We start from the raw sequence: 72,089 nt of genomic DNA, 5'->3' as shown, positions 1-72,089 counted from the left end.
GGATGAAGCTAAGGCAAACTTTGTGAGAAGATTTTAGTGAGGCACTAAGAAAGACATAGGTAAGTTACCTCTGAAATGCTTTTCTTGTGATATAATTGGACATGATGCTTCTCACTGCACTTATAGAGAGGACCTCAAGAAATCAGATGATGATGAGAATAGAAATAAAACTAGAAGATGCAAATTTAATAGACAAGAGAATTAGGGCTTATGTTCTATAGAGGAACACTCATTCAAAGATGACTCAAATGAAGAATCCTTGATTTTAGCAATTGAAGAAAAGAAGAAAGCATCAAAGAAACCATAGGAGACCGGGCCCAAAATAGGGCCAGGGACCAGGGCGCTGGGCGCCATGGTCCTGGGGGACCAGGGCGCTGGGCGCCCTAGTCCTGGGGGACCAGGGCACTGGGCGCCATGGTCCCACCTCCAGGGATAGCAGGGTGCAAGGAGGATCAGGCCAGGGTGCTGAAAAATGCAGTTTTTGATGTCATGAACAAGTTTCGAGGTCTCCATTCAGGTTCAGTGTTGCGTCGCCATCATGAAGACCCAAATGCGGTTGAAATTGCAAGTGTCGCAATTTTAGGATGCTACATTTAGCCCCCACTTTAGTGGGAGTATAAGCATACGCTCATACTTCCGATAAAGTACAAGGAAACAACATTGAAAAACTTTCACCATGTCAAGGAGGCAAGATACACCAAGCCCCCAGTGGACTAAGGATCTTACGACTTCGATTGACAAAGTAAAAGGGAAGATCACGAGGGAGAACCATGACTATCAGTAGTAAGGTTCCCTCACTATGAGTCATGCAAGAAAGATATCAAAAATTTTCAAGACAAAGCTAAATTTGTCAAGAAATTTTCAAGTATCTTGAAAAGATATGAATGGGATGTATGCCCCCCTACGTTAAAGCGATCGCACACACCTCACCGGGGGTGATTTCTTTAAGGTAGTGATACATATAAGAAATGAGAAAGGAGCACGTTATCACAAGGATTTAGCCCCCAAGTGTGAGATAAGCCCAAGGATAATAGACACAAAACACAAAGCACAAGGTGACTTCGCTTTCCTCGGGGTCAGTATGCTATATGATTATTCATGTATATCATATGTATGTATGCATAATTGTTCTTCATTCCCCAATCAAGGAAGGTCACCTAGAAGAAGGGAACACATGTGTCTTTTGAGTCAACATGAGAGAGATCGAGAGATCTCAATGTTTTGCATCGTCCTCAAGTAGACAACACTAAGGACAACAAATAGAAGAATGAGAGTAACATATAGAAGAAGTAACAAAAGAGAGGAGGAGAGAATCTGCTATGCTAATGAAACTAGTCTAGCACATCATCTACCCCCCGATCTTGCTGATCAATGTTTCGGGAAGGCAGGGAACATGCTAGAGGAGGAACATCCAACACAGCAGATGGAGCTATCAGAAGATCCAAACAAGGGCTATGTTCATGTTCCGAGCCATGTTGTTCTTGTCTAGGAGCTAGGATAAGTGCTTTAGAAAATGCGTTAGATAAATGGTTATCAACATCAACATATTCATATTCACTATCAGAATGAACAAGAGTAACATTTGCATCATGAATAACATTTTCATCTATATCATCATCAAGATTTATAAAAATAGGATCTTTAACTCGCACAGGATCAAGACCATCATGCATTTTATGTTTAGGAGATTTCGGCTCAATCGTCGGCTGAGGAGAAAATGGAATAATGCTAGTTGAAGGTGTTTTTGGGGATTGCAAAGTTTGAGCTCTAAGACAACGCTTTCGCCGATGTTCACGTGCAGAACGATTTCGTCTAGTCTTAGTAGGAAGTTGCGAAGATTGAGGAGGAGGAATGTTCTCATCCTTATCACTTGGGTGTTTAGGTTGTGGTCTCTTAAGTTGAACAATAGGAGAAGAGGAAGGTCTCTTCTCTCCATAAGAGGAAGGAGGAGGAACTGCTCCATATAAGGGAGGAATATTTGGTTTTGGAAGGAGACCAAGTCCATCATGACGAGGAGGGATAGGTCTACATTTGGGAAGTTTATTAGATATGGGCATAGTCACATCCATAGGAATGGGTGAGGAATCTTCTTGAGGAAAGACATTAGTTTTATCTTTCAAAGGAAGAACTTCCTTCTCAAGAATGATAGGAATATCAAGTTTGGGTGTTCTAGGTTCACTTAGAGAAAGGATCATATCTTTTTTCCACTTTTGATAAGATTTGAAAAGATGATCACTTCGCGGAGGAAGAGATTGGAATTGTTTAGGCCAAAAGTAATCAAGAGGAATGCTAGAAGTTCTTTCGGCTGGTTTAAAGAGACTATGATTGACAGTAACAACTTCACCATTATGGGGAAATTTCAAACACTTGTGAATAGGAGAAGCAATAGCTTTCATGGAAGATAGCCAAGGATAGCCAAGCTTCACATGAAATTGTTCGGAAGATGGAATAATAGCAAAGTTCACATCAAGGGATTTGTTATGGACCTCAATAGGTAATGTAATAGAACCAATTGCAGGAGAAGAAAATGCATCAAATAATTTCACAACCACATCTGTTTCATCATAGATTACTTGATTCAATTGCAAAGTAAAAAGAAATTCTTCAGTAATGATATTAACCATACAAGAAGGATCAATAAGCACTCCACGGCAAGGTGTATTTTTGACTTTTGCAACTATATATAAAGGACCATCAGGTGCCCTGATAGTTTCACTAGAATCAAAGGTGATGGAAAGTTCTTTAGGGATTTTCTGCTGCTCTACAAAGTTAATCACATTCGGAGTCATAGACACAAGATCATCAGGTGAGACAGAGGAATCAGTAGTATCAATCGCATTAGAGGTATGAGAAGGCAATGGATCAGTAAAAATCTGAAGATTTTGGTTAGGAGGAGCTACAGATGTATTGCCTTTATCATTCACTCCAGAAACAGAGATAGTATTATTATCAATCAAATCTTGAATTTTCCCCTTTAAAGCAAAACATTTTTCAGTATCATGCCCAGGTTGACGATGAAATTGACAAAAAGATTTGTTATCAAAATAGGGTGAAGTAATCTTTGCAGGATCAATTTGCCTTATAGGAGGAAGAGTAAGCACATTTTGTTCCAATAACTTATTCATAATACTATGCAATGATTCATTCAAAGGAGTAAACTTTCTTTCTTTCTAGAAAAACTTAGAAATAGGAGGCACACCTGATGCTGCATTCACATTGTTGTTGATGATGTTTTCATTGAATTTAATGGACTCTCTGTTCGGTTTAAACTTCCCAAATGGTTGTTGACTACTATCACCCTTATCACTCGGAGCCATAGGATGTGATTGTTCCATTTGACTCACAGTCAGTTGATAATTGTGAAGAGTTGTGCACAACTGTTGGAAAGAAGTAAACTCAGAAAACAGGAGTTTTTCTCTAATGTCTTTTTGTAAATTAGAAATAAAAATTCTTTGAATGTCATTGTCAGGCACTGGAAAGGAAATTTGAGCATACAAATGCTTATATCTACCAATGAAATCAGTCACTTTTTCTTTAACACCTTGTTTACAATGCATTAAATCGATCAAAGTAACTTTAGGACTTATATTGTTTTGAAATTGTTGAATGAAAGCATTTGCAAGTTGTTCGAAAGAAGTAATAGAATAGGAAGGCAACGAGCAGTACCATTGTAGGGCTTTGTCTCTTAATGTTCTAGTAAACAATTTTGCAAGCAACCTTTGGTCATAAGCAAAATCAGTACATATTGTTTGAAAGGTCTTAACATGTGTTAGAGGATCACCCTTACCATTATAAAGCTCCAAATGTGGAATTTCAACATGTTTAGGGGGAATAGCTCGAACAATATCAAGAGAAAGTGGGCTCGCAACATCAAATGTGGGCACACTAAACTTAGATTGATTCATAGAGGCAATTTGTTGCTGTAAAGAAGAGACAGTTTGTGCAAGATTGTTAATGGTCGCTTCAGTCAAAGAATTCATATTAGACGTGTTAGATTGTGATGGAGGTGTTATGTTATTGAAAGAAGGTAGAGAGTAAGGTGGTGGGACACTATGATAGTTAGTCATAGGAGATGATTGGACAGGAGGAACACTACAAGGAGGAATGGAAGGGTTAAATGAATTGCCCCCTTGCGTCATGTTCATTTGTGGGGATATAATAGGAACACTCATTGAAGGAATGAATGAAGAAGTTGGATTGAATGAAGGAAGAGGGTTGATTGAAGAAGAAGGATTGCCCCCATGACTAGTGATCATAGGAGGAATGTCTTGTATTGAAGTAGTCATTATGTTTGATGTAAAAGTAGGTATACTAGCAATAGGAGTCGTCAAAGGAATAGAATGATTGACTTGAGTAGGAGGTTGTGTATAACCCAAAGTATCAGCACAACTCTTCATAGGCATCACATTTGAATCCACAATGTGTGCAATACCACGCAAAATATCAATTCCATTCTTATCACTTTGAAGCATACGTTTTAGACCCTCAATTAAAGGAAGAGCTTGACTATCAGGGTATTCTTGAGACATCCATTGTCGAAAATCGTCAAATTGGTTATCCAATTTTGAAAGTTGTTCTACAGAAACCTTATGGAGAGCTTCTTCATCATTAAGAGGATTAGAGGAATTACCCATGTCCTCATTAAAAGACCATTCAAATTAGGTTCCATCTTCTCAGTAATTAAACCTTGGAAAGACTTAATTCTAAGGCTTCGTCTAACGGGAATAGTGTAGGTAGGGCTTATTGTTGTAAAACTCATGCACTAAAGAAAGAGAGAAGATTTTGAATTTAAGAGGTAGCAAATTTCAGTAAAACCAGCCAATCTTCTAGATTTAAGCTGTTAAATACAATCAGGACAATCTCCCGAAATTTTGGAAAAAATGTCCGGGACCGTGGCGCTCGGGGTGCACACAGTCCTCACAACTTTTTTCAAAATTTGCAGGGATGAAAGTTATGATGATTTTACAGCTAACCTGAAAAAATTGAGTGATTTTACGATCTGTAGATAGGCCAAATTAAAGTTGCAATCTCAAAATTGAACCCTACCAAGATTGTCGAAAAATGCAAAATTTGAATTTTGAAAAAGAGAGGGAAACTGAAATTTTGAATTTTATGATTTTAGAGGGAATACCAAAAGCAATGCAAGCTTTGAAATTTGAAAGTTGACTCAATTTCACGCAAAATTCAATTTTGAAAGCGGAAATCAAAGTTGTTGTAATTAAGCACTTAATTTCAAAAGTCACAAATTGCAAAAAATTTGAATAAATCACTGAAATTTCGAATGAATGCTAACACACTTTTCAGATTTAGGACTGTAAGAAACACAATTTTGACACAAATTTCAATTTCAACAATTTTTGAATGATTAGAAGCCTCAATCCAAGCAATCGCTAGACCAACTTTGACCGAAATTTTGAAAGTGTTAAAATTGATAAAATCAGCCAAAATTTTGGATTTTAGTAGAAAAATACAATAAGATCTAGCTCCCGAAATTTCGGAAAAAATGTCGGGGACGATGGCGCTCGGGGTGCACACGGCCCTCGCAACTTTTTTCCAAATTTTCAGGGATGAAAGATATTGTGATTTTATTGCGGAATCCAAAGTTACAACCGATTTGGAGATGTTTTGATTAGTGAAATTGTCGGACAAAGGTTGAATCAAGAGGGTTTCAAAAATTAGGGTTTTGACACTTAACCACTTAATTTTCAAAATTAAAGCACAAATATGAATTGATAATTTGTAATAGAAGGGCAGATCTGAAACAAGCATTAACAATTAAACATTTCACAAGTTTAATTACTTAAAAAGAAAATTTAGGGTTTTTATGCAATTAACCTCTAAAATTTTGCAAAAGATCAAACATGGAAATGTAATCAAGGAATCCAATTTTCAGATCTAACTATGAATAATCAGAAAGGATGTTCACGTCGGGTTCACCAAAATGTAAAGCGGAAAAATCGAACCCTAGTCGTCCTCCCCTCCCCAACTCCGAGGAGAGAGAAGGGAGAGTCACTAGGGTTGATGGTTTTCACTTAGGGGAGACTTTACATTCAAAAGAGGGGTTGAAACCCACAAGATCCAATCCCACACAATGCAAGATTGGATTCTATATGAGTTTCAAGGGTTGTGATAGCAAGGATACCCTCTTTTGTAAAGAAATGTAGATAGAAAGATTGAACTAGGAATGCATGTAAAGTGGGAAATATTCGCTTATAAACAGAGATAGGGATATGATATGAAGTTACGGACCTGGAATTAGCAGTAAAATGTTGAGACGGTGCTGTCCTGCAAATTTGAGCAAAAGTTGACAGGACGATGGCGCCCGGCGTGCACACGGTCCTCCGAAAAATCCGCGAAACGAAGGGGGATCTGTTCGTCTCTGCACAAGGATTCCAGATCTTCAATTTCAGCCGCGTACCTGCAACCTACACACAGAAAAGCAAAGACGATTGGGGGGTTAGGGATTAGGGGTTTGCCCTTAGGTCAAACCCCAGTTTTGGAATTAACCAAGAAATGAGAAATGCTATAAATGTAAATGACTGTAATGTAAAACAAGTACTAGTACCTTGTTGTAAGGATGTTTGTATCCTTATATGCGAAGGTATAGATGTTGTTGTTTGTTGTATGTTGTATGTTGTAGCATGTGATCTCCTCTTCAATGGTTGAATCCTTGTCTTGAATGCAACACTTAGCCTTGAATGGAGACTTAGAATGATCAATTGCTTGAAGGAATGTTTGAATGCTTGAATGCTTGAATGTTTGAGTATCGTTTCCACGTCTTGTACACATATGTCCTTCCTCCCCAAATGGGAGAGGAAATGTAGTTTTTATACTTGCCAATTAGGGTTAAAAGACTGATTTTCCCGACCTTAGGCCGACCAAGAAATGTTATTTTCCAAATTGAAAACAAAAAGGCACAAAGTCCCATAGGAGACCAGGCCCAAAATAGGGCTAGGGACTAGGGCACTAGGCGCCATGGTCCTGGGGGACCAGGGCGCTGGGCGCCCTAGTCCTGAAGGACCAGGGTGCTGGGCGCCATGGTCCCACCTCCAGGGATAGCAGGGTGCAAGGAGGATCAGGCCAGGGTGTTGAAAAATGCAGTTTTTGATGTCATGAACAAGTTTCGGGGTCTCCATTCAGGTTCAATGTTGCGTCGCCATCGTGAAGACCCAAATGCGGTCGAAATTGCAAGTGTCACAATTTTAGGATGCTACAGTATGTAAAGGATATTTTCAGGTGGAAGGAATAGATTTTGAAGAAACTTTTACTCCAGTAGCAAGAATGGAAGTTATACATATGTTTCTTTCTTTTTCTTCTTACAAGAACTTTAGAGTTTATCAGATGGATGTCAAGTCAATATTTTTGAATGGAGATCTAGAATAAGTTTAAATTAAGCAACTAGATGGGTTTATACTATCAAAAGATCTTGATATGGTGTGCAGATTAAAGAAAGAATTGTATGGGCTTGAACAAGCACCCATGGCCAGATATGCAAGATTAGATAGGTATTTATTATGACAAAGTTCTAGGAAAGGTACAATAGATAGTAATCTTTATTCAAGATTGAGGGAGATAAGTTACTTATTGTTATTGTAGACGTCTAAAATTAATTAAGTTAATATTTAATTAATTTAAACCTTTCCACACAATTAATTAATTTAATTATGTTGGTCTTGTTCTTATTAAATTAATTAAATCAAATTTAATTAATTTTATCACTATAGTCCAATAATTAATTTATCAATGAATTGATTATTACCCTATTCTTCTAAAGTCATTCCAATCATTATTTCTTCAAAAACCTCTATTAGCTAATTAATTTTAATTAGCTAAGCTAATTGTGTGATTCCTACAAATCACCCTTCCTAATCCTATCATCTAGCATAATTAATTCTTCTCTAATCATGCTTATCATTATCCCTCAATTTTAAATTCCTCCACTAATTATCTCTCCTCATGTCACATCCCCCAAACTTTTCCACTTGCACTATAACCCTCATTAACCCCACCTAATCACTCCTAATCATTTGCACATCCCTAATCACCTTGATTAGGGATGGGTCAATTCTTTTCCATAAATGGATTTCCCATCTCACCCTACAACCTTAAATGCTACCCACTTTGGTCCTTTCAAGTAAATTCAAATCCTTTGCACATCCTGATGCCTTCTCTTTTCCAAGGAATTTTTAATTCCTTAATCCCTTTATTCTTCCCACACAATCTCTTGTTTAGTAATTTTTAATTCCTTTCTCCTCCCACAAGGAATTCTTAATTTTTTTTTAATCTTCCAATGTACTTGGAGAACTCTTCCCCAAGTATCTTGAGGGGTGTGGAGACAAGAAATGTCTTTATAGAAAATATCTTAGATCCCACACCTTGTCCTCTCAACCCTCTCCCACTTTTTTTCAAACTCAACCCTTCATTCCAAATCAATCTTGACCCTCCATTTTGGCCTTCTCTAATCTATAAATTGGAGTCTCCTCCCTTCACAATCCATCCAACATTTTGAGTAAGTTTATGTTGTTATTTTAAGAGCCAAAATCCATCCATTGCATCCTTATAATTCCCAATTGTTGACTCATATCACCCATCTATTCTACAGTTAGCCTCTTGATCATCCCCCATCTTATTGTGTAGTGGAGAGCAATCCACAATCCATACAAAAAGAGAAAATCAAATTAAGTGGAAGAAGGGTGGATTCTTCACTTCATCAACAAGCTCAATCAGAGGAAGTGGAAAGGAACTTAAGTATAATGGTTTGATTTATGTATATTTGAATGTTTTTGAATGTTTATGTGATTTGTGTAACTAACCATTAGCTTAAATTTTTCATCACCTTCATTTTGGCATTGCCCTGTGGGACCCCAAGTCCCTTGAAATTTCACGTCTTTTGTGTGTTTTTGTAGAAATTTTCTTTGCAGGTTGCAGATCGATGTCTCTGACTGCACATCGTAGTCTCCACCTTTGAATTAGTACCTCCACTTCTACCAATTGATGTCTTTGTTTGAAATTGACTTTCCCACCTAATCATTTTTGTGTAGAAACTATAGATCAACTTCTTTGCTTGCAAAATGGTGTCTTCACCTCTATTTTGTTAGACAGTTCAGATAACTGGAAGACAACTGAGAGGGGGGGTGAATCAGTTGTCACAGATTACAGGAACATTCAACAATTAAAAATTTAATACTGGAACCCAAAACAATAATACCAGAATAACAGTTAATCAATTAAGCATAAGCAATAATCACAAAATAAAAGCCATCCACACAACACCAATATTTGTACATGGAAAATCTAGTAAAGGGAAAAACCACGGTGGGAAGCCTAACCACAGTCAGATAATACTTTTGCACTAAGTATGTGAATTACAATGAAGGGGCTTGCACTTGCAGGAAGTCCAACAACCTAGAGCACACTACTCATCACAAAAGGAGCCTCACTGACTACATATAAATCTAGACTACAATCCGGAGAAGTGTTGAATTGCAAAAGATAGCATCTCCCATGCCAGAGTATAGTTTTGGTTAAGCTCAATACTAGAGAACTAAATCCTCTTACATAAACCCAATTTGATCTCCAATGATCGACCAACTCCTCTACCTGAATGATATTACATTATTTGCATATTACATTCCTTGACCATGACCTCTTACATTAACCATGATGATCTACAATGAGATCTTACATCTATTTATACAAACCCTCAACCATAAACAATCAGGTCGGCCACCAGAAAATAAACCAATTACATAATTACAAACCATGTCATCCTTAGACCAAACAAGTAATATCAACACATAAGACATCTTGGAAATGTTACCACTTATCAAGTTGCCATTAGTTTCATGTCAAAGTTATACTATATACTCTAGTCGGTTACTACTACCGAAATATTCAGTTGGTATGCACAATCTAGTCGGTTACAAAAGAAAGTAGTCTCAGAGTGTAGTTTACACCGAGTTGTCTACCGAGTATCATTCCATGTCTACCGAGCAGCAAAGATGACACACCGAGTTGATATACACCGAGTTAAACGTGTTACCAGATTCATTGAACCTGGACATACATATGAAAACGTGTTACAAGATCGAGGAACATCTAACCGTTATCACATTGGAAATTGCACTTAAAGATTATGTATGATTTTGAGGTCATCTAACCAATGAAATATCTTGCATGGTTATTCATTCGATAAATCATATTTGTAAGATCGAAGCAATGAATGGATCACCGACGTAAGAGATCTATTTATACAGCATGAGTTAAGAATTAATGGGGTGTGTGCATGAGTGTAAGAAGACTGTTACAGAGACACAAAGGTCACCGAGAAGGTTTTCAGAGAACAGTTAAAGAATAGAGTAAATAGAAGGGTTTACCGAGTTACTATATGGGTTACCGAGGTATGCTATAAGCAAGGTAATCATATTCTGAGCACATAGAATCTGCTATAACATTCCAGATGTAAAGTTGCAGATATTTGTAATGATTTTATTGTAATATTTTGAAGTTGTATGAGAAACCTTCAACAGGGTAAAAGACTCTAATCAAGTCTATAAATTGTAAAGCCTCTAACCAGGTGCAGCATTTAGTTTAAGTGTTGTAAAATCCCTTAGCAAGGTAGATCTAATAGATCTTATTACTCTTAACAGGGTAAGCTATCAGAAATAGCTAAACATGTAGCTCTAACCAAGCACTCTTTATTATTGCAATAGTGAAGTTGTGGGTGCCATCCCCACTGCAGTTTTTCTCTCTAACCAAGAGTTTCTGCATAACCAAAATATATGTGTTATGGAGTGAATCATGTATGATTGTTATCTATTTGTTTTAGTTTTATATTATGTTACTGCACTATTCGGTTTATGCATAATAGTAAAGTTCTTATTGAAGAAAAGTTTTGAAGTACTGATTCACCCCTCCCCTCTCAATACATTAGCTTTCCATATTGGGCCTAACAATTGGTATCAGAGCTTGAATCTTGGAAAAAGGTTTAACTGCCTAAAGAGAAAGATCTTATAAATGGAAGGCTATAAACAATCTTGGAGGATTGTGTATCTGCAAGAAGAACTGGATCATGCTAATCAAGTGATTGCAGACATGCAAAGGCAAATGCAAAAATCTCTGAAAGTGAGAAGAAGATTATCTGATGATTTGCAGAACTCTCAAGAGTTAGTGGAACAAATTGAGACATCATCTGAGAACAATATATCTGAAGAAACTGAAGAAATGATTGGAGTATTGAAAGAAAAGAACAAAGAAATGGCTGATCAACTAAAAGCAATGAAAAGAGAGCATGAACATTTTAGCACATAGATGACTGAAAATCTTGATGCATTGAGGACAACCAAGGATAAAGTAAGAGATCTAGAAAGAGAGAAACAACAACTTGAAGTCTTAGTATCTGATAAGAATGATGAAATCACAAGGTTGACTCGAATTCAACAAAATCTGTTAGATCAACTAGGTTATGCACATCATGAAGCAATTCTGAAAAATGATGAGAATCAAGCATTGAAACTTGAAGTATCAAGGTTGACTAATGAACTTGAATCAGAGAAGAAATCCAAAGAAACATTGAAGAAGAGTTATGAAGCATCAAAGATGTTGGATGAGCAATTGAATACAAGAAAACCCAACAAGGATGCAGGACTCGGTTACAAAGGAAAAGACTCTACCAACAAGGGAATTCATACTACCGAGAGAGGAAAATCATCAAAGCAAGCTGGAAACAAGAATAACATCAAAAGAAAGAAGCCTATTAGCAACTACTATGGAAATCAAGGTCACACTGCCAACATGTTGCAAATTAGAAAAGGTAAGCAACCAAATGTCACTAAGTCTAATGGTTATTGTTACAATTGCAATAAATATGGTCACACATCTAATCAATGTAGGACAAAGTCTATTAACAATTATCAGAAGGCAAAATTCAAAGGGTTTTGTAAAAACTGCAATAGATATGGACATAGTACCGAGAAGTGTTGGTTTAAGCAAAAGAACTATATGTGGTATGCACACCGAGCAAATGCTAGAGGTTACTGAACTCACACAGATCCTTACCGACAGTACTCTACAGTACCATGGGATTATAATACAAGGATATGGTGTGAATGTTGTGGAAGATATGGACATATAAGTGCCAACTGCTTTATAAGATTTGGAATGAACAACCGAAGATCATGGAGAAATCCTGGTATGGCATGTTTTCATTGTCACAAAGTTGGATATTTAGCTAGAGATTGCAGAGATCAACCTAGAAAAGACACTGAAGAAATAAAAGACAAATTAAAGATGATTTGGAAAAAGAAGGAAATTGTGTCAAATGAAGTAAGCACCTTACCTATCAAGTTAGGTGCACCTATTCCAAATTAATCGGTAAAGGTATGAAGGGATTGCATTATCTCAATGTTAAATCTTAACAATTCCTATTTTATTATGTACTTAATTCAAAATCTACATAATTAAGATGTAATAGTAAAGTTTGAAATTATATCAAAGTCTTTTGAAGCACTATGCAGGAAAACTATCAAGTCGGTGAATAAAGGAAACCTGTCTAGTCAGTGAATGAAGGAAGTTTGGTTACTCGGTTAAAGCGAAAAAAGGAAAGAAAGTTAAAGTGAACCGAAAACATTTAATGTTTTTGACCTAACCCACACGGAGCTCGATAAGGTATAATGTGTACTTAAAAGCATTTTTGCGGTTGTTTTCACTTACCAAGTTTTCAAGAGAGCAGAGCAAAGCGAATCCAAGGTGATCAAAACCTCCTACAAAGAAAATTCAAGGTATTTACATCAATCTCAATGCATTGTTAAGCTGATTTACCGATCTTATCTAGTTGCCATTATCTACTAAGTATAAAGTGTCTATCATTTGAAAATCCTGAAACCCTTAGGATTCTTTGTTAGCTTTTATTTGAAATCTACAATGGCACCTAAGATCCAAGATCCCATTGTTGTCAAGAATGTAGAGAAGCCCTCACTAAAATACTCTTTGACTCCCAAAGTTGCATCTAAACCGGATGACAAAACCGCTTTTTCACTCATCCCGGATAGAGTGTTGTTAGTCGAAGATGTGAGATTGTTCACCAAATGTCATGTTGAAGAACTTGGTCATGTTGAAATTAAAGATACCTATGATGAACTGTGCACAGATGGTAAATTGAATAGCAAGTATGAACACATCAAGATCAAGGGATTAACTAAAGCCCTAACCTATCCCCGTATGTTCAAACCCCAGTGGGTTAAGATTGTTCTGAGTAGAGTTCACGATGATTTCATGTGGCTAGAAGAACAACCATTTAAGATTACCAAGGAGATCATTCATCTGATTATCAGTTACCCCATTTATGATAATGCCCAAGCCCAAAAGATGATATCACAGAAGGAATTGATCAGTTTAACTGGAGTGGAATCAGATTGCAGAGGATTAAAACTGAATAATGTCACTGATGAAGAACTAAAATTTTCCATAAGAGTAATGGGTTACTGTTTCTTCCAATCAGCAAGGGAAAACAATGTACCCTATGCAGCAGTAGACTTGGCATACAAAATTGTGAAAAAGGGAATGAAAATTGATCTATGTGAGGTGTTGCTAAAGAACCTGTGTGAGAATCTAAACACCATTAGGAAGCCGAAGAAAAACAACTCGGCTAATACACTAAAGTTTGGATCATTACTTGTATGCATGTTTTTCTATTTTGAAAAATTCTTTCCATCAGTCGGTAAAGTTGTTTGGGAACTACACCGACCAATCACCCATTAGATAAATGACTTCATCAAGAAGTTAGGTGATAATTTCAATGATATTATGGATGACTACTTCAGCAAATTTCAAGAGAAAATGCATAACAGATACCAGATTCCACCCCAGCTAGTAGAGAAATACAAAAATGATATATGTTTTGAAGTTGACATTGATTACTATTATGTGAATGTTGTGGAACCGAGAACTCAATCTTTGTCACCTATGGGATACGAGATTGATTTTGACATCACACAATAGCAAATTGATGCATTTCTCACATTACCGAGGCATGCTACTGAGCTAAGGTATGGAACCTATGAGGAAGTAAAGGAAAAGGTAAAGATGAGCAGTGTAGTACCCAAAGCTACAAGAAAGGCAACAAAAATGATAAAGGTATTGTCAGAGAAATTTGGAGAAGACTCTTCCTCTACACCTATCAAAGGCACCATTGCCATTACTGAAGAGGAATCTGAAGCCCAAGAGGAAGCAATAACACTAAGCACTGAATTGCCTAAGGGTAAAGTGTTGAAGAGAAAGAAACAGGACACATCAAAGGCCTCGTCGACCCCACCTCCAAAGCGACCTAGCACAAGAGCATCTGCAGCCTCACCGAGTAAGAAAACAAAAAGTGTTACTACTCCCAAGGTAACAAAGACCTACAAGAAATCTACTCGGATACTCATTTTGGCAAAAGAGTCTAGTGATACTGAATCAAAGGATGCAAGCAAATTTTAGATTGTCAAAAGCAAGAAGGGAAATGTACATAGTATTGAAAACTTATGTGCTAATCTGAAAGAATATGGAGGATTTGGTTCATTCAAATATGTAAAGTATGAAACCAGAAATAGTGATGAGAAGAGACAAATTGAAGAAGTTGTCATCTGCACACTTCTAAAATTCCGGTTAGCTCCATTGGAACTAGCAAAGTCACTTCCAAATGAACTTTACTTGCATATTGATAATAGGTGGAAGTATGCAATGGACTCGGAGAAACAGATCAAAGAGAGAAGTTTGGTTCATCTATTTCCTGACATGTTAGTAGCTGAAATAAAAGAACATTTGACAACCTACAACTCAAAGTTTCTTGTCAAATAGAGAGCCTTAAAACTAATGAATGGGCTGTACATTGAAGTTGAAAATGAGACAAAAGCAAAGTGGTAGGAAATCTTTAAAATCAAGGATGTCAGTGAGCAAGCTACAGTTGAAATTATTGATGTCACCGAGCAAGATCTTGATGTTACCGAGCAAGACCCTGCTGACACCATACAAATAGATGAAGATGTCATGGATACAGAGGCACCAGAACAGGAAATGATAGAAGGCAATGCATATGCAAAACTTGTATCTAGTGAATCAGTCTTGGAACAAGTTTAGCCTTATCCACCAGTCAAGCAACCTGTCTCAACTGAAATCCCTCATGACATGGATGAAGACACCAAAGGTCTCAAGTCTACAACAAGAGAAGGTACTACTGAAGAACAGATATCTCAAGCACATTCTAGCACTGAGAATGTTGCAACTGAGACACCAAGTACCGAGACACCAAAGGACACTACAGAGGCTAAAGAAACCAATCAAAGTGTTGCCTCTATCGAGAAACCTACCGAGGGTCATCAAGCCTCTCAAGCCATTGTCTTAGTTCCATTGGTGAAAGGTAAAGAAAAGAAGATAAAAAAGCATAGTTTTAAAGTTGATTTGTCAAAACCAATAGTGTTGCCCAATGTTGATATATCAAAATTAAAGGGGCAAGCACTCATTGATTTTGGTGAACTATGCAAAGCAAAGGCCGAACAAGAGAAGCAAATGGCCATTCAAAAGAAAAATAAAGTACTTCAGAAGGTGAAAGCACTCTTAATAGATATGTTACCTGAAGCTACAGTATCCACTGATGCAGCCATCCACATTCAACTGGATGAACTCCTAACAAAAATAAAGACTTCTGGAGTAGATGCATCAGAGTATTTGAGCAAACTAAAAGACAAAGAGCTCACTGCAAAAATGATAGAAGAGGTACAGAAAGCTATAGCTATTGGAAAAGTTAAACTTGTCAAATTTATTGCTGAGTTGACTCCTCAACTCAAGCACATTCTTTATTTATTTTAGAAACTCTACACATTTTCTTTATTCATTAAAGACATTAAAAATAAAACAAAGGCAATTGAGAAAGAGATCACCGATCTCTCAAATAAGTTGACCACAGAGCCAAATTCAGTTCAGAATTTTTATACCAAGCTACAACAGCTCATGGCTCAACAATTGGACTTAAGAAATGAAGAACACAAGATCAGGATGGATATAATGACACTACAGACATTATTCCTTCCTCATCTTTCATCTGTCCAAGAATAGATCAACTGAGCCACCTCCCTATGTACTACACAAGAAGGAAGTACTCTAGATGGCTTAATATCATTATTGGCTGATATTCAAGCACAAAATTCTTTAATGGATAGTGTAAAGAATGCACTCTCTGTTGCTCTCACCGAAGCCCGGACCAAGTACAAATCCATTTTTGATCAGTTACCACCCTTGAATGGTAATTAAGTTTTGATGTTTGTCAAAAAGGGGGAGTAATATAGGATTGGGGGAGTGATATAGTATTCAAAGTATCAAACAAAAGGAGTATAGTATACAGGGGGAGTATACCGAGCAGAGCAAGTAGAGTATCCAAGAGCAGTGGACTGAGTAGTGAACAGGACAGTAATCAAAGATTAAGAGCAGCACACAGAACATTAATCACCGAACATACAAAATTAGAGTTTTTTATAGTATATCGACAAGGGGAGTATATCTAGATATATTATTTTATTGACAATTGTACATACTGTCAGTATAGTCAAATTTTGCAAGTATGTAGATTTTTGAGTTATAACTTTGAAAGTAGTTTTTTGTCAAACATCTCAACTAATGTCAAAAGGGGAGATTGTTACCACTTATCAAGTTGCCATTAGTTTCATGTCAATGTTATACTATATACTCTAGTCAGTTACTACTACCAAAATATTCAGTCAGTATGCATAGTCTAGTCGGTTATAGAAGAAAGTAGTCTCAGAGCATAGTTTACACCGAGCTGTCTACTGAGTATCATTCCATGTCTACCGAACAACAACGATGACACACCGAGTTGATATACACCGAGTTAAATGTGTTACTAGATTCATTGAACCTGGACATACATATAAAAACGTGTTACAAGATCGAGGAACATCTAACCGTTATCACATTGGAAATTGCACGTAAAGATTGTGTATGATTTTGAGGTCATCTAACTAGTGAAATATCTTGCATGGTTATTCATTTGATAAATCATATTTGTAAGATCGAAGCAATGAATGGATCACTGACATAAGAGACTGTTACAAAGACACATAGGTCACTGAGAAGGTTTTCAGAGAACAGTTGAAGAATAGAGTAAATAGAAGGGTTTACCGAGTTACTATATGGGTTAGCGAGGTATGCTATAAGCAAGGTAATCATATTCTGAGCACATAGAATCTGCTATAACATTCCAGATGTAAAGTTGCAAATATTTGTAATGATTTTATTGTAATATTTTGAAGTTGTATGAGAAACCTTTAACAGGGTAAAAGACTCTAATAATATATGTGTTATGGAGTGAATCATGTATGATTGTTATCTATTTGTTTTAGCTTTATATTATGTTACTGCACTATTCAATTTATGCATAACAGTAAAGTTATTATTGAAGAAAAGTTTTGAAGTACTGATTCACCCCTCCCCTCTCAGTACATTAGCTTTCCATATTGGGCCTAATAGGAAATACATCAATAGGTCCTATCCATACATTACGTTAAAGTCGATCAATAACCTAGAACAACCAGAACCAAGTATAGGTCCACACGCTTCAGCAATGATTTCCATCCACCAAGTCTCGAACATGATCACCAACAACATCCTAAAACTCCATCAGAAGTTGCACCAACACCACTTATGCAATTCATCAAAGATCTCCATCAAAATCTCTACCAATGAAACCCTCGTCGAAACTAGAAACCAATCTTCTAAGCAAGCAGGATAGCATCCAATCACCAGACCAAAACCAACTAACCAAATATGAGTATAAGTATCATGAGCAAGCCAATCCCATTACTAGATTATACCGGAGCTTTCCGAATCATATCGGATCCAAATTAACTAGAAACCACTTAACCTATCGGGACCAGAAGGGTGTCGGTAAAGTATCCAAACATCTAGTGTTGACATCAATGACAAAACATCAATGCAACACATAATCAATTCCATAAAATGGTCAACAATCTCCCCCTTTGGCATTGATGGCAACACTAGATGTGAAAATTATCTAAGTACCAAGAAATGCCAAACAAGTCTCCCTCTATGGAAGACAACCAACAAATTCCCACAAATAGCTCTGAATATCAATATCTCCCCCCCCTATGAATTATATCTTTGTAAAGCTTTGAATTTCTCTTTCTTTTTCACATCAATATCACTCCCCCTTTGACATCAATGCCATAAATCTGATAGAAATATCAAAGCAAAAATATAAGCCTTTGAATCTCAAAGCTGACTACTCCTCCTGAGTAGTAGCATCTCACATCCGTTTTAGAATGAATAGTATCTCTAATAATGCTTGTCAGACTGATGCCAAATCGCATCAATCAAGTCTCTATTGAAGGGGCAGAAACTCCAAATCTATCTCTCAGGTACTCTAATGATTCCTTGGATAAAGGTTTTGTGAAAATATTTGTAATCTATTCTTTAGTGTTCACATAAACTAGTCTAACTTCATTTGCTTCCACGTTCTCCTTCAAAAAGTTATACTTGATAGATATATTCTTTTTCTTAGAATGAAATACCAGATTCTTTGATATATCAATAGCAGCAGAGTTATCACAATGAATAACTACCGATGCATCACAATCCATCTTTATATCCTTCAATATTTGCTTCATCTGTAAAACTTGTGTACAGTTAGTAGTAGCAACAACATAGTCGGCTTCAACAGTAGATAGAGAAGTACATGATTGTTTCTTGCAGATCCATGAAACCAACTTCTTTCCAAAAAAGAAAGCTCCACCGGAAGTACTTTTTTGGTCATCAACATCTCCAGCCCAATCAACATCTGTATATGCACATAAAGTAAAGTTATCATCATTAGGGTACCATAAGCCATATTCCGATGTACCTTGCAAGTATCTAAAATCCTTTTCACCACCATCTCATGATTTTGTCTAGGATCACTCTGAAATCTTGAAACAATACAAACATCATTCATAATGTCAGGTCTAGTTTGAGTCAAATAAAAAGACCTCTAATCATATATTTGTATCTTGTAGGATTTACCGATGCAGAAAAATCTTTTCTTGTCAATTTCTCACTTGTAATCATAGCTATACTTATTGTAATGCCCCGCCAGGAAACCCCTAAGGGTTTAAGTTAAAAACACCCGAATAGAGTGTAAATTTTTTTTTTTTTTATAATAATAGTTAAGAGTATTACTGATTAGATTCAACATTAAGATAATTTGGAGTTATCTGAAACATAGATAGCATAGCGGATGACTAAACGATCCTAAGGAGTTTCCCAACGCAATTACGTAACCTTACTCCCAACTCAACACGCGTCAATTGATCCAATAAGCTGGATAGCTTAATTACGAGATAATGCATAAGTCTTGATTATACATATGTTCAATGATTTGACATCTTATAATTTTAGGAAGCGTTCATTTACTTTGGGTGGTTAGGAGGCCATCAAGAGGATTATTTATTCAATGCACTTTAATTCATAATTTCATCAGGAGGCCTCCCAAAAGTTTCAAGCGTTTAATATAACGAAGTTCACTCATTGGGTTTTAAGATAACCACCCACATTTGATATATATATTTTTTTTCTTAAATATTAAAAGTATGGTTAATAAGATGAGATACATTCATTAAGGATTAAACTACAATTAATAGAGTGAGGTTCCTTCATTTGAATTCAAGCATAACCAACTAATGAGTCATAGTTATTTTATGGAGGTTAGAGTGCTAGTGGCCATAGAGTTCATTCATTGAAGTTTAATAATGCTAATAGATGGACTAAATTTGTTAAGGTGGAAATGTATTAGGAACACACGAGTTATTCCTTTAAATAAAAAAAATAGTTAGCAAGATGATATTCAACATTATAGAATTAAAATACAAATTCATAGTGACGTTCTTCCATTATGATTAGAATATAACTATGTTGTTGCGTATCACTCTTTTTAGTTAAATGAAGTTAATATTAAGAGATGCATTTACTAAGATTGAGATATAAACAACTAAATTGAAACCTTCCCCTTTTAGTTCAAATTTAGCAATCATAAGAGATTCTTTTATTAGGGTTATAATTATGGATAAATAGTTGAGTTCATCCGATTTTCAAGTTAATTTTGGTAAGGATTATTTGTTAAGATTAAAACATAAATAACTAAACAAATTTATCCAATATAGTGAAGTATGATTAACATGGCGATACTCATTTAAGAGGATAAAAAGTAAATAACTACATGATGTTCATCCATTAGATTTCAATCTAGGAATTATAACATTAATTCTAACTTTGTTTTCCATTCACATTCGTTCAATTTACATGCTTAATAACAAGCTAATCCAATGATGTAACCTAGCAAGATTCTTCCCACTATTACTACTTTTAATTCACATTATCAAAATACTTTTCCATAATCTTAATTACAATCTTCCATGAACTTGATTACTACATTTGCCAAGATGAATAATTTTATGCACTTAGATTTACATTCGTTAATTTCCATCGTACACTTTACAAGATAACAACCATACATGATAACTTAAAGCATGAAACAAAGGAAGCTAAAACATCGCATAACACAGATATGATCTCGGAGTTCACCCCTAAAGGGCTACATCTCCGGGTCTGCTCAACTGCAAGACCCCTTTGGCATTTAATATAGTTAAGACTACATAATTTACACGTCTTTTACAATCCTGCCTTTTAGGTGATCACAACCATAATACAAATGACCACTTCGGTCAGTAAATACATCTCTACAAGTTTTCCAACCAAGTTCACATAAATGTAAGCATTTCTCGTCCAGGTATATTACTTAATCTTTAGATAAACATCACTGACATATAGGTCTAGAACTATACACTAGTACCCCTCTCTAGCAACACAACTATACCCAAATCAAAGAAAATATACTTTAAAAGGAGACTTTGAAATGAAAGAAAACGCTCCCCATTGATTTATAAATCTCTTGTATATATATATATGAAGCAAGTATACTTGAATCTCAATAAATATCTAACCGATTACAATTAACGTCCGAGCACTAAGGGTTAATTCACTGACGGAATTCGTTACAAAGGGACCCAGAAGCCACATATAAGCAATATTATATATTGATATAAGGATTACCTAAAATAACAGTTATGAAACACCCACATTCAACCATAATTCATAATTAATATTTATTAATGCCATTTATATAAATCGGAGTGTAACAAAAGCATATACTACTATATGGGTTATTTAAATGTCAATATTCTAAATTCCAAATATTATTTAATACTCATCTTAAATAATATTAAATGAATAAGGAAGCAAAAGACTAAATTTAAATAATTTAAAAACTCCATTTAAAATCATTATTATTTTTTTTCATTTATTAACATATCATTAGTTTATTGTTTTTACCCCTTTTTTTTGTTTTTCTTTGTTTTTTTTTTTGTTTTTTTTAAAAAACAATAATAAAAAAAAATAATAAAATAAATAAATAAAACAAAATATCATATTGGGGTTACCCACGTGGACCCCCATGTGGGCCCCCTTGGTAGCCCACGCTACCGTTGGTAGCACTGCTACCAAATTGTAGCAGGTCGCTACCTTTGGTAGCGCTGCTACCATTTGGTAGCAGATCACTACCAGTGGTAGCGCTGCTACCAACTGGTAGCAGTTGCTACCATGGCAGCCCGTTTCCTCCTAGCCATGGTTGGGGTAGTGATAATAATTTTTTTTTTTCTTTTTTTTTTTTTTATTTAATTTTTTCTGTTAAAATAACAATAACAGACCTAGGCAAAACTGCCAAAATGTGTAGTAAAAATCTAATTTATTGAATATATATTGTTTTTTATTTCTAAAAAAAAATAGTATATGTAAATATAACAAAGAAATGAATAACTCACCAAAACACACAGTCTGAAACACATTTCCCAGCAAACCCCCATTTTGAAAACAGTCAACATTTCTCTTTCTCTTTTTTTTTTTGAGAATGTTTAAGCATTTAAATGGGAAGGTTTTCTTCTTTCAATATGTTCAAGAAATCCATAACAAATCTTGATTCCAAGGACAACCCAAAATCAAAACTGAAACTAAATCTTAGAAAACATTCATGGGTATTTCTATTTCTTTTTTTTCTTTTCCAGCATTTCATGGAGAACATTCAAACACCATTTTTTTATTTTTATTTTATTTCAACAATAGCAAAAAGGGTAGATTGGAATCCTACCTCCAAACGCATTCCGGGAAGAGTTTTGATGAAGAGCTCCACCTGCAACTCAAAGCAAATCTCCCATTTTTTTTCCAAAAAAATTTCCCCATCTCCATTTTTTTTTTTTTTCTAAAAAGCTCTCAAGAAAGAACCCCCCCAAAACATTTCAAAAATTAGGTTAAAAATGAGAAACCCTATTTTTGACCTAATTTTCAATTTCGAATTTAGGCATCTATTTTTTAAAATAAAGAAAATGAAAAATGGAATTCATTCCTTTCCATTATTCAATACTTCTTTTTCGTTTTTTTTTTTTTTCTTTTAAAATTAAAAAGCTTCCATTTCTTATTTAACTCTAATTTTAAATTTCTTCATATTACTTTAGCCAACACTTTATATTTTGAACTACTAACAAAGGTTAGATATTTAAATTAATTTAAATTTCTAAAAATCAATCCTTTATACTAAATCAACTTTACAAGTAAAAAGAATAATTTTCTTTAAGTAATAAAAATTACCCTTTCTTTTCCAAAATGCGAAAATGATAAATTTATTTCTATTTCCCAAATGACTTTAAATCTTTCCTTTCTAAAAACGCATAACTAATTGAATTTCGTTATTATTAAAATTAACTATTAAACTAACTCGCTATAACATAATAAAGCAACCTTTTTTTAAATAAATGACTAATCTCATGAAGGAGATCTATTTATTCTAATTTTCTCAACCACAAATGCGTAAATGAGCACATTAATCCAAGTTAAATACCTTAAGCTTGCTACAATAATAATTAAAGCAATCTCTTTAAATTAATGATTAATCATATAAAAGAAGCTACCTATTTAATTTTCTAAATTACTAATGCGTACATCTACTCATTAAATTGAATTAAATATTTGGGATAACAAAGTCCACTTACCCCGCACAAGGCACACAAATCGAGGAAGTCCACCCAATCTCACGACATGCAACCCAATGAAAGGAAAGCCCCACGAATCCACCCACGATGCTCACCTAACCATGGCTAAGGCAAGACGAGAGTTTTATGACCCCCAATTCTGAATTCTGAGGACGGAGGAGGTTTACTCACACCTGCAAATCCCAAAGAAGATAAACTTCACCCTAGGCGGTGTTGTACCTGCAATCTCCTGCACCCATGAATTCATGCAAGCATACATATACATATACATATTCAATGAGGGCATTAGCTCGAGATTTATCATAAGAGTTAGGAAACAATTACATTTACACAAGAATCGACGCAAGAGCACAATAATAAGTATGCACAATTATTTATATTATCTAAACTACACATTGCATCACGGTTAACCTACCATTCAAGAATGCCACATAGGAAGTCAATCAAGGTCAAACGGGTTTTTTACAAGTCCGACTAGGGTATGGGCATTACATTCTCCCCCCCAAGGCTCCGACTTACTCCTGGAAGTCGCAAAGCTAAACGGAAGTCCTGCAACACTTATTAGCCCTTAAAATCAATTAACAATTATCAATTTGCACAACCTACTATTTTGCCATCCTCTTGGAACATTATTCATAAATCCTCTACGAGTGTCATCATTCATTAACAAAATGCATCTAACATCATTCACATCTTAGAATATTCTAGAATTTAGACACAACCATGGTAGAGAAACGAGACTTTTTCCCTTTTTATTACGCCAAATTTAAGCAATTTAAAATATATAGACACAGTTATCATACTCATTTATCAAACATGACAAGAAAATATGCTCTCAAGGTCAATTTCTTTCACCAATTCATCTCTTTCACAAAACTTTATCACATAGAACTAGCTTCACATATCAATTTTTTTACAACCAGGTTAACTTTCGACAAATAAGAGCAATGTAAGAACTCAATTGTTTACACTTTTCAGACATACAAGAACCTTTCCAATGACTATGCCCCATAACATAGTGACAAGTTAGCACCATTTATTCCATGATTACACATAATATCCATCCACAAGACTGGTTTGCACAACACAAAAGGCCACATGTGTGCATGTCTAATGCTCGGTCAAAGGTAACATATATGATCCACATCTCTATGCCTGCTCTCACAATAAATACATGATCAACAAATGTCCAATATCTCACTCGAGGGCTTGATGGTGCTAGGGTACACCATAGCGGTGCTACCTTCCATACAAGTCCCTCGTGAATATCCCTTGTTGTGTAAGGTGTTTAGCCTCCAAGAGATAGTCACCACTCATAGGTAGGCAGTGGATCCTAGCTGTTTCACAGCTTCACATACCTCCATCCTCAAGGTTCCCTGCATCTACTTCCTCGTATACACTCATCCAAGACCATCTCCTACGTTCTTGGAGAGGAATTCACATTGCAACACAAGACCAGCATACGAAAACAACAAGGATAAACCGGTTTAGCCACCAAAGTACAAAAGAATAAAGATAATAATTGTCAATTCCAACAATAAGACAAGAAAATAATTTCCAGATTTGCAACATCGAATCAAGTAAAATCAAGATTGCAAGATCGTGGCTAAACTATCAAAGTCAAAGTAAAATAAATTGCTGGCCCACAAAGAAATAAATAAATAATTAAAAGAAAATCATAATTGCACATTACATCACTACGTGACTAGTAGCTAGCCACCAACGAGGAAGGAAGGAACAATCATCTAGCTATCCTAGTAGCTCATCATATGGTGTGGCCAAGTCACACATCCGCATGGCATGGTAGTGTGCACCTCGGCATCACCCCGCATCATGTCGTCACGTGGCATGGCTCTACCCTACACCTAGCGGTAGGCCGCATGGAAATGTCTACTACATTCTGCATCGTGTCTCAGCACGACATGGCAATACTCCAAGTGGACAAAGCACGCAATGGACGTATCCCGCATGGCAGTGTACCCCGTGGATAAAGCATGTGCCGGTCACACTCCGCATAGCGATGTTCCTCTCAGGATACTTGCCATAAGCCAGAGGTATACATAGCTAAGGTCTACCCACAAGCCTACCAACACTAGTCAGTTGGCAACTTATGTAAGAAAAATAACACGCCTCTCATGAAGACAAGGCAAAAGATGCTCCAATAAAATCCATGAATATGCTCAAGAACTGTCATCTATATGCTCAAAATAAAGGATAGGAATTCGGCTAGCACACATGAACCTCATAGATCGGTTCATCACAAGGGGAAGTATTGAGTACACCCATGTTACAGTTTCATTACAAAACTATATTTTTCCTCAAAATAGGGAAGCTAAAGTCGCTTCGCATCGACATTACTCGTACGTTGTTCATACTATTCAAGGAATGGTGACTTCTACTACTACCCCTTCACATACTGACTTATCAACAACCCATGGGTTGGCACTCAATAAGGAACAAATAAGCAACATCACATAGATAGGTATGGTTTTCCATACTCATAAGCAAACATATTTCCCCATGGTTGATTACTTCACCATCCCATGGGCACACAAAACAAGTACGGGTTTTCTCACAACACACAGAATAGCACCATTACTGGTTTAGTCACATTTATGGGGAGTACTTTACATTATGCTAACATATACTTAAGGGAAGTTTTAATTATGCTTTACACATGAATCACCAAACAAAGTTTACTCTAGATACACGTTCTGAAATTCTCAACAATTCAATCTTGCACAAAGAAATTACTTCATTCTAATATCTTTCTCAATCTTCCCTAAGCAATTTCGTTCACATTACTAACTATGCAATTTCTTTTTTTTCCAAGGCAAAAACCTTTCCTCTTTCAATTAGAAGCCAAAGCAAACATACAATTTCATATGCATTGTAACAAAATTTCTTTCAAATCACTGCATTCTAAATGGTATTTCAAAAACAACAATTCCTATATTTTAAACCAGAGGAGGAAGAGGGTTGGAAAATCAACTATTTCCTACGAATACACAAGAATTTCAAGATCACCCCATATTGCTCGGATATAGGTCTATCATTTTAGTTGCACGGTTTTCATTTCACTATCTTTTAGGAAAGTGCCAAGGCATCCTAACATGACATTTCTAATCATTATTGTTGCACTATATTGTTCTAGTTTTCCGAACCAGAATTCAAGACAATCAAATGTTCTTTTGTAATACAAGTCTTCTTGAGCACAATCACTATTCGTAATAGAATACAATACAATAACACATCAAATTTAACATTGAAAATTCATAATACGACAAGGAGGTAAATGAAGAGCTATCTACTAGATATTACACACTTAATGCATACAATTCAACAAGTCTTTCATTTACTCTTTCTTAAACACAATAAGGCAATTATCTAAATCCAAAGCAAGTTAAATGGTGCGTCACTTAATAGGTCCTAAATCACACTAGTTGAATAAGCACATAAAACAATCTTTCGAGGAGCACAATAATACACTCCTGAAGCTACTACGACATGTCCTCTTTTGGTATTCCTTTCACATCAAGCAATTTTCACAAAATCACTATGCGCATTTTAATGCACCTTACTTAAGATGGAATTTAATTGTATTACTCCTACCAAGCACATGGAGAACCCTTTAATGCAAACATACCATTTTCTATCATTAACCAAAATTTAACTCCGAAACCAAATCCCTTTCACAATTCTAAAACACAAAAACGTTATAAGGCTCACACAAGGCTCAAGAAATATCATCCTTTCTCTTGCAATAAGAAAACTTAAATAAGAGATAACTACACATATCAATTCCTTTTAATTTACTAGAGAGAGAGAAGGAGACGAGTCATAATCACTCAATGTACTACGTAATAAGCATTAACATTTGCCATACTAGTCTTTCAAGTGGACAACCATTAAAATCGATCAATACCATAAACAAGCACATACCATACTTTTAGATTCAAGATATTAACAACTAACCCAGATGGATTAATCAAAAGAGTAAAACAATTCAAGAATGAAGGAACATATGACTCCCTTTCAGAGTAAGAGAAATTGTAGACCAAGACCTCAATAAGCCGACAAAACACCTATAATTATTCCCAAAACACCCACATCAATAAGGTGAAAACAAGGTGTGAACACACACGTTACACACAAGCAGGGGTTGTTAAATCACACCCTCACATCAAGGTGGACAAGCATACAATATAAGGTAGACACACACACACCAACTAAGGGCACAAGTGAAACCAGATATCCCAGTGTTGCAACATGGGCTCTGATACCAAGTGTAATGCCCCGCCAGGAAACCCCTAAGGGTTTAAGTTAAAAACACTCGAATAGAGTGTAAATATTTTTTTTTTTTATAATAATAGTTAAGAGTATTACTGATTAGATTCAACATTAAGATAATTTGGAGTTATCTGAAACATAGATAGCACAGCGGACGACTAAACAATCCTAAGGAGTTTCCCAACGCGATTATGTAACCTTACTCCCAACTCAACATGCGTCAATTGATCCAATAAGCTGGATAGCTTAATTACGAGATAATGCATAAGTCTTGATTATACATATGTTCAATGATTTGACATCTTATAATTTTAGGAAGCGTTCATTTACTTTGGGTGGTTAGGAGGCCATCGAGAGGATTATTTATTCAATGCACTTTAATTCATAATTTCATCAGGAGGCCTCCCAAAAGTTTCAAGCGTTTAATATAACGAAGTTCACTCATTGGGTTTTAAGATAACCACCCACATTTGATATATATATATTTTTTTCTTAAATATTAAAAGTATGGTTAATAAGATGAGATACATTCATTAAGGATTAAACTACAAATAATAGAGTGAGGTTCCTTCATTTGAATTCAAGCATAACCAACTAATGAGTCATAGTTATTTTATAAAGGTTAGAGTGCTAGTGGCCATAGAGTTCATTCATTGAAGTTTAATAATGCTAATAGATGGACTAAATTCGTTAAGGTGGAAATGTATTAGGAACACATGAGTTATTCCTTTAAATAAAAAAAATAGTTAGCAAGATGATATTCAACATTATAGAATTAAAATAAAAGTTCATAGTGACGTTCTTTCATTATGATTAGAATATAACTATGTTGTCGTGTATCACTCTTTTTAGTTAAATGAAGTTAATATGAAGAGATGCATTTACTAAGATTGAGATATAAACAACTAAATTGAAACCTTCCCCTTTTAGTTCAAATTTAGCAATCATAAGAGATTCTTTTATTAGGGTTATAATTATGGATAAATAGTTGAGTTCATCCAATTTTCAAGTTAATTTTGGTAAGGATTATTTGTTAAGATTAAAACATAAATAACTAAACAAATTTATCCAATATAGTGAAGTATGATTAACATGGTGATACTCATTTAAGAGGATAAAAAGTAAATAACTACATGATGTTCATCCATTAGATTTCAATCTAGGAATTATAACATTAATTCTAACTTTGTTTTCCATTCACATTCGTTCAATTTACATGCTTAATAACAAGTTAATCCAATGATGTAACCTAGCAAGATTCTTCCCACTATTACTACTTTTAATTCACATTATCAAAATACTTTTCCATAATCTTAATTACAATCTTCCATGAACCTGATTACTACATTTGCCAAGATGAATAATTTTATGCACTTAGATTTAAATTCGTTAATTTCCATCGTACACTTTACAAGATAACAACCATACATGATAACTTGAAGCATGAAACAAAGGAAGCTAAAACATCGCATAACACAGATATGATCTCGAAGTTCACCCCTAAAGGGCTACATCTCTGGGTCTGCTCAACTGCAAGACCCCTTTGGCATTTAATATAGTTAAGACTACATAATTTACACGTCTTTTACAATCCTGCCTTTTAGGCGATCACAACCATAATACAAATGACCACTTCGGTCAGTAAATACATTTCTACAAGTTTTCCAACCAAGTTCACATAAATGTAAGCATCTCTCGTCCAGGTATATTACTTAATCTTTAGATAAACATCACTGACATATAGGTCTAGAACTATACACTAGTACCCCTCTCTAGCAACACAACTATACCCAAATCAAAGAAAATATACTTTAAAAGGAGACTTTGAAATGAAAGAAAACGCTCCCCAATGATTTATAAATCTCTTGTATATATATATGAAGAAAGTATACGTGAATCTCAATAAATATCTAACCGATTACATTTAACGTCCGAGCACTAAGGGTTAATTCACTGACGAAATTCATTTCAAAGGGACCCAGAAGCCACATATAATCAATATTATATATTGATATAAGGATTACCTAAAATAACAATTATGAAACACCCACATTCAACCATAATTCATAATTAATATTTATTAATGCCATTTATATAAATCAGAGTGTAACAAAAGCATATACTACTATATGGGTTATTTAAATGTCAATATTCTAAATTCCAAATATTATTTAATACTCATCTTAAATAATATTAAATGAATAAGGAAGCAAAAGACTAAATTTAAATAATTTAAAAACTCCATTTAAAATCATTTTTTTTTTTTTTCATTTATTAACATATCATTAGTTTATTGTTTTTACCCCTTTTTTTTGTTTTTCTTTGTTTTTTTTGTTTTTTTAAAAAAAAACAATAATAAAAAAAAATAATAAATTTTTTAAAATTTTAAAAAAATAAAATAAAACAAAATATCATATTGGGGTTACCCACGTGGACCCCCATGTGGGCCCCCTTGGTAGCCCACGCTACCATTGGTAGCGCTGCTACCAAATGGTAGCAGGCCGCTACCTTTGGTAGCATTGCTACCATTTGGTAGCAGATCACTACCAGTGGTAGCGCTACTACCAACTGGTAGCAGTTGCTACCATGGCAGCCCGTTACCTCCCAGCCATGGTTGGGGTAGTGATAATAATTTATTTCTTTTCTTATTTTTTTTTTTTAATTTTTTCTGTTAAAATAACAATAACAGACCCAGGCAAAACTGCCAAAATGTGTAATAAAAATCTAATTTATTGAATATATATTGTTTTTTTTTTCCAAAAAAAAATAGTATATGTAAGTATAACAAAGAAATGAATAACTCACCAAAACACACAGTCTGAAACACATTTCCCAGCAAACCCCCATTTTGAAAACAGTCAACATTTCTCTTTCTCTTTTTTTTTTTTGAGAATGTTTAAGCATTTAAATGGGAACGTTTTCTTCTTTCAATATGTTCAAGAAATCCATAACAAATCTTGATTCCAAGGACAACCCAAAATCAAAACTGAAACTAAATCTTAGAAAACATTCATGGGTATTTCTATTTCTTTTTTTTCTTTTCCAGCATTTCATGGAGAACATTCGAACACCATTTTTTTATTTTTATTTTATTTCAACAATAGCAAAAAGGGTAGATTGGAATCCTACCTCCAAACGCATTCTGGGAAGAGTTTTGATGAGGAGCTCCACCTGCAACTCAAAGCAAATCTCCCATTTTTTTTCCAAAAAAATTTCCCCATCTCCATTTATTTATTTTGTCTAAAAAGCTCTCAAGAAAGAACCCCCCCAAAACATTTCAAAAACTAGGTTAAAAATGAGAAACCCTATTTTTGACCTAATTTTCAATTTCGAATTTAGGCATCTATTTTTTAAAATAAAGAAAATGAAAAATGGAATTCATTCCTTTCCATTATTCAATACTTCTTTTTCGTTTTTTTTTTTTTTTTTCTTTTAAAATTAAAAAGCTTCCATTTCTTATTTAACTCTAATTTTAAATTTCTTCATATTACTTTAGCCAACACTTTATATTTTGAACTACTAACAAGGGTTAGATATTTAAATTAATTTAAGTTTCCAAAAATCAATCCTTTATACTAAATCAACTTTACAAGTAAAAAGAATAATTTTCTTTAAGTAATAAAATTTACCCTTTCTATTCCAAAATGCGAAAATGATAAATTTATTTCTATTTCCCAAATGACTTTAAATCTTTCCTTTCTAAAAATGCATAACTAATTGAATTTCGTTATTATTAAAATTAACTATTAAACTAACTCGCTATAAAATAATAAAGCGACCTTTTTTTAAATAAATGACTAATCTCATGAAGGAGATCTATTTATTCTAATTTTCTCAACCACAAATGCGTAAATGAGAACATTAATCCAAGTTAAATACCTTAAGCTTGCTACAATAATAATTAAAACAATCTCTTTAAATTAACGATTAATCATATAAAAGAAGCTACCTATTTAATTTTCTAAATTACTAATGCGTACATCTACTCATTAAATTGAATTAAATATTTGAGATAACAAACTCCACTTACCCCGCACAAGGCACGCAAATTGAGGAAGTCCACCCAATCTCATGACACGCAACCCAATGAAAGGAAAGCCCCATGAATCCACCCATGATGCTCACCTGACCATGGCTAAGGCAAGACGAGAGTTTTATGACCCCCAATTCCGAATTCTGAGGACGGAGGAGGTTTACTCACACCTGCAAATCCCAAAGAAGATAAACCTCGCCCTAGGCGGTGTTGTACTTGCAATCTCCTGCACCCATGAATTCATGCAAGCATACATATATATATACATATTCAATGAGGGCGTTAGCTCGAGATTTATCATAAGAGTTAGGAAACAATTACATTTACACAAGAATCGACGCAAGAGCACAATAATAAGTATGCACAATTATTTATATTATCTAAACTACACATTGCATCACGGTTAACCTACCATTCAAGAATGCCACATAGGAAGTCAATCAAGGTCAAATGGGTTTTTTACAAGTCTGACTAGGGTATGGGCATTACACTTACCGATTTAGAATCTCCCATACCAAATTTATTCAATAATTCTTTAGCATATTTAGTTTGACAGATAAAAATGTCTTTGTTAGTTTGAGTAATCTGCAAACCTAAGAAAAATTATTTCATCTCACTAATCATAGACATCTCATATTCTTTCTCCATATTCTTAGAAAATTCTATGCATAATTTATCTTCACCTGCAAAAATAATGTCATCAACAAATACTTCAACAATCAGTATATCATCATTAGTGATTTTATAATCTAAATTACTGTCAGCACTGCCCTTAGTAAAACCAAGTTTCAAATGATATTTATCCAACCTTGCATACCAAGCTCTAGGTGCTTGTTTTAGTCCATATAAAGCTTTCCTTAACCTGCAAACCATATCTGTATCATCTGATAGTGAAAAACCATTAGGTTTCTCAATATAAAATTCCTCATTAAGATCCCCATTCAAAAATGCACATTTAACATCCATCTGATAAACCTTGTAGTTTTTATAAGCATCATAGGCAAGAAATAATCTTACAGCTTGAATCCTAAAGTCTCTCCATAATCAATTCCTTCCTTTTGAGAATATCCTTTACAAACCAATCTAGCCTTATTTCTTATAACTTGACCATCCTCATTCAATTTATTCCTAAAAACCCATTTAGTTCACATTTTATTTTTAGGTTGGGGAACCAAAGTCCATGTGTTATTTTTGTCAATCTGATCTAGTTCTTCTTCTATAGCTTTCAACAAATGTTCATCTTTACATGCTTCAATTACTGATACTAGTTCAACTTGTGAAATTAAACATACCTCACTAGTTGCCATTCTTCTTCTTGTCATCATTACATTTCTCTTATCCCCAATGATTTGATCTTTAGAATGATTCAATCTCACATACCTAGGAGACTTCTCACTCTCTGTTCCTCTTCCCTATTCTTGAGTTACTATAGAATTCTCTGATGTTGCCAAAGTAACTAGTTCAACTCTCTATTCTGGTAAAGGTGCTACCAGTTCAGATATAATCATTTCCACTTCCGATTCCTTCTCATAAAATCATATTTGACTTCTGTTCATCTCATCTACTTTGATATTAGCACTCTCCACAATTCTCTGCAATCTCTTGTTATAACATCTATATGCTTTGCTTTCATTAGAATAACCAATAAATATGTCTTCATCACATCTAGGATCAAATCTCCCAAAGTATCATCTCTCCTGATATAACATTTACTACCAAAAATTATGAAATACTTAACTGTAGGTGTATTGCCAAACCATAATTCATAAGGTGTCTTACCAGTTTCCCCTTTGATATGTACTATGTTGAATGTATAAACCATTGTACTCATTACTTCTCTCGAATAGATATGAGGTAGATTAGCTTCCAACATCATTGTTCTAGCAGCATCTAAGATAGTTATGTTTTTCCTTTCCACAACTCCATTCTACTGAGGTGTTCGGGGAGAAGAAATTTGTCTTCTTATACCATGCTTGTCACAAAAGTTATTAAACTCACCGGATGTGAATTCTCCACCATGATCTGATCTCAAACATTTAATCTTGAATCATATCTCATTTTTCAATTTAGCCTTAAAGATATTCAACTTTTCAAATGCTTCAGATTTTTCTCTCAAAAAAGTAACCCACATCATTCTAGAATAATCATTAATGATTAGCATGAAATATCTATCACCATGAAAACCTTTAACTCTAGCAGGGCCACATAAATCAGTATGAATACAATCAAGAACATCATTTGAGTTATCTTGTATACTCCTAAAAGAGGTTCTGACTTGTTTACCCATTTGACATTCTTTACATACTAGATTATAGGGCTTCATAATCTTAGGTATATCCCTAACAACCTTAGTTGAACTGATCTTCACAATGCAATCAAAATTCACATGACACAACCTTTTATGCCATAACCAACTTTCATCAATCTTTGTAATCAAATATATCTCCTCACCAGAGTTCAAATGAAATATATTACCTTTAGTCTGTGTACTAGTTACAATCTCCAAGCCAGATCTGTTAATGATTTTGTATTTCTCATCCTTGAACTATAATTGAAATCCCTTATCTACCAATTGTCCTACACTCAAAAGATTATGTTTCAAACCTTCAACATATAAACATTATCAGTATTTTTCTTACCATCCAATGATAAAGTTCCTTTTCCTTTAATCATACATGCCTTGTCATCTCCAAATCTAACTTGTCCACCATCAAATTCTTGCAAAGATAGAAACTTCCCTTTATCTCTAGTCATATGATGTGAACAACCACTATCAATTACCCATTCATCCTTGTCTTCAATTTTAGTAGAAAGTGCCTTCTCTTCAGGTACATTCTCTTCCAGTGTTGGATCATCTTCCTTGATAGCTAGAAACACTCATTCCTTCACATTGCCAGATCCACTAGCAGAGTCTTTTTCTGGTTCATCATCTGAATCAGTAATGCATTCCTCATCCGCTATGTAGCATGATTTGTCTCTATTTTTCTTGTATTTATATTTGTTTTGATATCTAGGGTTAGGCTTAAATGATCTTTTAACTCTTTCTTCAAATCTAGAATTCCTTTCAGGACATCTAGATGCAAAATGACCTATCTTATTGCATGCAAAACATTTAAAAGGTTCTTTACCTTCATACTTACTTCCTACCGGTCCTTTTGGTACTCTTCTAGCAAATACTAATTCAAGTTGCTCAAACTTATCATCGTCTCTCTTCATATCTTTTAACTCCTTTGCATATAAAGCTTTCCAGTCTTTCTTATCGGTTGTAGATGTAGATGCATGAAAATCAGGTTTAGTCTTCATAGCTCCAGAAGGTCCAAATTCTTCAAGCTCAAAAGAAGATAGTTTCACAACCAAAGTATCTTTGTTGACATATGTATTAGCTATTGTTCTCAACTCATTAATAACAATAGCCTTCATTTTGTAAGCCAGTGGTAGGGCTCTCAGGACTTTAGAAACAATCTCATCTTTGTTCAGAGTTCCACCACAACATTGAATTCCCATAACAATCTCATTTACCCTTTCCATGAATGCAACAATCCTTTCATCTTCTTCCATCTTCAGGTTTTCATATGTCACCTAGTAACTATCAAGTTTAGAAATATTCACTATAGGGTCACCTTCATTAAGAGTCTCCAACTTATCCCATATAGCCTTTCTAGATGATTTGTTAGTTAATCCAATTATTTGCTGATCAGAAAGAGCACACAAGAGGGCTTCTCTTGCTCTACAATCATTCTCAAGCTCCTTGTCTAGGTTTTTCAGAGGAGGATTTCCAAATCCCGGATTGTAGGGTGTGACACCATTTTGTGTGATCTCCCAAATCTCTTTGCCAAGACATCTCATATGAGTCTCCATCGGAATCTTCCATACTATGTAGTTTGTTCCATCAAGCCTTAGAATATCCCTTTGAAAGATAGCTCCAGAAGAATTGGATGAACTTGAACTGTTATTCACCATAGGATCTTCCCCAAGCAGTTAAGCTTTCTACAAAGAAGACCAAATCTTTGATACCAATTGTTGGACAGTTCAGATAACCAGAAGACAACTGAGAGGGGGGGTGAATCAACTGTCATAGATTACAAGAACATTCAACAATTAAAACTTTAATACCAGAACCCAAAACAATAATACTAGAATAACAAATAATCAATTAAGTATAAGAAATAATCACATAATAAAATCCATCCACACAACACCAAGATTTGTACGTGGAAAAACTAGTAAAGGGAAAAATCATGGTGGGAAGCCTACCCATAGTTAGATAATACTTCTGTAGTAAGTATGTGAATTAGAATGAAGGGGCCTGCACTTGTAGGAAGGCCAACAACCTAGAGCACACTGCTCATCACAAAAGGAGCCTCACTGACTACATATAAATCTAGACTACAATCCGGAGAAGTGTTAAACTGCAAAAGATAGCATCTCCTATGCCTGAATACAATTTCAATTAAGCTCAATACCAGAGGAATAAATATTCGTACAAACCCAATTCAATCTCGATTTATCGACCAACTCCTTTGTCTGAATGATATTACAATATTCGCACATTACATTCCTTGACCATGACCTCTTACAATAACCATGATGATCTACAATGAGATCTTACATCTTATTTATACAAACTCTCGACCATAAACAATTAGGTCGGCTACCAGACAATAAATCAATTACATAATTACAAACCATAGTGGCCTTAGACCAAACAAGTAATATCAACACATAAGACATGAAATACATCAATAGGTCATATCCACATGCTACATTAAAGTTGGTCCATAACCTAGATCAACTGGGACCAAGTATAGGTCCACACACTTTCAACAATGATCTCCATCTACCAAGTCTCGAACATGATCATCAACATCATCCTAAAACTCCATCAGAAGCTACACCAACACCACTTATGCAATTCATCAAAGATCTCCATCAAAAGCTATGCTAGTGAAATCCTCATCAGAACTAGAAACCAATCTTCTAAGCAAGCAGGATAACATCCAATCACCAGACCAAAACCAACCGACCAAATATGAGTATAAGTATCACGAGCAAGCCAATTCCATTATTAGATTACTCCAGAGCCTTCCAGATCATACCGGATCCAAATTAACTAGAAATCACTTAACCTACTGGGACCGGAAGGGTGTTGGTAAAGCATCCAAACAACAAGTGTTGACACCAATGATAAAAAATCAATATAACACATAATCAATTCCATCAAATGGTCAACATATTTTACCATCTCCGCTTTGATATTTTCTAGTCCTAAAACTAACTATCTTTCCTAGTAGGCCAAAACATTATTTGCATAGACGTCAATCCATAGATCAACATCTGCACTAGCCTCAATGTACAAATCAACATATGCACAGAGCTCAATCCATGGATCAATGTGTGCACAGACCTCAATCCATAGATTAATGTTTGCACAAACTTCAATTCACAGATCAACGTCTATGCAAACCTTAGTGTCTCTGCCTGGGTAATTTTCCCATCTATTATTTGTCTTTGAATTTTGAATTTTTATAGGCTAATCTATTTTTTGTGTAGGACCTCAATTAGCATCTGCATAGACAAATTATTATTTGCGTAGATGAATTAACATTTGTGCTTGCACTTCAACGTCTGCATTGTAAGTATTTAATTTTCAATTTTTGCTAACTTTTCTCTAACATTGTAGCTTTTTCATCTGTCCAAGACCAAGAACTGAAACTACTAATCACTTTTTCAGGACATTTCTCAAAGGAAATCTTAATTTTTCCACTAGCTTAGATTTTTTTTTCCCATTTTAGCTTAGAAAACATATTTTTGGGGTTAAAAAGAATGATTGCCTTCCATGTTTGGTGCGATTGTACATATGTAGAGTGGACCCACCGTTATGCTTAGTATCCTCTCCCCTTGCCTTCATGGATCTTGGGTGTAAGAGAAAAGCAATTAACAACACCCACTTTTTTAATTTTGAATTAGAGAATCACCTCTTGGTGGCCCCATCACCCCAGGGGAGTGTTTCAAAATTGAGGTATGTCAGGGATATTGTTTCTCCCGACGGGATCTCAAGTGATGTTTTTCAAGCCGCTATATAAATTTGCTAGTCAGGCAGCTAGAGTGTTGAGTGAATTTGACATATGTGGAGGCCTTTTCTACACTGATAAGCTCAATTAAATCCTTTAGTGGCTTGCTTTGAGAATCTATTGTTGGACCAGGATCCCTTAGAACATTAATAAAGACCTTGTTTTAGTTGTCAAGATCCCATTTGCGTGTTGATTCAAGAGGTCAGACCTCCAAAGCGGTCCCACGTGTATCATTTAGAGTAGAGATAAATTTTTCTGAGTACATAAGATCTCTAGATCTTCAGGGTAAGAGATTCTGGTATGCCCGAGAAGTGAGTGTCATGGAGGGGATTCTAAGCTACCAAATCTCTATCTATCCACTTTGTCTAGGTACATAGGAGAAATCCATGTGGAGATCTGTTGGCATTATATGAACCGGTATGAGGACATAATGACATTGTATGTTGTCATTGATGTCAATATACTGAAGAGGTGAGAACTGGCATATGAGAGAACTAGTATAACACTGTGAACCAGCATGTGTGCCAAAGTGAAGCGGTGTGCTTGTTCAAAGGTGAATCGGCATATGGTTATGGGAACCGGCACATGGAAGCGTTGTATGACTACCAGTTGGTATTCTCAATTTTAGGGTATCTGGTTGAAGTGGTTCAAGCCTGTGTGGCTCAACCAATGACTTTGTGTGATGAGTTAGCATGATAGCAAAGAACAGATCATGTTGCCACGTAAGCCTTGTGTGCATGAAGGATTTTGCATGAAGAAGATTGTTCCTATCTACCTTGGGAATGTTCGAAGTCTATAAAATGGTGATAACGTGTGATGGGTTATCATCTGCCATGAAATCGGTGGAAAATGAACAATGGAGATTAATGCAGTATGCTCAATGGTCAGGATTGAACCATTTGAATTCCTTAACCTAATAGGTTTAGGGTTTAGGGTTTATGCTACCGACCTAACTATTTTCCTATAAGGTCGATGTTGTGACTCTTTCTAGGGTTGTTAGCAAAAGTTGTGTGTGAGTATCCAAGAGAAGGGATACGTGATTCTTGCCAGACTGAAAGGAGAGAAGTGATACTGGCAGAGTGTAAGTGTAGAAGGTGAAAAGGAGCTTAAGTGGATCTGCATTGGCATTGAGTGATGTTACCAGATCATTGTAATACCTGTTGATCTCTAACCACCTCAATAGTTGGAAAATCCCTTAACAGGGTAGCCTTAACCAGCTTGCTGTAAATCCTTTAACAGGGTAACTCAAAGCTACTGAGTTCAAAGTCCTTTAGCTATTGAGTTCTTGAAATCCTCTAACAAGGTAACCTTTAACAGGGTTTAACCCTTAACCAGGTGATCTCTAACAGGATCGGTTCCTAGCAGAACCTATTGTAATGTCTCTAACCGGACAAGGCTCCTAACAAAGTGGACTTCTAAAGAGTTCAAAATAGCTTGTGGGTATTCATCCCCACCATGGTTTTTCCCAGTTGGGTTTCCACGTGAAAAATATATGTGTCTTTTATGATGCTTTTATCTTGTGATGCTTTGATATTGTCTGTTAAGCATATGATGGTTCTGTGTTTTATGCCTGTCAATAAAACATGTTGAACTAGATGTTACTATGATCTGATGATAGATTACCTATTTATGCATAAGGGTGAAATGGTAGTGTAGTCTCAAGTTGAGTGAAAAGCTAAGTGAGTAACCCATTAATGCCTGTCTCAAACATTCTTAGCTTTACCAGTTGCACTTTGTTTCAAACCGGTGTCACTGTCTGCTAATCATTTGAAGTGTCTACTGTCAAACTGGTTTAGGACTGTATTTTTGTCTATACTGATTCACCCTCCCCCTCTCAGTACCAGTTTGGTACTATTTTCTCATCATTGAGTTATCAATTGGTATCAGAGCGTCCTCCAGGTCCTCTATGTTATAGGCTTTACCACTTGAGGTAAAGATCCCAGTCAAATGATGAAGAGGGAAGGTCCAAAGTTTAACAAAGAAAATTTTAGTATATGGAAAGACGGAATGAAGATATTCATCAAAAGCATGGGTGCTCAACACTGGAGCTATGTTGAGAATGCTTATGTTGCCCCTATCGATACTCTCACTGTTGACTAGAAGAGAGAGATGCAGGGAATGGGCAAGTCATGGAAGCCCTAATTAGTAGTTTATCTGACATTGAGTTTATTGATATCCAAGATAAGGTAAATCCCAAAGAGGTATGGGATACTCTTGAAAATATCTATGGCGGTGATGAGCATGTAAAACAAGCTAAGGAAGAAAGCCTTAGAGGGAAGTTTGAAGATATGCAGATGGTTGAAGGTGAGACCATTCAATAGTATGGAATAAGAATCAAAATTGTTGTTGGAGATATCAAGAGTGCAGGTGGTAAAATAGAAGATTCCACTGTGGTGAGCAAAGTCTTGAGATCCCTATTACTGGTCTATGCAATAAGGGTTGCTAGTATTTAGGAGCTGAGATCAATAGACAAGACTAAGGTATCCCTAGACTCCATCATAGCAAAGTTGATAGCCTATGAGCTAAATAGTTTCGATGGCAATGTTCAAAAGATTGAATCAGCTTTTAAAGCTTCTACTGTACCATCCAGAAAAGGAAAAGAAGCTAGCACTAGTGGTGAACCAAGACAGAGCAGAGAAATGGATGATGAGGAGATTTTGATGGCATTTGAAGCTCTCCTTACTAGGAGACTTCCTGAGGGAACCAACAAATACAAAGGTAAGCTACCTTTGAAATGCTTTTCTTGTAACTAGATAGGTCATATTGCTATAAACTGTCCTAATTGTGATAACAAGGACAAACCGGAAAGGTTCAAGAAATTCAAAGGAGGAAACCGAAGAAACTGCTTTGTGGCAGTTGATGAAGGTGTCATAGATGAAGAATCAAAGGATGAAGAAAATGAAGATATTGTGTTTGTTGCTATCAAAGAAGATGTGTTAGACAAGAAGGCTCTTGTCTCCCGGTTTGATAATTCCAATGAGTGGATCATTGACAGTGGCTACTCTCACCATATGACTGGTGACTGGAGCAAGTTTCTATCCTTGGAGGAGTATGATGGTGGTGTGGTTCACTTTGGCAATGATGCACCATGCATGGTCAAAGGTAGAGGGTGCATCTCTCTAAATGGAAAGAGTAGTGCTAATAATGTGTACTAGGTTGATGGTCTCAGACACAACCTTCTGAGTGTTGCCTAAATGAATGACAGTGGCCTCACTCTGGAATTCAAGAATGGAGTTTGCAGAATCAAAGGAAAGAATGGTGAATTGGTGGCCACCGGCATGCAGACCAAGGTAACCTATTTCATCTGAATGCAAGTATAAGTACATGTCTTATGGCTAAATTTGATGATAGCTGGATATGGCATAGGAGACTCTGCCATGTAAAATTTGATAACACTGTGAAGGCTAGTAAGATCAAGGCAGTTAGAGGGTTGTCGGTGCTAAGCAAACCGGATAATACCTTGTGCAGAGAGTGTCAATTGTGGAAAATGTCTTCCTCAACCTTTAAAGGTAAATCTTTCACTACTAACAACTTGCTTGATCTTGTGCAAACTGATTTGTGTGGTCCTATGAAAACTAGAAGTGTGTAGGGTGATAGGTACTTCATGATTCTCATTGATGACTACTCAAGAACAATGTGGGTCACATTCTTGAAAGACAAATCTGAAGCTTTTGTAAAGTTCAAAGATTTCAGTGCATTAGTGGAGAAGGAAAGTGGTAAAAGGATCAAGTGCCTGAGAACTGATCAAGGAGGGGAATTCACTTTCAGTAAATTCAACAAGTATTGTGAAGAATATGGCATCAAGAGGCAAATGTCTGCCCCCCGGAATCCACAGTAGAATGGCCTAGTAGAGAGGAATAACTAGACTATGGTTGAAGCAGCTAGAACCATGTTGATTCAAGGAAAGGTAGCTCACACCTTTTGGAGAGAAGCAGTGAGCATTGCAGTCTACACAATCAACCAGGTACTCATCAAGAAAGGTAAGGATAAAGCTCCTTATGAGTATTGGACCAGTAAGACACCTATGGTTAGCTACTTTAGAGTGTTTGGTAGCAAATGTTACATCAAGAGGAGTGAACACTAGAGAAAATTTGATGCAAAATGTGATGAGGGAATATTCCTAGGATATTCCACCAAGAGCAAAGCTCTCAAGTGTTTCAACAATAGGACTCAGAGAATTATGGAAAACATCAATGTAAGAGTTGATGAGACCTCTGAGAAAACTGAGGAAACCGACAGTGAGCAAGTAGTAAACGAACCGGTTGCAACCTTCTGGGAACTGATTGTCAGTCAACCAAGTACCAGTAACAGTGTTCCTACACCAGCAGATGTAGATGCTGATATTGATGGAGATGCGGATGAAGAAGAAAAGAAAGAGGAATCTACCAAGACCATTCCTTGGTATGTCAAGTTGAATCATTATCCTAAGCAAATCATAGGAGATAAGGATGCAGGAATCCTTACAAGAAGAAAAGTCAGAGAAAACTCATGTATGGTCTCTGATTTTGAGCCTAAAACATTCAAAGAGGCACATAAAGATGAAGGCTGGATCAAGGCAATGGAAGAGGAACTTGAACATATAGAAAAAAATGGTACATGGTCCTTGGTACCCAGACCAAAGCACAAAAATGTAATTGGTACCAAATGGGTCTTCAGAAATAAGCTGAATGAGGATGGCACAATGATTAGAAACAAAGCTAGACTGGTGTGCAAAGGATATGCCCAAGAAGAAGGAGAAGACTATGGAGAAACCTTTGCTCCTGTAGCCAGATTGGAAGGAGCTCGTATGCTTCTTGCATATGCAGGTTTTAAAGGCTTCAAAGTATATCAAATGGATGTAAAATTTGCATTCGTGGATGGTGTACTTGAATAGGAGGTGTATATAGAGCAACTAGATGGGTTTGCCCTATCGGAAGACAGTGACATGGTGTGTAGGCTACATAAAGCCTTATATGGTCTAAAGAAAGCACCTAGAGAATGGTATGAATGCTTGCATTCCCATCTTGTGAAGATTGGATTCGAGAGAACAAGTGAAGATAGAAATATCTACTTAAAGTCTGAAGGAGATCAGATCCTGATCTGTGAGGTATTTTTTGATGACATTATCTTTGGTGGAGATGACAAGATGAGTCATGAGTTTGCAGATGAGATGAAGAAAGAGTTTGAGATGTCACTCATAGGGGAGATTAAGTTCTTGATTGGACTGTAGATCCAGCAGATGAGAGATGGAATCTTTATCACTCAGTCCAAGTATGTCAAAGAGGTGTTGAAGACCTTTGGCATGGAAGATAGCAAACTGGTTGGTACACCGATGGTGACCGGTTGTAAACTATCCAAAGAGGATGACTCAACATTGGTTGATGAGAAGGAATATCGATCAATGATTGGTAAATTGCATTATGTAGTGCGTAGTAGATCAGATATTGCACATGCAGTTGGCATTACTGCAAGGTTCCAGAAAAGTCCAAGAGAATCCCACTTGGTTGCAATCATGCAGATTCTTAGGTATCTGAAGGGAACTATTGACTATGGATTGTGGTATCCATATAGCAAGGATTTCAACTTGAAAGTGTTCACATATGCTGATTGGGCTGGTAATGTAGATGACTAGAAGAGCACAACCGGTGGTGCATTCTTCCTCAGTGGTAGACTAGTCTCATGGATGAGTAAGAAGTAGAGTTGTATCTCTCAGTCTACAATGAAAGCAGAGTATGTTGTAGCTTTTATGAACTGCACTCAGACAATTTGGATGAAGCATGTATTAAATGGCTTCAAAGTTCTTGTATCTGAACTGGTAAGTATATTTTGTGACAATACTAGTGCAATTAATATCTCCAAGAATCCAGTTTTACATTCTAGAACCAAGCACTTTGAGCTTAAGTATCATTTCTTGAGGGAAAAGGTTCAGAACAAAGAGATTGCACTGGAACATGTTTCCAGTAAGGAGCAGTTAGCAGACATATTCACCAAGCCTCTCCCAAAGACTACATTTATGTACTTAAGAGGTGAATTAGGGGTGTTGCCCCTTCAAGAGGTAAACTAAAAGCATATGCTCCACATCAGTCAGGTATTACATAGTCAAATTTATTTTGGATTGATGTGTTGAAGGATGCTACTCCTCAGGGGGAGCATCATAATGAAATAGGGAAGCCTGTGCCTCCACCTTAGCATTGTTGTCAAAGGGGGAGAAGATGTGAAACGGAGAAGATATCTGCAAAAATTTGGGGAGAAGATGTGAAGTGGAGAGATATCTTTGTATATTGCCATCAATGCCAAAGGGGGAGATTGTTGGCATTATGTGAACCGATATGAGGACATAATGACATTGTGTGTTGTCATTGATTTCAATATGCTGAAGAGGTGAGAACCAGCATATGAGAGAACTAGTATAACACTATGAACCGACATGTGTGCCAAAGTGAAGCAGTGTGCTTGTTCAAAGGTGAACTGGCATATGGTTATGAGAACCGGCACATGGAAGCATTGTATGACTACCGGTTGGTAGTCTCAACTTTAGGGTTTCCAATTGAAGTGGTTCAAGCCTGTGTGGCTCAACCGGCGACTTTGTGTGATGAGTTAGCATGATAGCAAACAATAGATCATGTTGCCATGTAAGCCTTGTGTGCGTGAAGGATCTTGCATGAAAAAGATTGTTCCTATCTACCTTGGGAATGTGCGAAGTTTGTAAAACAGTGATAACGTGTGATGGGTTATCAGCCACCATGAAATCGGTGGAAAATGAATGATGGAGATTAATGTAGTGTGCTCAATGGTCAAGATTGAACCATTTGAATTCTTTAACCTAATAGGTTTAGGGTTTAGGTTTTATGCTACTGACCTAACTATTTTCCTATAAGGTCAATGTTGTGACTCTTTCTAGGGTTGTTGGCAAAAGTTGTGTGTGAGTATCCAAGATAAGGGATATGTGATTCTTGTCAGAACAAAAGGAGAGAAGTGATACCTGAAGAGTGTAAGTGTAGAAGGTGAAAAGGAGCTTAAGTGGATCTGCATTGGCATTGAGTGTTGTTACCAGATCATTGTAATACCTGTTGATCTCTAACCACCTCAACAGTTGGAAAATCCCTTAATAGGGTAGCCTTAACCGGCTTGCTGTAAATCCTTTAACAGGGTAACTCAAAGCTACTGAGTTTGAAGTCCTTTAGCTATTGAGTTCTTGAAATCCTCTAACAAGGTAACCTTTAACAGGGTTTAACCCTTAACCGGGTATTGTAGCCATCCCTTAACCGAGTGATCTCTAACAGGATCGGTTCCTAGCAGAACCTATTGTAATGTCTCTAACCGGACAAGGCTCCTAACAGAGCAGACTTCTAAAGAGTTCAAAACAGCTTGTGGGTATTCATCCCCACCATGGTTTTTCCCAGTTGGGTTTCCACGTGAAAAATATGTGTGTCTTTTATGATGCTTTTATCTTGTGATGCTTTGATATTATCTGTTAAGCATATGATGGTTCTGTGTTTTATGCCTGTCAATAAAACATGTTGAACTAGCTGTTATTATGATCTGATGATAGATTACCTATTTATGCATAAGGGTGAAATGGTAGTGTAGTCTCGAGTTGAGTGAAAAGCTAAGTGAGTAACTGGTTAATGCTTGTCTCAGACATTCTTATTTTTACCGGTTGCACTCTGTTTCAAAATGGTGTCACTGTCTGCTAGTTATTTGAAGTGTCTGTTGTCAAACTAGTTTAGGACTATATTTTTGTCTGTACTGATTCACCCCCCCCCCCTCTCAGTACCGGTTTGGTACTATTTTCTCATCATTGAGTTATCAAGATCAACAAGTAGAATCAACTTTCCATCCTAGGACTATATGTTTTTCGCGTGTCTTCTATTGTGTAAACCAGTAAATTTTGTCACATTAGGCTAGCTTAGGCCCTCATATTTTGTGTTCCTCAAGTGTCACCTTGGCCAACATGTTTTCATTGCTTGACATCTCTTTCCAAGACAAATAATCCCTATATTTTCAAGTTTGACCACACATTTGACCAAAAACCCATCAAATTTTACCTTGTCATAGTCAAGTTGAGTTTTGTCATCTCCGTCTGAGTTTCTTCATCTCCACCTCTATTTCACCATTCGTGTTTCACTATGGATCACCATCTTTTTCTGAGTTTCACCGTCTCTACCTTTTTTTCATTGTCTCCATTCAAACTAAATCGCCAATCGGTTTTCATCCATCCAAACAATCATCAATCCCCAACTGATATCTCTAGATAATCATCAATCTAGTCTTGGGTAACCTTTCCCTTCTTTTGCCTATCATCAATTGAATCTTCCATAATAATTTTCCTCCCTCTCTTGAGGACTTAACACATCAATCCAATCAACAACCTTAAACCAATCTCAGTAAATCAATCAATCAACCTCCCAATCCAAGGTCAACACTTTGCAAAGTATGAGTTGGACATTTTATCATTTGTCAAATCCTTAATTAGCCTTGTATTTGAGAAAGAATCTATCTCAAGTACCTTTCTTAATTAATACTAATCACTTAGGTTGATCAAAACCCTAATCCCTTACCTTATTTTTCTTAGGGATGAAATCTATCCTACGTAGAAGAAGGCTTGATCCAATCTTAATCCAAAGGTCATACATAGCCTAGCTTGGTTGTTACCTCGCTTTGTGGCCCATATAATTGACCCCTAAACCCCATATATGTCCTAATCCAAGGGCTAAGGTGCCATCCAAATCCAAATCAATCTTTTCCAAATCCAAGGACCAATCTCTCATCTAATCTAATTATATCAAATCAATCCTAAATCAAATCCAAATTTGCTATGTCCTGATCCTCACCTTTCATATCACATATCTCTATTGTCTCTTGATCACTTTGATCCATATCATCTCATTTTTATTTCCTTCATCATCATCTTGAGGTTACCCTTGTAGGGTCTACACACACTCACCAAAGAAAAATTTGGTTTCCCAAAACCCACATTCAAACATCATGGGTTGGTTTGAAGAAATGGTTATGGAAGTTCAAGGATCACCCTATCAACCATGTCCATCCAGCTCATCCATGCCTCAATGTTATCCAGCCTCTGCCTATTCATGTCTCCCACACTAGCCCACTTACCAAATCAATCCCAATTCATCTCATATCTCTTGTCCTTCCTGTACCTTTGACAAGGGAAATTTATCTTATTCTCCATCCATGTCTTTGTATTATCCCTCATCCACATACCCCTCTGATCCAATATGTATACCCCCATCTTTCCTCCATCCACATCCCAATCCCCATATTTTTACAACACCTTAATCATATCCACTCGCCATCTAAATCCTTTACACCATAGTTCTCCCAACCTTAATCCTAATCCTCTGTTCCATAATCCCAATCTTCCATCTAATGCTAAACCTCCACATATTCCTAAACTTGTAAAATCCACAATATCCTCATCCCTCTAGATGTTTTTCCAACAAATGATCTAGGACTTACAAGCAAAGGAGACAAAATCCCCACCTCAAATTTTTTTTTTCTCAATCTCCCCAAGTCCTCCATCCACCTCCATGCTCTCCCCATCAAGACACACCTTAATCTCCTATGCTTCACGGTACACCCATCCCCCCATATTTCTAAGTTGAAGAACCCACCTACTCCTCCATCACACCATTCCCCCAACCCCAACCATGTCAAGTGCTTGTTCCAGAGCATGCTATCATAAATTCCTCTAAACCTAAAGATCAAAGCATCACTCCATCTCATGATCCTCTACCATCTCAAATTCCATTTATCCCCTCCACTCCATTGACTAATCCTGTTCCATCTCAAGATCCAACCATCCCTTCCACTCCACCACATGTTACCATCCCAAGTCAAGATCAAAGTATTCCTTCACCTCCATGTCATGATACCAATCCATCTTACGATCCTAATATTCCTCCTAATCCCACACATGATCCTAATCCTCTAGATGATCCAAGTTCTCCACAAGCTACCATCATCCCTATCCATGATATCTATGAATCTCATACCCATCAACTTGGGTCTTCCACCTTCATCCACTTTGGTTTCCTCCAAGAGCTTACGATTCCTTCCACCTCCCATCCCTCTCAAAATGGACCCGCATCTTGTTTCCAAAATAATAAGTATCCTATTGGAAAAATAATTTGTGAAAAAATAAATTATCAAGGCAAGGGGGGGGTAGGCCTTGATGAACAAGGCATATTGGAACCCCTTCAAGTCAAAGATAAGTGTAGCATCCTAAAATTGCACCCTTTACAATTTTGACTGCATTTGCGGCCCTCACCTTGGTGTTCTCATCTTCATGCTTGATCGGGACCTATTTATGCCTCCCCCATGAAATAAACATCATATTTTCACACTTTACCTCGTTGGGACCCCTTGTCCTTGCCCTAAATTGGCATAGGACTAGGGCGTGGTGCCCTAGTCCTCCTCAATTGGGCCCTAATTTGAACCCTTGGCCATATCTCAAATTTGAGCAGGAAACTTTTCCCCGTGTCGTCCTATGTCAAAAAATTAATATGTTTGACGACAGGAAAGTATATAAGGAGGTCTTCCCCTCTCATTTGGGCATAAGGCAATGAGACTGCATTCAAGCATTCATCATCAAGCACTCTTTAAGGCTTCATATTCTTCATCTATCCATTGGAGAAACATTACATCATTCATTTGCAAGCATGTGTGTGCGATTAGGGTTTTGTCATGTTCATGCCATTTCATACAACATATGTGATTACATTCAAGAAGCAAAGAATCATTATCATTCATTGCATATCTAAGGTATACCTTTCCATTATTTACTTAGTATTTTCAATATTTCATTCAAGGTTGATTCTATTAGACAGTTTAGATAAATGGAAGACAACTCAAAGGGGGGAGGGGGGTGAATCAGCTGTCATAGAATACCGAAAGCATTATCAATTCAAAACAACAATACCGGAATAGAAGTTAATCCAGTTAAGCATAAACAATAATCATAGAATAAAAGCCATCCACACAACACCAATATTTATACGTGGAAAACCTAGTAAACGGAAAAACTATGGTGGGAAGCCTACCCACAGTCAGATAATACTTTTGCAGTAAGTATGTGAATTTACAATGAAGGGCCCTGCACTTGCAGGAAGACCAATAACCTAGAGCACACTACTCATCACAAAAGGAGTCTCACTAACTACATACAAATCCAGACTACAATCCAGAGAAGTGTTGAACTGCAAAAGATAACATCTCCTATGCTTGAGTATAGTTCCAGTTAAGCTCAATATGGGAGGACTAAATCCTCTTACAAACCCAATTCAATCTCCATTTATTGACTAACTCCTCTGTCTGAATGATATTACAATATTCGTGCATTACATTCCTTGACCATGACCTCTTACAATAACCATGATGATCTACAATGAGATCTTACATCTTATTTATACAAACTCTCGATCATAAACAATCAGGTCTGCTACCAGACAATAAACCAATTACATCATTACAAAGCATCTCAGCCTTAGACTAAAACAAATAATATCCAACACATAAGACATCCCGAAAATACAACAATAATTCTTGTCCACACATTACATTAATGTTGGTCCATAACCTAGATTAACCGGGACCAAGTATAGGTCCACACGCTTCAACATTGATCTCCAAATGCCAAGTCTCGAACAAGATTACCAACAGCATCCTGAAACTCCATCAAAAGTTGCACCAACACCAAATATACAATGCCTCAAAGATCTCCACCAAAAGATCTGCTAGTGAAACCCTCGTCGGAACCAGAAACCAATCTTCTGTGTAAGCAGGATAACATCCAATCACCAGACCAAAACCAATTGACCAAATATGAGTATAGGAATTATGAACAAGCCAATTCCATCACCAGATTATACCAGAGTTAACCAAATCATGTCAGATCCAAGTTAACAAAAAACCACTCAACCTACCGAGACCAGAAGGGTGCTGGTAAAGCATCCAAACAACTAGTGTTGACATCAATGACAAAACATCAATGCAACATATAATTAATTCCACCAAATGACCAACAGATTCCTCAACTGGGGTTTGATTAGGCAAACCCCTATTCCCAATACATTTCCCTCTCTTTCTATGTGCAGGAAATAGGTACACGACTATACTTCTAGAAATAAGCTTCAGACATAGATGAAAAAACTATTTTCGACGATTGGAAATCTTAGAGGACCAAGAGGGGGCGCCCTTGTTCCTGCAAACGGTCCCTACTATTTTTGGCAGTTTTCATAGAGAAGCTCTGAATCAACTCATATTACTCAGATCCAGGTTCATGACAAAATCTTGAATCTATAGCTCACCATTTTCACATGTTTTCCTTCAAATCTTAGCATTTTACACTATTTCATTAATTCAACTTACAAAAGAGGAAAACGCATATCAATCCAATCCACTCAGTATTCAGTCCCTGTCTCATTTAGGATTGGATCTAATGGATTCCCTTCCCTCTTTTGAATGTAAAGTCCTCCAAGTGAAAAATGCCTTAGTAATTTCTCCCTTCCATGTGGTGAATTTGCTAAGCCCTAATTTTCCCCTTTACATTTTGGTGAAACCAACTCCTTACACCTTTAATTCTGATTTTTGTTCTTAGATTTAAGTGTATGGAATTTAAAATTCAAATTTTCATTTACAAGTTTGATTTCCTTGCAAATTTTAAAAATTTAGAGGTTAATTTCACTAAAACCCTAATTTTTAAATTCAAAATAAAGCTTGTCAATTGTTTAATTTGGATTAATTATTTCAGATCTAAGTACTTCTTCAATTTCAAAATTCAAATTTTCATCTACAAATCAAATTTCACATTTAAATTATAAAATTAAGTGGTTAATTTCAAAAACCCTAATTTTAAATTTTTTAAAAATTGAGCTTGTGGGTTGTTTAAATTTTGAATTTCACACTTCAAATTTGGTTGTTAATTTCAATTCCAATTTACAATCTTGGATCAAATTTTAATTTCAAATTTAAATTTTAAAATTAAGCAGTTAATTAAAAAGACCTTAATTTTTAAATTTAAAATAACCTTGTGCATTGATTATCTCAATTTTCACATTTCAATCCTAGATCTAATTTTAAATTTAAATTTTAAAATTAAGTGGTTAATTAAAAGAGCCCTAATTTTTAGATTTAAATTGATTATTTCAATTCCCAAATTTCAACATTTAAAATTTAAAATTAAGAGGTTAATTTTACAAGGCCCTAATTTTAAATTTTAAATCTCTTTTGGATAATTTTAAATTTAAATTAAGAGATTTTTTTTGCATAATCCTAATTTTAATTTTTAATTTCCTAGGAGGTTACATTATTGCTCATTATTCTTTCAATCAATGTGCTTATTTAATTGAATAATCATTTTTATAAATTTTTACGTTATTCAATTATTTTGCAAGTTCCAAATTTTAAATTTCAACTTTCAAATCTCACATTTCAAATTTCATTTCATATTTTTCAAAAAAAAAAAGAGTAATAATAAATTAAAAACTACAAAAAAAAAAAAAATCTTGTTTTATGCATTTTGTGTGTTTGCATGCTACAATTAGCATTTCTTTTCAAAATGTCAAATTACTCTTTGCAAGGTTATCGTGTCTTTGACAATCCATTTTCTTATAATGACTTTCCTTTCGAAGAAGTATATAATAGAGAAGAACTTGAGGAGGCTCTTGATGGTTTCCTTTATCCTAAGCCTTCTAAACCATCCTTTTGCCAAAGGTTAATCAACATAATGCATAAGCCATTTAGTAGTGATGTGATGGATGAAACTCTTGATGACTTCATCCTTCCCTCTAAATCTCCAACAATTCACAAGGATATTGTCATGCATGACAATCCGCTTTATGAACCTTTACCTTCTATCAATCCTATTTATGAAGAAGCTTTTGTGATAAAAGAAGTTGATGTGGTGGACAATCCTCTTTATCAAGCTTTAACTTTTAGAGATGATACCCTAATGAACCATGATAATACCTATCCTAAATCTTCTCTTGTTCATGATGATACTTTGGTGAAAGAAAAGATTATTAACACTCCTTTTACAACTCTTCTTCTTAAGGATGAACTTTTGAAAATTGATATTGATCTTTCTCCTAAAAAGTGCCTTTCCTATAAGAATACCATAGAGAAAGAGGATGATATCATAAACACGTTCCTTGATGTCACTTTACCTTCCATACATCATATATCTCCTAGAGAAGTGTTGATGGAGATTGATTTACCCTCTCCCAAATTTGGTTCTACCAATGAGGGCACATTGGTGCAAGAAAAGGTTATGAGCACTTCTTTCAAAGATATCCCTCATAAAGATGAATCTTTGAATAATTATATTCATCCTCAAATGTACCTCCCCCATGAGGATAATTTGATGCAAGAAGATGAAATTATTAGCAATTTCCTTAATGCTCTCCCTTCTAAAGATGTATCATTAGAGAGCAAAGAGATCAATCAAGTCAATACCATTCATGTTTCTAGTTATGAGAAGCCTAAAGCCAAGGAACCTCCCAATATTCTAAAAGTTTCCAAATACATATGTGAAAGATATGCTATGGAGAGACAACTAGAACAAAATATGGCTCCGAAATACATCAAACATTTAATGCTTGTGTCAAAAAGAAAGATCCTAATATTCTTCTCACTTCTCTTTCTTCCCTCTCTCACCCTAAGAATGACATTGATAAGGATCTTGTTGAGAAACTCCATAGTATCTTAGTAAAGATATCTCTTAGGGACTTGATTCAAACTTCCCCTTCATACCATAGGTTGATCCAAGAAGCCTTTCATAAAGTGGTTCCTCATCCTTCTTCTAAACCAAATGATATCACATTCTCACAAGATGAATTGCCTTCTATAGAGTTTAGAAATAGAGATGATCCCCTTATGATTACTCCTTGCATTTATAATCAAAACATAAAAGGTACCTTAATTGATAATGGGTTAGAGCTTAACATTTGTCATGTTGACTTATTAGACAAGATAAGTTGTTGTGAGATTTTGCCAAGATCAAGAGCTCAATGAAAAGTACAAAATAGAGAGACAAAATATAAGACAAGAATAAATTGTATTCTTGTCAATAGATAAATGATCAATTGTTACATACAATGAATATGAGCTTGTTAATATAGGTAAGGCTATATGGATATGTGAGCACACAAATATGACATGTGGCTCAATAAGAAACAAGGGTAGGTAGGGATAAGTAGGGGTAGGTAGGAGAAACAATATAATATTCCACATGAGGTGGATCACACACCGAATCTAGAATGTAACAACAAGATAAGACAACAAAAGGTGGAAATTCTCCTGAACACACTAGCCCAATGTGGCTCAAACACCCAAGTGTCTCATACCCAAACTACTATGAAATGCATTATCCTAAGTAAACTTAAGTAAGGTATAATAATATCCAACATGAATAAATAATTACACCAACACCCCCCCTTAAGTGAAACTTAGGGGAATGCACTTAAGTCTACAATGAAACTAAGCAATGCAAGATGGGTCTTGGCTACGAGGCCATGTTAGGTACCCATGTACAAATGCAAATGCAAAGAAAACCAATGCAATTAAATCTCTCATAAAGTGGGGAAAGAGAGAAAAACCCAATGGGAAGAAACCCTCCCCTAAAAGAGAGATGAAAACTATACAAGAGAACTCTCATAGAAGTGTGAGAGGAACAAAACCCCATGTGATAAAAAATTCCCCTCCATATGAGAGAAGAAGAGAAGCTAGGTAGCCCCCCCTCAATGTAGAATTTGCACCAATGGTAGAAGCTCAATAATGAATGAAGAAACTACTCCATGAACATCGAAGAACATTCCTCCCCTTGGGAGGAAACAAAACCAAAGGTGTATCCATGAAGTCTCCCCAATCATGAAGGGAAGATGTAGGAAAAAACTCATGATGAAAGGAATCTCTAAAAACTACTCAAGTGTCCTCATGTTGATGATGAAAGATTCCCCCTCCAAAGGTGGTGAACTACTCCACACTGCTGAAAAAGGAACTCCAAGATATAGTGGAGATGAATGTAGAATGAGTCCCAAAGACTCACATGTATCCTCTAAAGATAAAGAGACCTCCTCCAACTATTGTACATAAGTATCCACAATCATGTCAACTTCAAAAGAATGATCATGTAGAGAATGAACAAGAGGGTCAGAGTGTTTCCTCACAACAATCGAAGAAGGATCATCTTCATCAATGATGTCTCCCAAATTTTCAATGTAGGATTTCACAAACAAGCCTACAATGTTTGTCAAGTAATCATCCCATGAAACTGAAGCTGGAAGACAAGATATATCCTGCTGCACTGAATCACAAGAAGGCAAAGCTGTCGCACTATCTGCATCATCAGGTGCAATAGGTCATGTGATATCAATAGGAGGAGATGAAATGCAAGGCTTAAGAACGGGGTCACATGTGAGAATCCCCAAGTTCAAGTACCCAAAGTTCTCCTCAAAATTTGAATCATCACAAGAAGTGTGATCATCATATGTAAAATCATCCTCATCACCAGGAACAAAATCTGAAAAGGAATATAACTGAGATACATAATCCTCCACCCCAATTGCAATGATATCTCTAGTCTCCAAATCTCTAATGAAAACTAACTCAGGTGTGAACTCCATATTTTATTTGTTGCCCCATGTGTGATTTGATAGATGGAAAGGAGATTGTTTGTCAAATGGGGTACACACAACACATCATTGAAGAAGTTATCCCCAATGACAATAGTTCCTTTCCCAATCACATCCATGTATGTATGATTTCCCATCAAAATCCGCAGCATGGTGCAAGGCTCAAATGTAGAAAACATAGATTGCAAAGATTCCATATGATGAGAAGCCCTTGAATCTAGAAGCCATCTCCTTGAATCATGACTTATAGTAGCACAAAGAGCTTTTCCTTTTTTTGTCCCAAAAGCATGAGTCATCCCACTTGTTGAAGCCATGAATGCTTTCCCTTTCCCTTTTGAATGTGAGGAAGTGGAAGCTAATGAATCCTCCTTCTTGTAGGCATGAGGCAAATCAATGTTGTGCTTTTTGAGTATATGTGTGAGCTCATCAATCTTCTTAGAGTGACAATGATGCTCCTCATGACAAACATTTTTACAATAGACACAAGTAGGTCTCTCCTTCTTTGGTGAATTGTACTTCTTGGAAGAGGATGAATCTCCTTGGTGTGGAGAAGGTGGTGCTTTGAACTTAGGATTTGATTTCCATTTCTTCTTGTTGGAGTTGTCCTTTCCTTGATTTCCTTTATTCCCTTGATTTGCCACTAATGCTTGAGACTTAGAAGCCTTAAGAATGCCCATGCTTATCAACTTAGTTTGTTCCATCATCAACATTTTGGCAAAAGCATCAAATGTAGGCATTGTGTAGCTTGAACCCATTGTCATCCTATGGGTTTGGAAACTAGAAAAAAATGTTGCATATTCTTGTGGAAGCTTGCCCATCAAATTGAAGATCAATTGAGTATCCTTCTTATCAATTCCACAATCTTTGAGTTGTGCCCTCAACTCTTTTTCCTTAGTGATATAATCTTGTATAGTATCAAAGTTCTTGGGATCTAACATAGTGAGAACACTATCAATTTGATATCCCCTAATCTTGTCAACTTGACCATACAAGTCTTGAAACTTTTGCCAAGAATCCTTAATTGAGGTACATTTTTCAATATGAAAGATGATATCCTTTGATACATACTTTCTTAAGGTAGCAATTGCCATGATATTTTTAGTGAGCCAATCCAAGTGAGCAATAGGATCAACCTTAGGATCAACAAGAGAAACAATAGTTCCATCAATGTAATGAGATAGTCTTCTTTCCATAAGTTTACTCCATGCATAAATTTTCCAAGTAGCATAATTATGAGGAGTTAAGAGAGGAAACTTAGGAGAATGCATAGCAGAAAAAAGGAAGAACACAAGAGCACAAAAGCATAAGAGACACCCCCCAAAATTCAATCAATCAAAGTACCCCCCCAAAATGATGATTTTGGCACTTTATATGTAGTGCATGTACAATAGGTCACTTGCAATAATGACAAGGTGGAATTCTGATTTTGTTTGACACCCTGCCCCAATAGGCTAAGAACTACAATGCAAAAGACCAGAAATATAGATCTATGCAATACAATTGCCAAATTGGCCAAAAAAGACCATATGCTGAAAGTACAATTTCTACTCAAAATCACTGCAAAATGATAGTAGATTATGAAAGTAGACAAAAAATTATGCACTTACAAAAAATGGCACTTGAAAAGGAGTTCATATGAGCCCAAACAGAGTCTTGAAAGTTGCAAAAATGGGGATTGGATAGGTACCCTCACCAAAAACTAAGATTTCTAAAATATTTTTCCATAAAAATTAGCCCATTTCAAAAACAAATACACAAAAAAGGAGCAAAAATGAGCAAGATATGGCCATTTAAAGTTGAACCACAAAATCAAAAAGCTCAATGGGAGGGGCTTGCCAAATTTTTAAAAAATGATGACGTCAGAAATATGTGAGGTTAAATTTGATGGTTGTATGGTTGTCGCCAAAACTTCACCTCCCTACCTATGTGGCATCCGTACAGTACAGACGGATGACGTGGACAAGTCAGATGGTGCCACATGTTATATGAAAAATGATGTGTCGGATGACATGGCATGCACAGATGGCACTAATTAGACTACTGACAGGGTTGTACACTAGGTACTAATTGGGCAAGGATGACGTGGACTAGCTGACGTGTGCTGCTTGCGTGGCGCTTGGGAGGTGACTATGTGACAACCACGTAGAAGTCACATGGTAGAAGGGCCTGACGGGGCTGTTCAAAGCAATGGTCCAGGGAAGATAGGTGGTTGGCGATGGAGTGGAGTCTAGGGAGCAAAGAGTAGTAGCATTAGGTGGAAGAAACCAAACATCGAAGGATGAGGTGTAGCTATCGGGCCGGGTGGAAGCCGCCAGCCGGAAATGGTGGTCACACTGACAAGGAGCTGCAATTGTTGGTAGGAGGCCGAAAAGAGGGGGTCGAAGCACGGTTGACTACCAAACAAGAGATGTTGCCAGAAAGAGGGTGCCCGTTGGGAGGTACAATGGTCTACAAAAATCATCATAAAATTTTGCAGATCTTGCCAAATGCCCAGGAGTCGTACGGTGGGGGTGGGGTAAATTAACCCCCCCACAATACAAATATATAATTTTTTATTTTGTTTGAATTTTTTTTAAAAAAATGCAAAATAAATAATGAATATTGAATAAATTATTTGCAAAAAAAATGAAAATTTAAAAAAACAAAAAATTTAAAAATAATCGTACCATACATCTCAATAGGCGGATTTTTTCCTCCAAGCCGCCAAATCGATTTTCACCCAATATAGGCGAGTTTATAGTCAAAATTCATGAAAATGGCCACCCAAACACAATGGTGAGGTCGGATCTAGTCTAGGACACCTCTAGAAGATGCTGCTCCTCATATCTACCTCTTGATGTCCTTCAAAATCTATCCCAAAGACAAATCAATGATGCTCTAATGGCTCTGATACCATGTGATATTTTTCCAAGATCAATAGATCAATGAAAATTAAAAAATAGAGAGACAAAATATAGGATAAGAATAAACTATATTATCATCAATAGATAAATGATCAATTGTTACATACAATGAATATGATCCTACTTATATAGGCAAGGCTATATGGATATGTGAGCACACAAATATGACATGTGGCTCAATAAGAAATAAGGGTAGGTAGGGATAAGTAGGGGTAGGTAGGAGAAACATTATAATATTCCACATGAGGTGGATCATACTGAATTTGGAATGTAACAACAAGATAAGACTAGAAAAGGTGGAAATTCTCCTACACACACTATCCCAATGTGGCAAAAACACCCAAGTGTCTCATACGCAAACTACTATGAAATGCATTATCCTAAGTAAACTTAAGTAAGGTGTAATAATATCCAACATGAATAAATAATTACACCAACAGTTGCGATCATTCTTTTATTCAACCTGGCCCTCTTTGTGTTTGTGGCTTTGATGATGTCCCTCGAGAGACACTTGGTATAGTCATATTACCAATCAAAGTAGGACCTATGACTTTACCTAATCCTATTCATGTCTTGCCCAACCATCTTAAGCATAACCTTCTTCTAGGTAGACTATGGATTTATGCTATGAAAGTTGTCCCTTCTACTCTTCATCGCACAATCAAATTCATAGATCACAATGAACTTCACACAATCAAGGCTGATCCTAATCCTTATGATATTGTTCATGATGAAGTAGGATGCATCTCTCCCTTTACTACTATGATTCCTTCAATAACATAATATCCTTTTAATGATGTCTCTTTAGCAAAGAATTGGGGTACATTAGACTTTACGCCTTCCATTAATGGGTATAAAATCCCTCAATCTAAGAATGAAGTCTTGAAGGAGCCTTGTGTGTCATTTATCCAAACTTATTCTAAATCAATTCCCATCTCTCCTTCCAACACATGTCTTGATGATGATGAGGGATCTTTAGATTTTGATACTAGGAATGAACCCTCTCCTCTAGACATTTCAATGTCTATGCATGGACACAATAGATATGGTTTAGGATGTATGAAACAAAGTTTTGATGGTCATGAGAAATCTACACCATAATTTTCCCAAGAAGATCTAGGTTTCCAAAGTCCTCCTTTATTAACATCCTCTCCTCCATTGTCTAATACATCTATGTCTTCTTAAAAATTCTCATCACAACAAGAGAGTATCTTGTATGAGATTCTTAAAGACAACTTGATTACTCTCCCTTTAAAGAATCAAAAAAAAATTGTAAGAAAAATCAACATGATTCTTCTTTTTGCAAGTATCATCAAATCCCTGGCCATGCCACTAATGAATGTCATGATTTAGTGGATAAAATTCAACAAATTATTGTAACTAGTGCCATTCAAAAATATAATTTAAAAAATAGATAACAATAAGTTGGACTCTCGTATTTTCACCTTTACATAACATTTAAGCTCCTATTATGTTGCTCCTCATTATGTGACATTAGTAGCTTACCTATTGGGGGCTCATTGTCATTCATGATGGTACAATTTTGAGTGCAATTATACTTTGGTAACAACATAATAGTATTTTTATTCTTGTCTCCATGCTTTGGGGGCAAGAATAGCATTTCAATCATCCTTTCTCACTTTCCCTTTGTGAAGTAGGACCTTTATTAAGGATCTCTTATCGATTGTGAAGGTATATATCCCTGTTGAGGATCTCCTTCCTCTTATTGGAACAAGTATACCTAATAAGGATCTTATCCTTGCCTTATAAGTGCATATCCTTAATTGGACCTCTTCCTTAGTGTTGAAAGTATATAATCATTGATAAAAATTTTCTCTTTATTGAGTAGTATCTTTTATAATGAACCCTTCTATATTGTGATATGCATCCATGTTGAGGAGCTTTTTCTCATTTTAGAAGAGTGTTACTTTTATAGATGATCTCTCTTTTGTGTCCTTGTCTCAATGCTTGGAGGGAAAGAATAATGTTTCATCTCTCTCTCTCTCTCTCTCTCTCTCTCTCTCTCTCTCTCTCTCTCTCTCTCTCTCCTTCTAAAGATTTCATTCTTCCTTTGTTGACTTGCATCTTCCATAATTTGATGTCATTTCTTATGAGTGTGTGTACATTCATCATTTGAAATGGTGCATCTTTTATGAAGAATCTCTCCTTAGTGAAAGGGTGATATCCTAAGAATCCACTATGGAGAAGGTGTGTATTCTTAGTCCTCTTATCCTTCCAAGATGTCATCTTTATTAAAGATATCCTCTACTCTTGGAGGTCGATATCTTTATGCAAAGATCTCTTCATTCTTTGTTAATCATACATCCCTCAAAAGGATCCCTTTAGACTTGTTGCAAGATATCTCTTTTACAATTATCTCTTCCTTTCTTAAAGAAACAAAGCCTACTCAGGAGTCTTTCTTTCTAGCTTGGAGGGTATGCATTATTGATTAGCAGATATCTCCTTGGTGTTCAAGGTGGCTATCCTTGTTTCTATCTTCCTTAAGACATCAACATAGGACTATGTTAACATCTTAAGGAGGGGGGCATATATGCGATCTCCTGGTTGCATTTTGACTATAAATTATCAATATGGGATTGTTGCATACTCATGTTTCATCCCTATTATGTCTATCATTCATGGGATTATTGCATCCTGATGCATGATCCTCATTTCATTTATCAATATGGGATTGTTGCATCCTCATGCTTCATCCTCATTGTATTCATAATTACATGTCTTAAACAGGTTGAAGCACACTCAAAAATAGAGAAATGACTCTTACATGGGGTGTTATACACTTGAAACCAGACATCAGTTGCACACATGCAAGATGATAAGTGGAACTAGCTAAAAATAGCTAGACTATTCTTACTATCCTCCTCACATGGATCACCTAGATAAAAACATCTAGAGGCAACTTGTCCATGTCCTTTCTCACCATGGATCCCTTAGATAAAAACATCTAGGGGCGAGTAGTCTATGCCCTCTCTCATCATTTTTATCATGGATCACCGAGATGAACACCTCTAGAGTGTATTCCTGTTCTCTCTTCTTCCTCTCATGGATTCATAGTTTTTCTATTGATAGTTCATGGATGATTCTTTTTTTGATCTTTTATGTGATCACTTGTGCTCATGAGATAGCTTTTTTTTTCAAGAACTATATTAGTTGTTGAGACATTTTGATATCGAGGTCTCTTTGGCTAGTTGACTTGAGGTCTTGTTTTTGGTCTTTAGCTTTTGTATCTTGTGTCTTTTGCCTTTGTTTTCCTTTTTGTCTTTTCTTGCCTTCTTTTTTTTATCTTATTTTTGTGTGCCCTTGCATATGATTGAGTGTATTAAGATCCTAATATTGGGGGCTTGGTTCCTCGAAATTAGTGATATCTTATACTCCTTGTGATTTTGCTCCACATTCCTCATCTCCTTCATCTCTCTTTCTTCTACTTTACCATGAGTATTTGTGTAATCTCATACTCCCACTAAAGTGGGGGCTAAATGTAGCATCCTAAAATTGCACCCTTTGCAATTTTGACTACATTTGGGGACCTCACCTTGGTATTCTCATCTTCATGCTTGATCGGGACCCATTTATGCTCCCCCATGCAATAAACATCATATTTTCACACTTTACCTTGTTGGGACCCCTTGTCCTTGCCCTAAATTGGGGTAGGACTAGGGCATGGTGTCTTGGTCCTCACCAAGACCATGGCACCATGCCATGGTCCTCCTAAATTAGGCCCTAATTTGAACCCTTGGCCCTATCTCAAATTTGAGTGGGAAACTTTTCCCCGTGTCAGTTTATGTCAAAAAATTAATATGTTAGACGACAGGAAAGTATATAAGGAGGTCTTCCCCTCTCATTGGGGCATAAGGCAAGGAGACTACATTCAAGCATTCAATCATTCATCATCAAACACTCTTGAAGGCTGCATATTCTTCATCTATCCATTGGAGCAACATTACATCATTCATTTGCAAGCATGTGTGTGTGATTAGGGTTTTGTCATGTTCATGCCATTTTATACAACATATGTGATTACATTTAAGAAGCAAAGCATCATTATCAGTCATTGCAGATCTAAGGTATACCTTTTCATTATTTACTTCTGTATTTGCAATATTTCATTCATGGTTGATTCCTCAACCAGGGTTTGACTTAGGCAAACCCGTATTCTGAAAACATTGACCTCTCTTTTTGTGTGTAGGAAATAGGTGCACGATTGTACTTCTAGAAATAAGATTCAAAGACAGAGATGGGAAAACACTTTTTAGCCAATCAAAAATCTTGGAGGACCAAGAAGCCTTGGTTCCTACATTTTCTGGCAATTTTCACATATCAGCTCTGAATAGCTCATATTACTCGAATCTAGGTGCACGATGAAATCCTGAACCTATAGCTCATTGTTTTTGCATGTTTTCCTTCAAATCTCAACATTTTATAGTATTTCAGTAATTCAACTTACAAAAGAGGAAAACAAAAAATTAATCCAATCCACTCAGTATTCAGTCATTGTCTCATTTAGGATTGGATCTAGTGGATTCCCTTCCCTCTTTTGAATGTAAACTCCTCCAAGTGAAAATTGCCTTAGTAATTTCTCCCTTTCATGTGGTGAATTTGCTAAGCTCTAACTTTCCCCTTTACAACAAATTCATATGGCCTTGGCTACAAAACTCATGTTCAAGATGTTGGTATACCTTCCATCTCTTCTAACTCTAAAATCCCTCCATTTAAATCCAAATATTTCCATCACTCATCATCCAAAATTACATTCCTTCCTTATCCATATCCATTTTGGGTCCTTATGTTCCCAAGATAAACTCTTCATCCCTTTCATCCATCTTGGGTCCATACATCCCTCTATCTACCACCCCATCACCTCAATTGATCCCTAATCAAGATCAACAAAGGCACATATCCTTGAATTCCTTCCAACAATCTCTCTCCACCATACCATCCATAAAATATCTAAGTTATCCAACCTCATGCACCTATACCATTGCTATTGCAAGTGATTTGGATACCCGATCTAAAATGCATAACTCCAAAAATCCAAGGATCAACATGTCCCATCAAAAAGACATTCTCAAGAAAAGAAAAATATGATCCAAAAGGCCACAATGCCCAAAAGGGAAAAAACCAAAAATATGTGGATTCACAAAGTACTCATTGAAGAAATGCATCTCAAAGAGAAATCCAAATTGGCATCCAAACTGGCTAATCTAAAAGCTCCCTCCACTTATAAGTCTTCCATCTAACAATCCTCCCTCTTCAACATCCAGTTTGGGCCCTTACATTTCAAAATTCACTATCTTAAGTCCATCATACCCTTTATTTATTTTGGGTCCTCATATCCCAAGATTGACATTTGACACTTCATCTAATTCAAAATCCTCTCCTCCACAACTCCACCACCCCTCAAGGTGTGTGCCAATGTTGATCTTCCCAATATCCCCATCCATTATCCAACATCTTTTTTCCATACTCCCCTTCCTTTAGTCCAAACTTTTGCACAAATCCTTATCCCCCTTCATCTTCCATCCATTTCATCTCCTCATATATATTTCTACCAATATCTATGAGCATTCCTCCAAACGTATTGGTACATTATAGTGCATCTACAAGGGATACTATGTATGGAACTCAATGCTTGAGTCATTCCTCCATTCCTCTTTCACACATCTACTATCCTAAAAATCCACTTGTCTACATCTACTTATCCTCATCCTTATCTGTCCAAACTATTTTTTAAAAATGAAAAAAAGAAGAAAAAGAGAAGAAAAAAAGAAAATTAAAGATAAAAAATCCATCCAATGGTGAAAACCACGTCTTGTGGCGCCTTCGGTAAGTACCATGATGAAAACTTGGTAAGAAAGAATCATGTGTAAATCCCCCATCCTATTGCACTCTACACTTAGGGGCAAGCTTTATCCATGTCTTCCTACCATCCACATCTTCTATATCTCTTATCAACTATCCACATTCTATCTAAGTCCATCCTCCTTTCCTACCTTTGATCTTGACTATCCTATCCATATTCTCTATCTCATATCCCTCATCCTATCCAAATCCATCATTCATTCTTATCTTTTATTTTCAACACACTAGAGGAAAAATAATATCCATGCATGCTTTGGAAACTACAAGCCTTAATTTCTCCACCACCCATATCCTTTACACCTTAACCTTCCATCTCATACATATTTATCCACCATCCTTCTATCCTTAATTACACTACCTCTAATGTGGGGCATTGCAATCCTTTGCAACATAGTTTTTGGATCCACATTCCACCTATCCTTCACCTATTCATCCTCCATACCCTTTAACTATCCATCTCCTTAATCCCTCCATCTCATGTCCAAGCAATCTCTCCATCGGTTCCATCCTTCTACCAAGCCTTGGTTCTCCCTTGTTATTGGTCTCACTCATTTTATCTTATATCCACAATCTAATATTGTCATATCTAATCATATTCCCCATCCCATCTTATCCAATATATTTGCAATCCCCATCATAACGTGCTTCTCATCTATCTAAGATTTACCCCATTAAACTGAGCTTTGCCCATCTATCTGAGCTTATATATACTTGTGTGTTATCCAAACACCCATCTAGACCATGCTAATCAAATCTTAGTGGAAATCATCCCATATGTACACCCCGCACAACCAACTTGTCTTTTGTCATCCATCAATCTATCCACATCCTACCCATCGAGATGCATACTTCCCATGTCTAGCAGTTTATCAAAAGCCATCACTTGCCCATTAAGATATATCCTTCCCATGTCTGGCAATCTATCCAGATCCATGTCCTACTCTTGGAAAGAGAAATCATTTGGCCATGTGCATGTTGTTTGCATGATTGAGCTTTCTACTTTGATTTTTATCTTGTGTCCCAGGACTATACCTATTCAAGGCTACCTTGATCATCCTATATCTTGGTATGTCTTGGGTTGGTATACATTGGGGCATCTTTTCATGGTATGGTGTGTTTGATAGTTTCTCATGTATAATCCAACAGTCTTGCATTTATACCATCATTGGTGTTTGTGAACCTATGTGCATTGAGATACCTATTGTTGAGATTCCAATCCATGCCTTAGATATTCACAACATCCTGATTCCTATAAACAATGATGTAGATAATCTGTGGCAATATAAAAACTAGGTTTTCTCTCCACATCTACACAATAAGAAATCCAATCCACCTTCTTATTTTATTTCATCCATTTACCTTGGAGACTCTGATTTATTCATTCATTCCCCCTTCATCATCGTTATCCCTTTTACATCCTTCATCCTCTAGTCCTCTAATCCATTTTGAGAGCACACTTGTGTTCTTGGAACCCGCATGTCCTCTCAAGGGGGCATACCAATACCTCCTCGTCATCCTTCCTCATCTCACCTATTATTGGGACATCATGCTACCAGTCCTTTCCCTTTTCATCCACTATGTTTTTATTCTTCTTTGATATCACATCACTCCATGATGCTTTATCAGAGAGGGGTAAAATGTAGACATCTAAATTTAGTTAAATTAATATTTAATTAATTTAAGCTTTTTCACATAATTAATTAATTTAATTGTGTTGGTCATGTTCATCTTAAAATTAATTAAATCAAATTTAATTAATTTTATCACATTAGTCCAATAATTAATTTATCAATAAATTGATTATTTCCCTATTCTTCTAAAGTCATTCTAATCATTATTTCTTCTTGTGTGTGAAAAGTGGATTTGTATTTGTATCTATATCTGAATACACAACACTTGAATTAAGTCATTAGATACATGGTTAGTAAATCAATAATCAATGAATAAGGAAACCATTACAAATCAACCTAATACCTTCTAGTAGATGTGAGTTTAGTTTTTCTCTTAGATTTCTTTATGCAACACCAGTGACTAGACAACACCTAAATGAAGGATTTAATCTATATGAGTATGAAATTGAGCTAAATGGATGCAAGATATGCAAGATTAAGCTAACATGATTTAAGCAATTTATCCATCTATATGATTTTAATCAAACTTAACATGATTCAAGCAATATAATTAAGCTAATGCAATATTCTCAATAGATCTAGAGCAGAAACAACATAATAACAATAATCTCCAAGGATTTTTTAATGAGAGATGAGGGTCTGAATTTATAGAAAATCCAGAGAGAGACCAACGGTCAAGATTGATCAATGATGAATGACAAAGATTCTCGAAGAGGAAGCACAATCCAAGTGAATTGATGTGATTGGCTGCTTTTCTCAGCTTTAAAGGAAATTGAACTAATTTTAAGATAAAATTAGAAAATTTAGTTTATTTGATATTTTATTCAATTTTGATATTTAATATATTTAATTCATTTAATTGCTTTTTTGAGATTTTTCCTTTTAATTCCATTTTGATTTCTTTTCTCAATTTTAATTATTTTTTCAAATTAATTATTTTTTAATGGCAAATTGATTTATTAATTAATAAGCTATGATATTTAATTAAATAAATAGGATAACTGATTAAAATGATTTACTTGGAATGATTAATTAATTAAATAATTATTTAATTAATATACAATGATTTATTTGTCATGTGACAATGATGACTGAGAATTATTTAATTAAGTGTTCTTGATTGATTTAATTTGCCTTTGGTTAGGACCTTGGTGATGTAGTCGAGATTAGGGGCCCATGGTTTAGATGGCCATTTTTAGGGTATTGCATTTTCCCCTCTTTCAATTAATGTGCGAGCAATGCATTGATTCAAAGAAAATTTAATGTCAAACAGATTATCAGTTCTGAACTTGGTGGATCACAAACTGATGAAGAGCAAGATGTTCAACTTGATTTGAAGTGATGAAACTGAACAGATTGATTAAAGAGACACCAATCCCCAACTTAATTGAACTAGGACCGACAAAGAGTGAGATACCATTCTTGAACTTGATGGATCAAGAAACGAGTATCGATCTAGAACTTGATAGAACTAGATTGAGCGAAGAGATAAACCAATTACGAACTTGATTGAACTAGAACCGATTAGCGAAATAGAATGTTTAGCTTGATTTGAAGTGATGAAACTACACACTGACTTGAATTAAGTGTGATTCAAACGAAGACAATATCAACTTGATTTGATTTGATGAAACTGTTAGGATTAATGATAGTCCCAAAGATACTGAGAGGGGGGGTGAATCAGTATCTAACTAGTTAGCAGATTCTTTAACCTTATTAAGTATTTTGCATTCCAAAATAGTGTACTGGAAAATAAGAATTAATGTAGTAAACAGGAACAATAAAGACAACATAGAAAACACATGATAGCACAAGATGTTTAACGAGGAAACCCAGTGTGGGAAAAACCTTGGTGGGATTTGTGACCCACAATATTCACTCACTAGCTAATGAATGCATATTACTTACAATGAGGGGCTTGCACATGCAGGAAGACCAACTGCCTAGAGCTCACTACTCAATCTACAAAATGGAAGTCTCACTGACTTACAAATGGATTATGAGAATCTAGTATAATGTACTACTACAATTCAGCATCTGCTATGCTAGGTTCAGTACCAGTTTAAGCTCATACTATAACCATAAACCTTATACAAAATCTACCTTACTATTTACTCAAGACTTCTCCTCTCTCATCTATCATATGTCCATCATCACAAAATGATTTACAAGATCTCATACATATATGAGTCTATTACAATATTCCATGTCATCTTTACAAAAAGATATTTACAATTAAATACAATAAACAAAACTTTATTCATGTCGGCTGGGGTGACGGTATACATTATTGTCGCTGCTGGTGAAGTGTCTGCCGGTGCCGGTGCCTGCCAGTGTCTTTACCAGTTGAATGTCGGGTGGTTTCCTGAAGGTCAGCAATAGATTTCCATCAATGACAACATCTTCAATTCTCACTAGAGTGTAGAATGCCAACAATCTCCCCCTTTGGCATTGATGGAAACACTCATGAGAAAAATCCAAAAATCTGTTTCCAAAAAATGAAGTCCAAAACTTTGCCAAAAATATGTGCTCCCCCTGAGAAGATGATCTTCTCTAATTAGCCATTTTTCTCTATCCACTACTCCCCTTTTGATATCAATGACAAAGGTTGTCAAAAATTGTCAAATGAGTGCAGAATTTCACCTTGAAGTTTGTAACCAGTTGGTTACAATCTGAAATAGGTCAGCCAAAACCAAGTTTAAATTCTATATGAATATGTTGTTGTCCTTCATGGTTGCCTTAGTTCTTTGTATTGTACTGGTGAGATGATGCATATGCTCCTTCAGTGACTTTTTCCCTTGAATTAATGCCTCAAAGATCTCTTTCCTTAGAGAGATAAAGTTATCGAATTTAGGACTGAGTTTGTACTTAAGCTCTCTGGCATTTGCCTTGATCCTTTCTTTCTCTTTCTGTAATTTCTACATCTTTTCCTCAAACCTTGCTATCTCTTTCTCAATAACTAATATAGGTTCAGATGAACCAATGATATTATCAACTATATCATCTATTTCCTTTTGAACTTTGCTTATTTCTTTCTCAATATCCTTAGTCAACAGATGTGGCTTGAATGTCTCTCTATGCAGTTCCTTGTACTCCAAAATTGTTTTATTCAGTGCTGGTAAAAGTGTGTTAATGTGTTCCGTGCACTTCTTTATTGTTTCCTAAAAGAATTTTTCTTTTTCCTTTTCCATTTTCTCCTTGAATGTTTCCTCATTTATTTGGTCAACTGTTAAAATATTCCCAGAGATGAATTTAGACAATGTGTCTAACTGACTTAAAGAATCCTTTACTTGATCTAAATTGCATTTTGGTGTAATCATCTTAAGAATAGGAATAGTGTCATCAATTTCCTTATAGGCCAATGCATTACAATCCGTTATCTTCTTTATTGAGTCTAGAAGTACTTCAGTCACATTTGTAGGTCTAAATTCGCTTAGTGAAGTACCACGTGTCTGACCAACTGCCTTTACTATCTCAGTGCTTGTAGTACTAGTAACCAATTTGTTTGTTTCAACCTTCAGTGGATTAGTTTGAGTTTACATTTCAACTAGCAATGGTTTGGGCTTCTCAGTGATTACCATTTGTACTGTCTCAATGTGTACCTATGTATCTACCATTTTCTCTATTGGTTTGTTTGTATTATCTACTGCTGGTATCTCTGTATTATCCACTGTCGGTATCTTTGACTCTGTCAGTTTTACTATGCCAGCATCTACATTACCAGTATTTGTTTCACTGTCCAAAGGTTTCTCCGTATGCACTATTTACTCTGCTTGTATTCCAACCTCAATATTTCTTGCTCGTTTCTCTACAACGTTTTCAGTGTTAGCAGTATTATTTTTCACTTCAGTGCTATCCTTGTCCACTACAATGTTTACTTCTTGACTATCAATGTTCATGGTAAATAATTTTTTTGACTTAGGGTTAGTATCCTCATGTGTTGTGTTAACATCTTCAGTAGCCACTATGTCCTTAGTATTTTCCGATGTAGTATCCAAAGGTGGTGGTAGGTTGTCAGTTACTTTTATGGTTGGTAATCCACCAACTTTACCTTTTCCTTTGTCTTTGTCCTTTTGATAAACCTTGAAAGTTTTCTTAGGTCTGTTCAACTCTTTTTGTTTTTCCTTTTCTACAAAAAAGATATCCCATTTGTTTGTTGTTTCCTCTGCATTTTCATTGACTCTGCCAGCCATTAGGCTTACATGTTAGTGACCACTTGAAAAAACTGATCTATTAGCTTCACTAATGTGTAGGGGGAAAAGTGACACTAAGCAAACATGCCCTAATCTCACTTTCAATCACACACTTGTGGAATACGAAAGAGCCTAGAGGTATCACACAATTGGCTACTTCTTTTTGTAGAAGAGAGAGCCACGGGCTACCTATTAGGATTTCTATTCCTTTGTTGCAAATGATAGATAAAATGATGCAAGTTCAACTACTAGCCCTAGAGTGCAAGTATGAACTAGTAACAAGATTGCAAGATTGAGATTAAGTGATGAAAAGTTGTAAACACAAGGATAAAAGGAGAATGCAGATGTGTACCTGGGGTTAAAATTTGAGTGAAAATGTTCAGGACGGGGGTGCAAGCACCACTGTCCTGATACTGCCCCTGAAACTGCTCCTAAAACTACTGTTTTGCAACCTGAAAAGCTGTCTGAAACTTTCTGTCTGATAGAAGGACCAGGGTGCCCAGCGCCCCTGTCCCAGGGACCAAGGCACCTAGCGCCCCTGTCCTGGTAGGACCAGGGCACCCCACGCCCCTGTCTTGGTCTTTTGCTCTGCAATTTGGTGTGAAGTTCAGTCTCCGTCTGCTTCCGTCGGATCTGCAACTTGCAGCGTCGTCCGAATCCCGAAACCTGCACTTATATCTGAAAAGGTATGGTGGGCGGCTATATAGGGTTTTGCCTTAGTCAAACCCCCGCTTTGGTGATTTCCACCTCCACGAATAGCCAAGTTGTATTGTAAAATTAGTGTGTGTGCAGACCTTGTGTGTGTGCAAGATCCTAAAATGCAAGTAAGCAAACTAGAGCAACCTAGAAAGTAAACCCTAATTGCTTGCAAATGATAATGTAAAGGCTCCAAATCAAGATGTAAAGAGATCTAAAGCATGAATACAAGTGATATAATGAGGCTTATGCAAAGACATGAAAACAACATGAAATCATACCCAACCCCAAGGGAGGGGTACAAGCCAATCTTCAGTTGGTGATCCCCTATTGCTCTTCAATGTCTTCAAAGCCCTAAATGGATGAATGAAATTGATGAATTCTTGATGGATGGATGTTGAATGTTGTTGAAGTCTTCAAAGATCTGCTCTTTTGCTGCATAGAAAGCCCTTGAAACCAAAAAATCTGGATCCTTTCAAATGAAGAAAGAGAGCTCTTATATATGAAACCGTAGGTCTTAATTTCAACTTTTGGCCGACCTAGAGATTGAATCTCTCGCCAATTTCTTGGGGTTAAGCTTTATTTTATGATTGGATCGAGCTCCTAAAATTTTGAGAAAAATGTTCGGGACCGTGTGCACTCCGGGCGCCATGGTCCCGACAACTTTTCACCAAATTTTCAGGGCCATCAGATATGATGATTTTAGAGAGAATCTCGAAGTTACAGGTGATTTCGAGATGTTTTGACCCCCGAAATCAAGCCCCCAAGTTCAAAATAGGACTTAATTAGGGTTTTTGATTAAATGATGTATTGGAAGAATAAAATGAAAGGGGCACACTTTAATGAAAAGGGAGATGATAAAATAGAACCTTAGACCTAATTAATTTAATTAATTAAGTGCTAAATGGGAAATGCAATGCAAAATGCGAAATGCGCCAAGGCGGGTGCTAAACTAGGTGTGAAATTGTACCACCCTAGCAAGTGCGTACAATTTACGACGCTACAACTAATTATTTCATCAATCTCCTCTATAGAGTTAACTGGATGAACAACCAAAAGTTTTTCAATCTTGAGTTTCTTATCTAACTCCATAACTGCAATCCTCTTAGCATCTAACCTTTTGTACAATTCATTAGGCAAATCATCTATAACTTCTATTAATACTTTCTTGTAAATATCTAGATGTAGAATTATGTTGTTCTCAACACTTTCCTTTTCTGCATCTGTGAATGTATTATACAGTTTGATCACATTTGATAAATTGTCCTCATCAGTGATTTCACTCAATAAGTTATCCAAAGGTGGTATAACCTATTTTTGTTTCTTCTTCTTTGGTGTCAACTTCTTTGTTGGAGGTCTAACTGCCTATTGCTTCTGCCTTGTGGTTCTTGTTTTCTTGGGTGGAGGAGAGGGTACCGGTGACGGTTTTCTCTTCCTATCAACTCTTTTAAACTCTGCAGGTATTTCACTTTTTGATGATGTACCAACTGGTGAGATATGTGCCTCCGATTGAAATCCTTCTAGGTCACTTTCCTTAATTCCAATTAGGTTTAAGACATTTTCCTTTATTTCCTTTGCTTGTTTAGATGCACTCCTTATGTACTTTTCTCTTTTCTTGTTTGTACATCACTCTCAATTGATTCTGCACTACCCAAAACTTTTTCCTTTGGATCTCTAGGTGCTTCTAATAGGGCTTTAGCATAAGTTTCAATAATATTTACATCTGCTTCATACCCCATTTCTGTTACCCATACAGCTCTAGGAAGAACTCCCTCCATCCATATTTCATCCTTTTTTATTGCAAAACATATTTCCTTGTTGTACTTGTCTACTACACTCTATGGTAGTCTCTCCCTTATTTTCATTTTTTCTTGGAAGCTTTTAAAATACTCAATTATTTTGTTTTCTTTATCAGCACCCATGCTGGTGAAGATTTCTAGCAATTGTTTGCCTACCAGTATATCATATCCAAAATCTTTATTTCCAATACCGAGAACTTCTTTTGTGAAATATAACATAAGACATACCAAAAGATTGCCAAAACAAAATGTTCCTTTCTTATCTCCTTTTATCTTTTCCAGGTTGTCTATTATTTCATCCTTTAGCCACTCACATACATCTATTTTTGCATCATTATTCACCATATCATAAGCACTTTTAATGGAAAGATTGGAAACTGAGTTAAGTCAGTTTGCATGTGTGGTCTTATAACCTAGGATCATGCTTATGAATTTGACATTTTCATCTTTGACATCATTTACTCTCAGGGATCTACTATCATATGTTGCTCCTGTTAGGGTCATGACTGTGCTATTGGGTACCTTCTTAGTCTTATCTGGCCTATTACCAGTGGAGGGTAAACTTGTCATTGCCCTAATTTCTTCCTTAGTGATTTTGCAAATGGAATCTAGCCAAAGAAATTCTCCATGAACTCTGCTAAGGACAATTCTTACTACCTCCTTAGGAAAATCAGGGATGTCCAAGATTTCCACAAAACCTAAAGTTTTAATTACCTTGTGCTCAGGTTTTACATTTCCTTTTTCATCACAGATAACAGTTTTAAACATTTTCAATATTTCCTTAGAACCTAATTCCTCAATATTGCAATGAATATAAATTCTAG

This window comes from Cryptomeria japonica, chromosome 11 (assembly GCF_030272615.1).
Source record: "Cryptomeria japonica chromosome 11, Sugi_1.0, whole genome shotgun sequence".
In the NCBI taxonomy this organism is placed as follows: domain Eukaryota; kingdom Viridiplantae; phylum Streptophyta; class Pinopsida; order Cupressales; family Cupressaceae; genus Cryptomeria; species Cryptomeria japonica.
This window is presented reverse-complemented; position numbering follows the sequence as displayed.